Source organism: Adiantum capillus-veneris, chromosome 8 (genome assembly GCF_014529385.1).
Source record: "Adiantum capillus-veneris isolate H3 chromosome 8, ASM1452938v2, whole genome shotgun sequence".
Lineage (NCBI taxonomy): Eukaryota > Viridiplantae > Streptophyta > Polypodiopsida > Polypodiales > Pteridaceae > Adiantum > Adiantum capillus-veneris.
Window position 1 is genome coordinate 65,426,036 of NC_140938.1, and position 72,089 is coordinate 65,498,124.

Below are 72,089 nucleotides of genomic sequence, written 5' to 3' on the forward strand. Positions count from 1 at the left end.
TTTGTGGATAGCTCATACAAAATGAGGGAAATTAACATCGTTGAAAATCATGTACATCTTCAAGACAAGAGAAAAGGATGCAATGAGCCTTCCCATTGCTAAGAGATTAGAGATATTATTGTGGGTATGGGCCCTGATGTGGACCAACAAAAAGATCTTTTGGCAGTAGGGCCAACCAATGGTGGAGTAGTACAACCTAAAGAACCCACCACAATAATGAGAGTTGGATGAGAGGTGAAAAAACCACTGCAAACAGAGGAAGAAATGGTAGCCCCACGACTAGAAGAGGGTCAAATGAGTCACCATTGTCAATCAACTAGTTTGAAGGCCTAGAAGAGGACCACTAGCCAGAAGAGCAGATGCCAAACAAGGTGATTTTCATAAAATGAGTCAAAAATCTAGGGATCTATATAACCACCTAGCAACCTTTAGGCAAGTACTGAAAGCAAAACGAATATTGAACTTCCATACTCAGTTTGAGGGATTTGAAATGACCCTAGAAGATAAGGCTTTGACATGGTTTTAGACCATACCTCTAGGATCTATTACAGATGTATCAACATTGATAAAGAGATTTTTTTCTACTTGTTCAAAAATGGGAATAAAGCATAGTATGGTAGCACAAATCTATAGCTTCAAACGAAAACAAGGGGAGTGTGTAAGAGATTGTGTTAGTAGAATGTAAGAGTACATCAACAAATACCCAAAGTTAATAATTCCAACCAAGGATAGGCTTGTCTCATTGTTTCCAGAAGGATTACTCGAAGAGTTGCATGTTATAGTGTATAGAAAGAACACACCACCCTAGAATCATGCATTTTGGATGCTATAGACTTGGGGGACAGCTATAGGATTTTTAGTAAAGAAAACACTCTTAAAGATAGACAAAGCAATCGATCCACATCTACTATTCCAACACAAGTAGGACCCGTTGTGATAGCACCGATAAATTCCATAGAGGATATGAGCAAGAGCACAAATGACATGGTGAGAAATATGTAGAGGATGTTAGTGAGAGGACCAAGAGAAGGTCCACCACAAGGGCAGCCTATGGGACAAGAAAAGACATCTAAGTGGTGTGCAATTAATTGAAGGAAAATGGACAAATCATGAAGCCAATGAGTGCTATTCTTGGCTGAATATGATGGAAATTTCCAATATGTGCCTATGAGATGGCAAGGATATCCTATGTATAGGTATTCACCTAACATGGGACAAATACAAAAGCCACGCATGGCTATGTAGAGACCACAACCAATGCTAGATCAGCAACCACTCCTGCAAGGAAATAATGCGGTACCATTCAAGTACAAGCATTCAAAAGGACAAGCACAAGAGCATACCATAGTACCGGTCACATTCTTGTATGAGGTGATTGTGGTAGTTGAGGAAGAATGGTACACTCAACAACAAACTACCATGGTAGAACCAATCTATCAGGGGCCTCAAGAGGTAGCACCTAGTTACTTCATTGCAAACCAAGGATCTAGACTACCCATGGTGAAGCAAATGACTCAATCAAGAGAGGAAAAATTTCCATAATTGTGGATTTTATGATCATTAGACGATTGATTGTCCAAGGTCTAGCAAGAATGCTGCATGTAATATGGTAGAAAAGGTGGAAATTATCCAGAGGATTGTCCTGGGAACTTGTAAATAAAGGAAAAACATCCATAAACATAGTACATGTCATTCCAATTAGCTCTTGAGACAGTGAACCTATCGTTCCAGTCAAGGTAGTGACAAGGGCACACTAAAAGAAAAATAAACGAAACAATGCTAGTGAGTGAGATAGCAGTAAGGAGTCTTCTAGACTCCAAAAAAGAGAAATGACTATGCTACAAGCTTAGAAGATGACAACAACAAAGATAAATTGAAGAGAGGTCCTAGACATTGTTTGAAGAAAGAAAAAATTAGATGTTGATTGAGTTCAAAGAAGCAAAGCCAAAATTGGGAGGATTAGTGCTGGTAGAAAAAATTATAACCATTAATGCAGCCTTAGAAGCTTTCCAAGAGGGATTAAAAGTGGGTCAGACAATGGAAACAAAATGGAAGAACTACCCAACACCTGATATGAAAGCAGTGAAGCTAAACAATTAAAAACTTAGTGCAGATCATGTAGTCAATGCCGAAAGCACAAACATAAAAAATGGAAACCATTGAGAATCTAGCAAAGTGAGGACGGCTAGATAAAATCCCCTTAGTGGAAGATATTTGCCAAATCACTTATTGGGAAAGAGTTAGGAAGGTGAATGATGGAAGCCTGACTATGAAATTACCTCCAATCAAAGAGGTTTGGCTAGACCAACCACCCGTGGAATTGGGCAAGTAGACTCTATATGGATATTGAGGATCTAAGCAATAAGTTTCTCAAAAGCTCTTTCATGCAAGACCTTACCTTCATACTTGGAATATAACAAAGAAACATCATTGGTATGCAATACCACAAAACAAAATCAAGCAAAGTAGACTTTACATGTGGATGCTTTACAGTCAATCATGTCGGCACCTATTCAATGCACCATGACATTGGGTGAGTTTTTGAAGACTAGATGACACTTATGGAAAGATCTGTAAAGATCTTTAGAGGAAGAGAGTACGCCACTAATGATTAGTACATAATGAATCCAAAATTTGGTTGGTTAAAATATTTTTTTGGAAATATCTATTTAATGCATGGTTTTTTCCTTGAATGTTGGAGTTAAAATAAGGAGGCATACTCGCAGCCAGCCATTGCTAACAAATTCTCTATCTATCACAATTCCCTCACCCCAAAGTTGTGTCACAAGTTTACCTCTCTTCTTAGCTTGTATTTGTCCATGGCTAAAGAATTTCTTTGTCTATCGTCCTCTTCAAATTTCTTCCCTTGTTGCTATGGACCTTTTGCTAGTGACACAACATACATTCATGCAAGCTCCGGTACAATCACCAATTGATAATGGCCAAGTTGAAGCAGACACTAGGCATAGCTATGTTGAGGAGAGGTCAACCACTATAGTGAGTATAGATCAATCCTCAGCTACAATACTATGCAAGAACTCTTCGATCTCTTTTCAAATTTTCAGTTATATAAAGAGGAGGGTGCAAAATTTACATTTTGAAGCAAAGGTGGAGATTATGTGTAGGTTATTGTGTCGTCAACAACTGTATGAAATAGTGAGTGTTGCAGGAATACACAATGATGATTTGTCCATAGCCATCATTGAAAAGCTAGAGCATTCTCTCAACCATGTGAAGGACAGTTATAGCAAAGACCAACTTGGTGTAAATAGGTCACCACTACACATGATTGAAAATATCAAGGATGTTCCATTAAAGAAGCATTATAGTAACACCAAAATTGCAAAGGCTGTTGGCATTCATCCCCATAATCTGAAAAACCACGAGGTAGATATTCATGGTGACAATTTTCATTGGTCGTTTGGAGGACGTTAGCCAAGGAGTGATTGCTTAAGTCTCAAGGTTGTGAAGTGTGTTGTTAATTATTGGAATCATAACACCCAAATCTCTCCAAAAAAGAAGTATATATGTTGAAAGAGGATTGGTGTTTCCGAAAATGAGAAACATCCTTTGCACTTGCTAGAGGTGACAAAGGTATCTTTCGCACAAAATTATGTTTCTTGAAATAATGGTGTCATTTATTTATTGTTTTTGTATAAATGTATGGTTATAGTCATGTTGCTAAGGGCACTCTTAGTACTTGTGTTACTTCTAAGACTATCAATATTAATGGTAAATTTCCTTGAGAGAAAAAGACCTCTAATCATTTACACTACTATCACTCCCTTCAAAAAAAAAGTATTGTATATAGTATTGGCCAATGAGTATTCACTCAAATCATTTCACTAGTTGAATCAACATACACTTGTAAGTAATGGTATAGTCTTTATGAGCATCTAACTGTATTTAGTACCTATGTAAGTAGTTTGGGTCAGAGTATTTAGTACTTATGCAAGTATGTGCAGTATCATTTTGAACTATTGTCAATGTTTTAGAGGGTATTCTTGGTTTTTTGATAGTACTAGATAGCATACTCTTTTAGTGCTATTACTTTTTCTCATATGATACTTCTATCAATCTCTTCAAATTACTACTAGTGCTATTTGTTTCTAGATAACAATGTCCCCCTATAGACCTTGCATCATTCTGCTAAGCATCCAATGTAGCTAATACCCATAGGACTATCATTCTCTTCATAGTACTATCATTAATTTCTTGGTAAGGTTCTCCCTACTATGTATTACTGCTCAAAGAGTATTCCCTCCGAGTCCAAGATTCATTCTATGTAAGTAGGTCTATAGTACTACTATAGTGATACCTTGAATGGTGTGTGCATCCTAGTGTAATATTGTCAATATTGTAGAGTGTTTACTTAGTATTGTGCATACTTTGGTATTGATAATTATTATAGAGAAACTCCCATGATGCATCAAGATTGAAACTTCACAAAAATTGTATGCTTTAATGTGCAACATAGTACCACCCTTTTATGGTATTTGTGTCACTACAACTAATGTGAGTACTACACATAGTACTATGACTACTATGGTGCAATGAAACTAATAGTGTTTATTGATACTCTATGTCCTATAGGGCATCGATATTGATAGTATTAACAATAATTTTGCTTGTTGCTAAGCATCCTCTATGGTTGTCATTCAACACACTATGAATATTTCATGGGAAGCTTTTAGTAATATGAATACTATGAAAACAATGGGCAATATGACATATATATTTTTTAGTAGCATCGGTAGTATGGGTACTATGGGGCATCAGGATTGAAATCACTTATAGTACTACAAGTTTTGTGTGCTTACTATTGAGCATCCTCTATGGTATCTACTATCAAAACCCCTTATGCTGAATTCACATGCTATGTTCACATATTTATAGGTGACCCCCTCCCAAACTTCCACGCTACCTCAGACACAATTAGGTGTGCTATCACCACACATGATGACCATGATAGCTCCCCTATTAGCCATCCACTACACAACCATCCCAAGATCATAGTTAGAAACCTCATATTTCTAGCTTCCATGCTTGGGCTTCCTACTTAAGTTGGGAATCGATTGGCAAGATAGGTAGCAGTATGAACATGGAATCTATACCAAATTACTTAAGATTGGTACTATCAATCCTCTAGTAGTGTGTATGGTCAGTAAGATGAGAGTGCCTACTATCACTTGTAGCGAGGTGGCTACCTCTATTGACCTAATAGCTTAGTAGTTATCTATGTCAAAAACATTAGCATGTCAAGTCAACAACATGTTAGCCAAAAACATTAGCATGGTAGCTAGCAGGTCCATTAATGTAGCTCCCAAATATGGCATGATATCTTGATAGCTACCCATATCTTCAAGGAAGTTATCACCCTGGTAGCTACCTTTGCCATCATGTTAGCTATCACTAATACCATGGCAGCTACCTATGTCCACAAGCTAGATATCCCCTCACTAAGGAAATTTTCACCAAGGAAAAAATTAGGGGCTATTTATAGCTCAATGGCTATGTTTCAAAGGTCTTCCGGGATATTTTGGTGGATATTTTCAAAACATCCTTTGTCAAAAAAAAAAAGGTAAAATTTTCCCAAATTATGTGGTTTTGGGAGATAAATTTGCCAAAAACTACACTATAAAGTTCCATTTTTCCAAAATTTAAAAATATTCACCCCACATCCTATACATATATGATTATGGATGTCAAGAAAAGGGTAGGACCAAGGGAAGGTACAACCTCTAGGCAAGGCTACCTATAGGCATGCAGTCAGAGGGTATTCTAAAGATAGAGAAAAGGTCCTAGAAGAGAAGGTGGTGTGGACATAATCATGAATTAGTCCCCTATGGTACCATAGCTACGAAAAAGGGAGAAGTAGAAGGTCTCTCTCTATACTCTATAGATCCTCTCAAGATTCTAAATTGTCCATTTTCTATTTTTGAATATCTTTTCATAGAAGTTGATGCTTAATATTTTGCATGCTTACCCTATCGGAATCACCGTGGTCTCCAAATTTGTTAAAGATTTGTTTTCAAATTCTAAATCTAATAATTGGTCCAAACACGTAGTTTTGACCTTTCAAAGTTTTGACAAAGAAGAACGATATTGCCAAGTGCATGAAAATCCATGCAAGAGCTCTCTCTTTTAAAGAGGGCAATAATGCAAAGGAGCAAGGCCATGCAAATCCTATGCAAGTCCGTGCAAAATATATTTCACAAGCAAGGAGGATAGATAAAGGAAACAAGGCTCGACATCCCCTTGCGGCACAAGTTTTGCATTCAAGTTATATCACCAAGCAAAGAGTTGGGGTCTCAAATGGCTCTTGAAGAGCGGTAAGCATAATTTTAGAGATGTTATGTTTTATTCTTTGAGTTTGGTAGACCACAAGAAAGAATAGCTTGAGCGACCCTCCCACATGAGGAGAAAACAAAGAGGGCCTCTTGGTGTGCATGCTATTGGCCACAACACTCATGTGTTAGTATTGATGTTGAGTGTAATTCAAGAAAAATCATGGCCTTCAAATTTGTAAAGAGTTTTTCAAGAAGAAACATGCCTACAAGGCATTCTCAGAACTATGGTTTTTGTAGCAAGAGAAATCTTAGAAGATGTCAAAACATTGTAAATGCTTGCTGCTACGTTTGCAAAATCTAAATGAAGCCATGCCAGTTTGGTGGAATTAACTTCACACAAAAAAGTGTTTTTGTGTACTTTCAATATGATGCACAACAATATGTCAAGGACAACATTGAACAACATTTGCTTGATTGTCAACAAGGTCAATTCTAATTCAGGTATGCAATGCATGCATAATGGTGTAACAATGTTTTTGATTGGAATTTATTTTTCCGTGTGGATAAGGATATATTCTTCTAGGCATCAAAGTTTTCTCAATGGACAAACAGACTCATTTATAATTGAGTTCTTTCAGTTTGATATGCAAGCATCAGATGTCTTTTCTATCAGTAAGCATGGTTATGAACCATAGCTCACCAATTGAGATGGTATAATTTATTTTGTCAATTCTATATCAATTTACAACAAGATTAGGTTAAGTATGACTCTTTGTTATGAAGCAAGGGGCTTGTTCTTTCATATATTTTAGTTAGCATAGCTTGCATGGATATTTCAAGTATTATATTTTCTACTACGGCACCATTTCCACAAGATTATTGGCTCCAATTATTGTTTCTTGTAGCAAAGTGCTCATCAAGAATTCTGCAAGATTTCCAAGCCCACTTGATGGGTATCAGTTTGATAGTCTATTACTAGTAGTCTAAGTAGGTCAGAAGACTACAAGCCAAGCTCAAATTTTCCAGTGGGGTTATCAAAGTGCAACATCAAAGATGTTCTATGACATTTACGGGATGTGTGTTTGTTGATACAAAGGCACTATGATTGTAGGGTTTTTCTTATAGCATTGATCATATACACAATTATATATAGTTTCAATTTATAGAGTATGGTAGTCATAAGTACAATATATGTAGCATTTGATGGCCTAGTAACTTTATCAATGTAACATTTAATGGCCTAGTAACTTGTGTGTAGCAGAAAATTAGCATGAACATAGCTTCATCAGAAGAGATTCCTAATGAGTATAACAAGAGTGCTTGGGTGGAGAGAGCAACAAACATCATAATACCTAGTTAAATAAGCATGAAAAATACTTCAAAAGAGAGAGAAATTAAGCTAGACAATAGTTGAGAACCGGATTTACATGGAACCTCCATTCCTTTTCCTGAGCCAACTCAAGCTCCTGGAGCCTTATTAAGAGAATTATTTGAACCAGCGTGGAACAATATTCTCTGTAATGTTTGGATTTGCAATAACATTTTGGACCCATTTTGTTGCAATTGTTCAATGTTTCCATCAACCTAAGACTAAACGATATCTTGTGCAGCTTACAAAGGAATCTATGCAACTACAAATTGTTCTTTGAGACCCTTTATTGAGAAATTTTCTCCTCCATCTCAATGCATATCTACCTTTTGAGTTGCCATGACTTAAATCAAAGTACTATTGGATTACTAATAAATTTAAGTGATATTACTCATGACAATTAGAGGCCAAAGACATTACCTGAACTAGGACTAATGAAATTAGGAATTATTAATTTGGGATTTTGGTAAAATATTGAGTAAATTAAGGTTGCATCCATAATGTTATTAACGATCCAAGTAAAACTCAGTTAAATAAAACTTGGCCTCGACAATGACTACAAACTTGATTGGATTTACTCATAGCTAAATACATATGCTCCCTCTACATGTGTATAAAGGCAGAAAACATAAATGTAGCATCTAAGGTGTCCCACATAGGTTTACTTGCTTTGCGAGTGATACATGCAATCCAGAAGGTGGTAACTCCCCAATCTTCCATTTTCAAGCCCATAAGGTAGAGAGCTTCACTCGAACCAATCAAATCTCCCTCAAATTTCTTGCCAACATCCTTATGATCTATATAATTTTAAACCTTGGAATTTACTTGAGTTAGCCAAGGAAACAAGGCAAATGGGCCAATTTCAGTAACAAGGTGGCCATTGGCTAACTAATTTCACTTTGGACGCTCTGACCCTCAAAGTCTAAAACCAATCATTAACCATCAAGAATGAGCCACAAGCCCCCCCCCCCCCCCCCCAATGCATGGGTTCAAGAGATTATTACTCTCATCAAATGTTGATTATTCAATGTGTGCAAGAGCTTCATACTCTCATCAAAAGGTACCCTTATTGCATGGATTCAAGAGAGATTTATGGCCACCATGAGTCTCTGTAACCACCTCGAGTCCCTATACCCCTAAACATCAAGTATGTATATATACATACTTTGCCTACAAACATACATGCAAGGTACCTATGATATTCAATCCAAAATAGAGTATCATCTCTAGTGGTGGCAAAAGAATAAGAAACCCTTCCAAACCAAGTAAAAGAAAAAAAAATTGAGAATATATTGAAACCCCATATTCCATAAATACGATCGGCACCCATCTGTGCCAGCATATCACATGCTTTCAAGACTCTTTGTTATGAAGCAAGGGGCTTGTTCTTTCATATATTTTAGTTAGCATAGCTTGCATGTATATTTCAAGTATTATATTTTCTACTAGGGAACCATTTCCACAAGATTATTGGCTCCAATTATTGTTTCTTGTAGTAGAGTACTCATCAAGAATTTTGCAAGATTCTCGATCCCACTTGATGGGTATCAGTTTGATAGTCTATTACTAGTAGTCTAAGTAGGTCAGAAGACTACAATCGAAGCTCAACGTTTCAAGTGGTTATCAAAGTGCAACATCAAAGATGTTCTATGACATTTATGGGATGTGTGTTTGTTGATACAAAGACATTATGATTGTATGGTTTTTCTTATAGCATTGATCATATATACAATTATAGTTTCAATTTATAGACTATGGTAGTCTTAAGTACAATATATGTAACATTTAATGGCCTAGTAACTTTACCAATGTAACATTTAATGGCCTAGTAACTTGTTTGTAGCGAAAAATAGCATGAACATAGCTTCATTAGAATAGATTCCTAATGAGTATAACAAGAGTGCTTGGGTGGAGAGAGCAACAAAAATCATAACACCTAGTTAAATAGGCATCATTAGAAAAAAATTGGACCCCCTTGGGGCCATGTGAGGATTCCTAATTTTAAGGGATTAAAGCTAATTTTGTAGGGGATGGAGGGAACAAAGACAATAAATAGGGCTACTTTTGTAGCTCTCTCTCTAACTTCTCTCTAGATAGGAGAGGGGGGAAAAGTAGGGAATGAGGGTGGTAAAGTAGGAGGAAGAGGGGGGATAAAGTAGGAGAGAGAGGGGGGTAAAAAGAGAGAGAGGAGTAAAAGTAAAGAGAAGAACCATTCTCTCTCTACCTATCACCAAACAAAGAGAGTAAGTAGTTATGACAAAATCCACTTTTCAGTTCGTGCATCAATTCACCCCAAAAAAATGAATTTTTTATAAAATCTTCAAAATGGATCTTTTAAGCTTTCAAAAGGTCCCTATATATATATAAATAAAACAATATTTTTTAAGAAGAATCTAGCTTTTATAAGCTCCAAATCTAAAATTCCTTGGGTCCCTCTCTACATTAATTCCACAAAGAGAGTAAGTAGTTATGACATCTTCCACTTTTCAGCTCGTGCATCAATTCACCCCAAAAAATGATTTTTTAATAAAATCTTCAAAATGGATCTTTTAAGCTTTAAAAAGGTCCCTATATATATATATATATATATATATATATACATATATAAAACAATATTTTTTTAGAAGAATCTAGCTTTTATAAACTCCAAATCTAAAATTCCTTGGGTCCCTCTCTACATTAATTCCAAGAATAAATAGATAATGCCACATCATCAAAACATCCATCTAATGAAGCCTAAAAATTGAAAATTTAAAAATTTAAAAATTTTCCTCCTTTGAGCTCAAAAATTGAACCTATGTATGTTTACATATGAAAAATTATATTTTTTAGTCTTTTTATCCCAAAAATTGTCTGTTTATCCCAAAAAGTATATCTTATCGATTTTTTTCCCATCATAACTTTCCACCATGTCTCTTCGCGACATAACCAATGAATCACTTGCGCCGTCATCTACTAGGTCACTAATGTCAGTCTGCGTCTACCGATCGAATTCCCACCAAAAAAAATGACGAGAAAGCATCTCAACCGGCATCCGTACGACGGTTTCGAGGAGAAACCAATGTTGACTTGTGGCTTGATGGAGGGTTGTATCCAAAAGATCCGCTCGTGGACTATCATCCGACATTCCGTACACTCCCAAGCTTAATCAAATATGTGGGAGAAGGAGAACGTGGCCTTCTTAGGTATTGTAAGAGATTGGACTCCAATCACGCAGGTGCGTCCTCATATTTTCGACAACAATGTCAAGTGTTACACATTCATTCCACAAATCTCCAACAACAGCTACATTCCACAAAGAAACAACTCAAAGATCTTAAAGAGGAGATGAACGCTTCAGAAACAGAGGTAACTAAGCTACAGATTGCAATGATGCACCTAAAAGCCACTCCATTTGGCATGCGTAAGCGTAAGAGGGATTTCTCTTCCATTGAAAACTTAGCCTCTAATGGAGGGGCACGTAAGAAGCGGATCACGACAACCATGTATTTTTTTTAATTCATAGTGTTCATATCTCTCAAATAATTTCCATCAATTTGTAACTCGGTTCACCTTTTGATATAGGACATATATACAAGATGTGTGTGGAAGTTTTAGACAAGAGGACTGTTGCAATCTTCTCCTAGGATGCATCTGAAAGGAAGATATACTTTACATCATAGGTTGTAAAAAGGCCAAACACATGAAAGATGCCATCCCAAAGGAGATCCTAAAAAAGATCTCTAACCTTGTGTCTGAGGATGATGTCCAGAGAGCTTGTGATCAGGTTGGGATCAGCACAAATGCATACCATGCACTTCATGGATTGATGAAAGATGCATTACGAGAGCAAGGCATCACCGAGAATTTGTTTCCTATTCCACATAGGGTTTGACTTGCAAAAAAAGCAAACAATGATCTCGTTCGGGAATCCCTTGGCGAATACAAACACATTGAAGGATCCATGATGTACTCTTCCACAAGTGCCAAGTCACATGGTAATATAAAGGGAGGCAATACTATTCCTAATGGGGCAAAGTCTTTTGGTTATCATCAATTCAACAATATTTTTGTTGACTTGAAACGACTACAACGAGCTATGGTTAAATTTTATGCTTTGTCTCCACAAGGTAACACAAATTGTAATGTCATTTTTTAATTGTATTAAATATCATTTAGTATAACAATTCAATTCTTGTGTTGTTTCAGTACTTGGAGAGAAGCTCATATTTATTCTTAAGCTAGATGAATGTCAAATTGTCAAAGGACGGAGATTGGAACGTATGAGTGTGACACTCATGAATGAGGCAATGTCTTTTGCAAAAGTCGATGCTATCGGTGATCATTCTTAGAAACCATCATTTAGTGTACAATCATAAAAAGAAATATGGTGGTTAGGAGCTTTTGAAGTTCCGAAAGAGACTCATGAGGTGTTGGCATGGGTCTTCTCTATGATCCCGTGGATCACAGAGGTTATTAATGCACAACTACAGGGAGAAAAGCTAGAAGTAGATGGAGTAGGTACATTTGATGTTGAGTGGCACTTAGGAGGTGATCTAAAAACAATCAAATGTATACTTGGGTGTAAACAAGGTGCTTCATCACTTCTTCCTTGTCCATATTGTGTCCGAGGATACAAGCAGAGTACTCGTGGCTCCACGTCTTCAAAGAAAAGTGTCAAGGGAAGTTGGGCAATAGGGTCAATGGATGATGATGCAAGGGATTGGGTGTGATCGGTGTCATAAAATCTAATATCTAATATCTAACCAACCCAAATGATTTTCTCATATTAAATTGATCACTTAATGTGGGAGAATAAACGGGAACAAGTGTTAAGATATAGACATGTGCTTATAGATCTATCTCAACACGGGACCAATGGTAAAGGGGCCCAAATGAGAGATGGTCTATCAAAGAGCAAGGCTAACAAATGAATCACAAGACCTTAGGGTTAGATTCATTGAAGACCTCCAATAATGTGTGTAAAAGGCCTTTGACCTTAGGTAAGCTAGGGCTGAGCTTGAGGCGCGACAACCCGACCCAGCACGAGGTGCTTGTCCTGCTTGATGACTAAGGTGCTTGAGGTGCTTGATGATTGAGGTGCTTAATTATTGAGATGCTTGCGGTGCTTGACATGCTTGAGATGCTAGGATTGCACTTGAGGTGAGAACCCAGCCCAAGCTTAAAGTGCTATTGAGACAAGCTTGTGGTGGGAATTGGGCCTATGCATAAGGGGCTTGAGGTGTCAAAAAGTCAAAGATTCAATCCCTACAAGGAGGGGGCAAGCCCTACATGAGGGGGGATGAGAGAGAACACCCACACACTCACACAAGGCATGCATGGTACAAAGAAAGCAAAAGGGACACTTGTCAAGTTCCTCCTCATGTTGCCCTCATGGTGTGCCTGAAGCCTATTGGTTGGCCACCCAAGGGGTCCAATAATAATTTAGGAGATTTCATTAATTGATTTAGCATTTATCTAGCCCTCTCTCTCAAAGGGGAAAGGGGGACACTTGTCTCAAGGCTACCCTTGCTGCTTGTAATGCCTCCTGCTTGTGATTGGCTAGGCCTGGAGGGGTCCAATGAGCTTCAAGCATGAGCTACAAGGGGGGGTCAACCCAAGCAAGCTAGGGGGTTGCTTAGGGGGTATACTCACCCACACACACTCACAAACACTCTCATTGTGTGCTATGCAAAGTGCAAGAGCTCCCTCTTATTCTCCAAGAAAGTAGAGGTTGAGAGCCTACACCAACACTCTTGGATATGGAGTGCAAATCCAACCATGAGCCATGCTTCAATGCTTAAGCTTGCCATCTCCTTCTTCTTCATTACTATGCTATTATGTATGATAGCAACAAGAGTTATGATAAGTGAGGAACTAATTCTTTCTCCTACGAAATGTTTCTTCTTCCTCTTCCCTACCCTCATTCCCTGCTAGCTCTCTCCACCTTCGAAGGTGTTTGAGGTCTTGGGACTGAGGCTTGGGATAGTTAAAGATTTCTTCAAGTTTATGTTATGTTTGGGATGCATGAAGCTTTCCATCTTCATTGCATCACCTAGGTCACAAGGAACACAAAGATTGTATTGTAACAAGTCTCTGATAATGGGAGAAATCATAATACAAATGCCTATTGGAGGGGGGACCGGCTCCACATAAATCCGGTCCTCAACTGTTGTCATGTTCTCTAAATTCTCTCTCTTGCAAAAGTATTGTTCATGCCAAGTTAACTAATTGCTATGATTATGTTGCAATCTTCAATTATGTTCATCCGCTATGCTCACAAAGTCATTTCTCAAAAGTACTCTCATTAATTTCCGCTACTCTCAAATTAAATAGGCCAATTTCATTACATTGATATCAGAGCATTTGGTTTCTCTTTTCTTGCTTAAGAAGAGAGGTCCTTAAGTAGCCTATAAATGGTTGATGTTGTTAATTATATTAGGGTAACTGGAAGTGGGATCTATTATCGGTTTTGTTGAGCCCACTATGTGGGGGATGGTGCATACCTCGGGAGATTTGGACTTAATAATGGAGTCTTTTTAGACTTGCCTACGGCTTTACCATTATTGAGCCATAAGAAGTCTGAAAGAAGCTAGCCCTTGGCAGCTCTGCTATGTTAGAACTACTCCTCTACTCTCTATAATTAACCACTTCAAGCCATGGGTGTAGATGCTTAAGAGCCGATTTTCAAAGGCTAAGAGCAGTGGCAACTAAGGTTTTGAATTTCCAAAGCATACACTAAGTACATACATGAATTTTGTTAACATGGCTGACAATAATCAAGAGAGTAGAATGAACATTGATAGCTTTGATTTTGCACATGAAGGTGCTAATGATGATGCTCCCATGTTTGTGAATTATTTTGTCACTAGGTTGCAGCAAGCTATGGGCAACCCTACTTTGCAAGCCGAAGTTACTCAACAACTTCCTGTTTATGGAATTTCCCTTCCTCTCCAAGAGGAGAGAGAGCTTAGGAGGCCTCTTGAAGAGACCCCCAAAAGAAGACTCTCTCCCATTCGAGAGGAGGAATCCAAAGAGCAAGAAAGGAATGAAAGTTTAAGTTCCTTTGAAGATGTGGCTCCACGAAGACGGCGGTCTAGACAATCGCCCACTCCTCCCAAGAGGAAAAGATCAACACATAGTCCTTCTCCTCATCACTCTGAAAGGCAAGAGAGGAAACAAAGGAAGAAAAGGGCTAAGAAGAGGTCACCCTCTTCTCCTTCTTCTTCACCTTCCTCCTCTTCTAACGAAAGTTATGGTTATTCTCCTAGATAATCCAAGAGGGGAGGACATCGAAAATTATTTCCTGCATGGCGAAGGTCACAAAAGCTAAAGAAGTTCAAGGAGGGAGCAAAGAGTATCTCTTTTCTCACCTATGATGGCACCTTCGGTGCTACCGACAATGTGTTGGCCTTCATCCAACAATTTGATGCGGCCTTTGGAGATGAGGGCTTCACAGAGTCCTCTAAGCTACGCTATGTAGCTATGCACTTGCAAAAATCAGCTCGTCAATGGTGGGCTAGCCTTTGTGGAAATGGTGAATCCCCAAAGACATGGAAAACTCTACGAGTTTCCATCATGAAGCAATTCCTTGCAAGCGATGCAAAGGACAAAGTGCTTACCGAATGGCTCAGCTTGAAGCTCCTCTCCCATGAGTCTATCCACAAATATGTAGACAAGTTTTGGGATTTACATCTCAAGGCTACTGTCTTTCAAAAGATAGACTTTGCCGAGCAAAGGCAGCAATTCTGTGCGGGATTACCTGAAGAGATAGCCGAATACATCAACTCTCAACGGCCTAGTACTATTAGCGAAGTAATCCATCACACCATGGTTGCTTCACGCATCAATTTCCATCAAGGGGCTAGACGTAATGTCAAGCCCATGGAAAACAAAGACAAAAATGATGCAAAGGGAAAAACCAATGTTCAAAATACTTCCCAAGTCAATTCCAACAACAACAACAATTGATCCAAGGAGAAGGGAGTTTACAATGGTAAAAACAAACCCTCTCCTGAAGAGCTTGAAGCTTTTCACAAGGACCATAAGTGTTTCAAGTGTGGGGAGCAAGGACATCGCTATCGTTCTTGCCCCAAGAAGAATACTCGCAATGAGACTCCTAGGGCTTCCACCATCAAAGATCCAAAAGAGGATGCTCATTGCAAAGGATCATCACTTTCATATGCTTGGGGAAAGGTAAGAGAGCATGATGCCTTCATATTGTTTGACCTTGGCTCTACTCTTAACTTCATATCAATGGAGTTGGCCACCAAGTTGGGCATTCAAGCTTTTGAGATGGGAGATATAGTAGTGGTTGATGCAGCTTTCAAGGGACAACAAGCCTCCGTTACTCCCTTGATTGGGAAGTTGAGGCTTCATGTCCAAAGCTATGTCGACAAAGAAGACTTCTTCATCTCTCCTCTCCAACATGAGGATGTTATCCTAGGGGCACCATGGTTTGATCGCATGGCTACCAACATGAAGTTCCGTGAAAGGAGAATCTACTTCACCTACAGGGGAAAGAACATGTATATAGATGCTAGTGAGCGTGGTCGCACTATTCCACTTGTAAATCCTCTTGCTTTTGATAATTCAATGAAGAGTTCAGTTTTTGCGTACATGATTTTTGTCAAAGAGTCTCTAAAAGATACTAATGTTTCATCAAATGTAAATGGTAGGAATCAATAAGAGTTAGACTTGTCTAATTTTCTAAAAGGATTCCAAGATGTGTTCATCGATGATATCCCTATGGACTTACCTCCAAAACGAGGGGATGATGACCATCGCATTGAGCTCCTTCCTGGAAGCTCACCACCTAACAAGCCTCCTTATCGAGTCTCACAAGCTCAACAAGAGGAGATCATGAGGCAAGTACAAGAGCTGGTAGACAAAGGGATGGTGAGGCCTAGTTCCTCTCCCTTTTGTTCTCCAGTCCTTTTAGTGCAAAAGAAAGATAGTACATACCGTATGTGTGTGGACTATCGAGCACTAAACCATATCACTATCAAAAACAGGTTTCCCGTACCTCGGGTAGAAGATCTATATGATAAGCTACAAGGCTCGACCTACTTCAGTAGGATTGACCTTAAGAGTGACTATCATCAAATAAGGATAGTGGATGAAGATATCTTATAGACAGCGTTTCGCACAACGTTTGGTCTTTATGAATATCTAGTCATGCCTTTTGGGTTGACTAATGCACCAGCTACGTTCAATCTTTTGATGGAGAAAATTTTTAGACCATACCGCAAATTCACTGGAGTGTTCTTTGATGATATCATCATCTACTCCAAGTCTTTGTAGGAACATAAGCAACATCTCCAAGCGTTTTTTCAAGCATTGAGGGAGAACAAGCTTTTTCTCAACCAAAAGAAAAGCGAATTCTTCCTTCAAGAGATTCAATACCTAGGTCATATTATCTCTAAAGATGGTATCCAAATGGATCCATCAAAGTTAGAGGTAATAAAATCATGGCCTAACCCAAGAAATCTACATGAGCTAAGAAGCTTTGTTGCTATGTGCGCATACTATAGACGCTTCATAGCAAAATTCTCTCAAGTAGCAGGACCACTACACGACTTAACTAAGAATAACATTAAGTTTGTATGGACTGCTAAGGAGAAAAATGCTTTTGAAAAGCTCAAAGAGAAGCTTACTTCCCAACCAGTCCTTGTGCTTCCGGATCTCTCAAAGCCATTTGAGGTCCAATGTGATGCTTGTGGTGATTGCCTTGGAGCATTTTTGCTTCAAGAAGGGCATGCCATAGAATATGAGAGCCGAAGGCTCAATATTGATGAATGAGTCTTGGGAATTTATGAGAAAGAGCTTTTAGCTGTTCTACATGCCCTAGACACATGGAAGCACTACCTATTGGGGACTCCATTTATCCTACGAACCGACCACCAAAGTCTCAAGTATTTCATGACGCAAACCAAGCTCTCTGACAAACAAATGAGGTGGGCAAATTTTCTTTCGCAATTTAATTTCCATATTGCTCACATAGCTGGTAAGCACAATCAAGTGGTCGATGCACTTTCACGACGACCCAAAGTTAATGCGGTGTCTATAGCTACTCACAATGATCTATCCTCTATGATAGATGAGTATGCTACTAACCCTCACTATAGAGACATAATGTCAGCCCTTGCTTTGGGGAAGAAAGAGGAACCATTCACCTTGCAGGATGGTTATCTTCTCCACGGCAATAGGCTATGTGTTACCCATTCCCTTCGTGAGAAAGTTATGTATGAATCTCATGCTCCTCCATATGTGGGGCATAGAGGTATTCAACCTACTCTCTGAGGAGTAGAGACTTACTTCTATTGGCCTACCATGAAAGTGGACATACAAGAGTATGTTTCAAAATGTGTAGTATGCCAAAAGACCAAGTATGATAGTGGGAAGCAACCTGGATTACTCCAGCCATTTCCTATCCCAAATTCACCATGGGAGAGTATATGCATGGATTTCATCTTTGGATTACCCAACTCTATCCATGGGAATACAGGAATATGGACAATAGTTGACAGGTTTAGCAAGCAAGCACATTTTATTCCTGTCAAAAAGACTATTACGGCACATCAAATGGCAACTCTCTTCATATCTCATATTTTCAAGCACCATGGATTACCCACATCCATCGTGTCAGATAGAGATCCTAGAATGACCAGTAATTTTTGGAAAGGTCTCTTTGAAAATCTAGGAACAAGATTGAATTTCTCTTCGTCCTATCACCCACAAACGGATGGCCAAGGTGAGATAGCCAAATCTTACAATACTCGATCTACTCAAGACTTATGTTACCGAAGTAGATCAACGCTCACAATGGGAAAAGTACTTACCTCTTGTAGAGTATGCCGACAATAATACTGTACATACTTCTATGGGAAAAGCACCTTTTGAGATCATTGAGGGAAGACCTAAAAGTCCCTTGCTACTCAAAGTACATGGGAAGATCTTCGCCGTGCCGATGAGTATAGCCATGAACTACAAGAATCTTTTCAAAAGATTAAGGAGGCTATATCCATCTCTCAACAAAGGCAAAAAGCTGCTGCTGATAAGCATAGAAGAGCCTTAATGTTCAAAGAAAACGATTGGGTCTTTCTCAAGTTTCCTAAGGCTCGATTAAGGCAAATGACGGGCAAAAATCCTACGGGCCATCAAAAGTATTATGCTAAACTAGCAAAAAGATACTATGGTCCTTCCCAAATCTTGAAGCCCATCAATGAGATGGCTTATCAACTCAAGTTTCCCAACCATTGGCTCATACACAATGCCTTTCATGTAAGCCTATTTAAGCCCTACAAAGGAGAGCCACCAAATGAACCAATTATTGAAGACCCTCTCGAAGTTGAAGACCAAGAAGAGGTGCTACAACCCGAAGCTGTTCTTCGGCATGAAGACAAGGTACTACGACATGGTAAGATTATCCGACGGTATCTTATTAAGTTCAACAATTATCCTTTTGAAGATGCTAGATGGATGCAAGGAATACATCTTAAGGATAGTATGAACCTTGTCAATGCTTACAATGCTACATTAGAGTAAGCAAATGTACAAATTTCTTTTAAATGACTCATGTTTTTGTCTTATAAGACTAGTCCTCTTTTTAATTGTGCACAAATTTAACTAGTATGCATGCTTAGAATCATGTTTGTGATGACGACGTCTCTCAAACACCAAGTAGAATTTGTCACTCTACTTTGGGAGAATGAAATGGACTAAAGAGTAGACATGCTTGTGGCAGGTATGTCTCCCAAGCACCAAATGGATTAGTCATCCATCTTGGAGAGATGTCGTAGGGTAAAAAGGGATCCTCTACCCGCTAAGTAAAATTGACTAATGACTAAGACTTTATCTCTTCTACCTCATCGTCGAGGACGACTACGATTTCAAGAGAGAGGTAATGTCATAAAATCTATATCTAATATCTAACCAACCCAAATGATTTTCTCATATTAAATTGATCACTTAATGTGGGAGAATAAACGGGAACAAGTGTCAAGATATAGACATGTGCTTATAGATCTATCTCAACACGGGGCCAATGGTAAAGGGGCCCAAATGAGAGATGGTCTATCAAAGAGCAAGGCTAACAAATGGAGCACAATACCTTAGGGTTCGCTTCATTGAAGACCTCCAATAATGTGTGTAAAAGGCCTTTGACCTTAGGTAAGCTAGGGCTGAGCTTGACGCACGGGAACCCGACCCAGCTCGAGGTGCTTGTCATGCTTGATGACTAAGGTGCTTGAGGTGCTTGATGATTGAGGTGCTTGAAATGCTTATGGTGCTTAATTATTGAGATGCTTGAGGTGCTTGACATGCTTGAGATGCTAGGATTGCACTTGAGGTGAGAACCCAGCCCAAGCTTAAAGTGCTTATGAGCCAAGCTTGTCGTGGGAACTGGGCCTATGCATGACGGGCTTGAGGTGTCAAAAAGTCAAAGATTCAATCCCTACAAGGAGGGGGCAAGCCCTACATGAGGGGGGATGAGAGAGAACACCCACACACTCACACAAGGCATGCATGGTACAAAGAAAGCAAAAGGGACACTTGTCAAGTTCCTCCTCATGTTGCCCTCATGGTGTGCCTGAAGCCTATTGGTTGGCCACCCAAGGGGTCCAATAATAATTTAGGATATTTCATTAATTGATTTAGTATTTATCTAGCCCTCTCTCTCAACGGGGAAAGGGGGACACTTGTCTCAAGGCTACCCTTGCTGCTTGTAATGCCTCCTGCTTGTGATTGGCTAGGCCTGGAGGGGTCCAATGAGCTTCAAGTATGAGCTACAAGGGGGGGTCAACCCAAGCAAGCTAGGGGGTTGCTTAGGGGGTATACTCACCCACACACACTCACAAACACTCTCATTGTGTGCTATGCAAAGTGCAAGAGCTCCCTCTTATTCTCCAAGCAAGTAGAGGTTGAGAGCGTACACCAACACTCTTGGATATGGAGTGCAAATCCAACCATGAGCCATGCTTCAATGCTTAAGCTTGCCATCTCCTTCTTCTTCATTACTATGCTATTATGTATGCTAGCAACAAGAGTTATGATAAGTGAGGAACTAATTCTTTCTCCTACGAAATGTTTCTTCTTCCTCTTCCCTACCCTCATTCCCTGCTAGCTCTCTCCACCTTCGAAGGTGTTTGAGGTCTTGGGACTGAGGCTTGGGATGTTTAAAGATTTCTTCAAGTTTATGTTATGTTTGCGATGCATGAAGCTTTCCATCTTCATTGCATCACCTAGGTCACAAGGAACACAAAGATTGTATTGTAACAAGTCTCTGTTAATGGGAGAAATCATAATACAAATGCCTATTGGAGGGGGGACCGTCTCCACATAAATCTGGTCCTGAACTGTTGTCATGTTCTCGAAATTGTCTCTCTTGCAAAAGTATTGTTCATGCCAAGTTAACTAATTGCTATGATTATGTTGCTATCTTCAATTATGTTCACCCGCTATGCTCACAAAGTCATTTCTCAAAAGTACTCTCATTAATTTTTGCTACTCTCAAATTAAATAGGCCATTTTCATTACATCGGTGTTGAAGTGTCCTATCATGGAGGTCTCCAATCGGTCGACAAAAGATAAAACATGGCATCCCATTATCAATTTTCCACTTACAAATGTACACTTTTGCACTTTGCATGCCTTTATGCGTATATTTGATTGCTTGTTAAAGCTTCACATAGAGTACGCTTTCACAATGAAACTACTTTCCAGATCTGTAGAAGCCATTGGAATAGTTGAAGCAATTCTAAATTCGATTGGATGTCATGGTGGCAATGTTTCTATCATCGGTGAGGTGGAAAATATGCATGAAGTGCCACAAAAAGTATCTATGAATGGTGTGAAAGCACGTAGAGTTTTCAAGAAACCAGAGATGCGAAAGGAGAGGGGTAAGGAGGATGCTCCATGGGAGCTATGGAAAGCGCTTTGCAAGTGTACGACCGATCAAGATTCAAATCCCGTGCTTGTAAATCTGCGTAGGCAAGTGTGGCACCACTTGGAGTTAGTGCTTCAAATCATGTGGAAACCCCAAACCACGAGCGAGTAACAAAATTTTTTCAAAGATCACATTTCGAATTTCACTAAAGCATTTGTGCAAGCGTGGGGAGAGAGCAATATCACAAGTTACTTTGTTCATTTCAAATTTTGATGTTATACATAAGCATTCATTTGATCTAAGCATTTTTTCTTGATGCAGCATATTTTGTATATGCATGGAGCATTCTTTATGTCAAAATATGGTTCATTAGACATGTGGAGCACTCAAGGAATGGAAAAATCACATTATTGAGCCAAAGGTGTTTACTTTAAAAATACACGTCACGGTGGTGGTACTACGAGATCCAACTACATGAAGGAGATGTTTGATTGATTCTTTCGTTGTTCTTTGGGGAGATGCCATGCCATAGAGCGAGCGCGAAATTCAAGTCTTGCCAAGGAGGTTAGCAGACAATCTTGACTTAGTGCTAAAGAGAAATGGAGAAACTCCACTGGACCCCTTAATCATGCTAGGTGGCGTGAAAATCTCCATAGAGTGGGCAAATGTTGGTTACCCAACATGTAAAACAAATGATGCAATGCAATGTAATGTTTATTTTTGTAGATGTCTTTGTTGAGTTGCATATAATACTTCTCCATTTATCCATTTTTTGTTTTTTATATTTTGATGACATTAAGAGTTTTTTTAAGTGGCCTGGTCAAGTGTGAAGCGACCTTTTTTTTTAAAATAGGGGTCTTTTAGAGAAGAGGGAGTCTCATTTTCAATCTTGCCCCTTCTTACACAATGGCACGCACAAAGCAAACAACAAACCTTTTTTTGCTCACCCTCACTCATCCGTCCAAGGTGCTCAAAAACCACCTTGGATACACGAACAAGAGCTCCTAGAAGAGATGGAGAGGGAATGGTCAGGTGAAGAGCAACAAGATGGACAACCTTCACGCAAGAAGAAACAGGTAGTGACTTCGGACACAGAAATCGAGACGGACAACGAAGCACAAAGCCCACCATGGAGCGGACAGGAGATCCCAAGCAATCATCGAGTTTCGGTTGGGAAGACATTGCCACGTGGCTTCGGAGCTCTGCCGTCAGATCAGCCTAGACGTGATCATGGGTTACTAAATGAAGAGGATTTTGAGGATGTATAAGACGAGCCAGTTGGAGCGCAGGGTGGAGTTGAAGAGCTAGTCGGAGCACATGGTGGCCTTGAAGATGCGCAAGATCCTCCTCCCAAGCCCTCTCGTAGAAAGAAAAAGTTTTTCAAGGTTCGCCCTCGCAAGGCCCATGTCCCAGATCCTACCATCCCTCAACAACGGGCTCCTGCTGTGAAGCGACGCATTCCAAAGGCCTTGCAAGAGATTCGTCACTATTAAAAAACTTTAGACCTTCTCATCCGCAAGCCTCACCATTCGCACGTTTGGTGAAAGAGATCATGCAAAGTTATCGAATGGCATTTCGAGTTCAAGGTATCGTCGTAGAAGCTCTGCAAGAAGCGGCAGAATATCAACTAATTTCTCTTTTTGAAGACACTAACTTGTGTGCTATTCATGCAAAATGGGTGACAATAATGCCCAAGGATATAGATCTTGCGCGTCGAATCAGAGGAGAGAGAGAGAGATTGAATTTGACTTTTATGCAATTTTGGCATTGTAAAGATATCTTTTTCAAATATAACAAGTCGTGGCTTTAGTGATTTCTTTTCCATCGTACTGAACATTTGTGCTTTAAGTGATGAGTAAAACTAAGTAGAGAGAGAGAGAGAGAGAGAGAGATGTCGATAGAAGTTGATTACAAGAGCTGTCAATCGAGTGTGGTTGATTGAAAAACCATAAAAGCATAATATCATTTCATTTTTGTAAACCTAGCCTAGAGAAGGTAAAAAAAGGCTTGTCTGGGGGCCTGCCCCGCAGAGGCGCGCGGGAAGGCAAAAGTAACTGTTACTTTTGCCTTCTCACGCGCCTCTACGGCAGGCCCCCATATAGCCTTTTTTTACCTTCTCTAGGCTAGGTTTACAAAAATGCAATGATATTATGCCTTTAGTGTTATTTATATGAGGAAAAAACTTTTGATTTTGGTTCAGAGAATTGCACAATCATATCACAAGATAGAACCAATCACCTACTGTCTATCGTACCATAAACTCAATACATAATTTCACAATTCAAATTAAGTCCCATTCAAAATTTGAAAATAGCAAAGTACAAAGATGTGATATATCCCATTACAAATTTGAAAGAGTTAATTACAAGATATATGCAGCTATTGAGTGCTTGAGCCATCTAAGATATGGCGAGCAATGTTTTCTCGGCGCTCTTGGGCGCAGGGAAGCTGTTTGTGCAGCACATCCCAAGCAATTTGTTCCACATTGCTTAGACCTACAGCTTGGCTTAAGGCCACGTTACAAAGCACACGACCATGAATGTGTGTCGCAAATGCAGCACTGGCCAGAGATTTATTTACAAGATAAATAATTTGGGAGGCTTGAGATATGGTTGACAGGCATAGGATGCGGCTCATTGCTTTCATCATTGACACCCAAAATTGACCACAAGGAGTGTACTCCTTGTGGATTATCGCAAAGCCGTCCTGGGGGCGCTTGCCAAGGTAATACGCAAGGGATGACTGCCATCCAAAAGCTTGGCGCCTACCATCTCCTCCTCGACATACATGCTCATCCAACTCCACAACATTCTACAAAGAAATCAATAGGTAAATAAGATTTCAGAATGCAACAATGAAAATTAACGTAATCATAAAACAAAAATTAATTAATACCTCTTGTTTTTCGTTGTCCTCATCATTTATGCCTTTGCTGTCAAGAGAAATAGATGAATTGAGAGCCATAGCGACACTCTCAAGTTCATATATATGAATAGGCATAGGAGTGCGTTGGGCTTCAAGCAATGTGCGTGTAGCTACAAACTCATCCTCTGACACAGATGAGTGAGGTGCATCTGTCACCGCCACCATTGCCAACTCCATTGTATCTACCACACTCTCTCCAAGGGGTAGGAGGCTTCGATCTAGTGGATCGGAGGAGGGGTCAATGGCAGAGGACTCTACAGTGGCACAGAGGATGGACAGGCACTCATCCATGCGGATGTCAAAAGTTTTTTCAAGATCATGTAAAAACAAATATTGCTCCCCATTTATGACAATTGGGGAGAGGTGTTCAAAAAAAACCTCCGGAGTTAATGTCTCCTCCGGCGCATCTGCATCGGGCTTAAAGGATGCTTCTGCACCCTCATCACCCATGGATTTGGCGGCATCCATGACACCTCCTGGGTAGGTTAGGGCAAGAATATTGCCCTCTTTGCTTGCATCCCAGGGCGCTGTAATGGGCTACTTTGTGTCCTTGACGACACCCCCAAGGCGCAAATGAGGCAAACTCACCTCAGATATTTTAGGATCCTCCGCAAGAAGAAACACAAAAGTCGCCAAGCGACTTAGAAACTGGGTGTCGACCTTCTTCTTTATCAAACGTAAATATTCAATGTTCTGACCTGCCTCACCCGCAATTACACAAAATCGTTGAAACCGCTGGGTGAAAGGCCGATCGCCTTTGTGTATGTAGCGAAGCAAATCGCATGGAATCCATAATTCCCCTTGTCCGACAATTGGTACGGCATACTTGTCGATGCAGATTTCAAAAAATTCCCAGATAGGTTGAAAAGATTGGATGTTTAGGTAAATAGTTGCGTTCACATCAGGGAATTGGGTGAAGAAATTGTGGAGATCGTCACGATCTTGCCACTCGGTTGTTTGTAAAAACGCTTGGAAGCGTTGTAACGCCGTGGCTTCGGGAGGGGTGGAGGAGGATGCCATGATGCTAGCTACTAAGGTAGGAATGCAAAGAGTGCTAGAGCTCAAATGAGAGTGTGAACATGCTATGTAGGTGAATTGTGAAAATGGTAGGGTTTAGGAGGCTTTATATAGCACGCCCCTCCCCTCTCCCCCCCCAAAAAAATAAAAATAAAAAAGTAATAATTAAAATATTAAACAATTTTCATAAAGTAACACAAATAACAAAAAGTTATAAAAAACTTTCAAATTAAATTACAATCATTTAACTCTAAAAACACGTCACTACGACTTTAAGATAATGTGCATTGCCAAAATTTGATACAACCATCTGCTTGAACTTACAATTGTGATATTATAAGAAATTTAAGTACAAAACATAACTACTCTAATGATAAAATCAAATTCTCTTCCGTCATCCACGTCTTTTCAATTTGAACGTGCTCTCCATGCGGCTACCAATCTAGCAAAAAAAAAAGAAATAGAATGCCCACCTTAAAGTGAGGAATAATCCAAAGAACATAAAGATAACATAATTAAGAGAGAAAAATCATTCACCTTATGTCGTCCGATGCAAAATTTTGTATCTTCTCCATGCTCTAAACCCATTATCACTAAGTGCTCCCGCACATTGGCCAATGTCCAATGCTTGTTCACTTGGATGGTCTCAACAACACCACTCGACAATTTGATTGCAATATCAAATACCTCAATTGTAGCATTGGTGGATTGCAATGGAATCCATTCACCAAGATTGCACATCCATCTTTCATAGAAGTACTGCACGTAAAGGGTGGAGCGCACCTTGATGAAACGGATAGCAATGCCGAAACTTCCAACTTGACACCGAAAGAAATCTCCGTTGTGAAGTCCTTCAAGATACCCCCACTTCTCGCCAAGGATGGCTTCCAATGTATCGTAATGTAGATCTTTGCAAACATACATAGTGTTTGTATGATGGAAAGCCAAAGATCCGAATATGCTAGCGAAGACATGAGCAGGACAACACCATCCAAGCCCAACGAAACGCGAGGCTTTTCCAAATTTTAATGATGCTCTCACATCAGCTACAATCTTGGCTTTCAAAGACATTACAGTGAATGCATCTGGCTTTGGCCACTCCATGCTATGCAAGGTTGTAGCCTCCAAATGTTGTAGCTCTCCGTAGCCTTGCTCATCTATAGGTACAATGTACTTGTGGGTGTAGAAGAACACCCTTTGACGTGCAAGGTTTGATGAAGTTGTGTTGGAGAAGAGCATATCCCCAAGACTTGCATGCATCGCCGTAAATGTGCCTGAAAGGCACGAGAGCGGTTGCTCCTTCACAAGGCTAGAAGGCAAAACATCTACATAGAAACAAAACAGTCCGTGAGATGTAAAAAGTCTAATTTTTTGTTACCACCAAAACCATTGAAGTACAAGGGACATATAATTACAAGGAAAATCCCTTGGGTTGGTGATCCCTCGTAGATGCATGTGCATGAAGACATGTTGAACGATTGCCACCATACCCTTGTCTCTTACTTGCTTGAAGCCTATTAGTTTCCCTTCCAATGGAGATCAACGTTTGTTCTTTCACGAACACGATGGGGACCAATTGCGGAAGGTTGCATGTAGACCCACGCACCTTCTTGAAAAACGTGAGGTTCCCATTGCTGCTCCTCATTCTTCGAGTTGTGGAGAACCATACTTTGAATGATGGGTTTGGGGCGTTTATTTTGACCATTGTTTGCCATGGATGCTTAAGTGGGAGCTTGAAATTGCAATGGAGAGCTTGGGGAAGGAGGAGGGAGACAAAGTTTAGAGAGAGAGTGGGAGCTTAAAGTTGCAATGGAGAGCTTGAGGAAGGAGGAGGGAGACAGATTTTAGAGAGAGAGAGTGGGAGCTTAAAGTTGCAATGGAGAGCTTGAGGAAGGAGGAAGGTGTAAGAGTTTAGAGAGAGAGTGAGAGCTTTGTGTTATGGAAAGGGGCTATGGAGGAAGGGAGTCTTGGGAAAAAGGTTCTAGAGTGAGAAAATGACTTTTTGATCGTAGGGTAGGTTTGGGGGGAGTTTTGGATGGAATATTTTGAATTTAAGTTTTTTTTTGAAATTTTTGAAATTTTTAGGATTTTTGCAAAAACGTATCTGTGGACCCACCACTTCCCCCCTCCCCTTCTTTTTTCCCTCCCTCTTTTACCCATCCACCTCCCTCTAGGATACAAAGAAATAAATGAGTGGACAACCCTATTATTCTCTCTACTTTCTTAGGTTCTAGACTTATATACATTGCTCTCTTCCTATTGGCTGGAGCCTAATTAACCTTAATCCTATATGGCCCAAGGAGAGTCCACATTTTTCCTAATGTGAGCAATACTTCAAAAGAAACAAAAATTGAGCTATTGACAACAGTTGAGGCCCGGATTTACATGGAGCCGGTCCCCCCTCCAAAAGGCTTTGTATTATAGGTTTTCCCCATCAACAGAGACATTTTACAATACAATCATTTGTATTCCTTCAATAACTAGCTAGTGCAATGAAGATGGAAGCTTCAAGCACTAAGAAAAATACTTATAAAATGCAACATCAATTCCCTCACAGTCTCAGACCCAAGACCTCACACACCTTCGAAGATGGTGAGAGCTAGCGGGGTATGAGAGTAGATTGAGAGGAAGAAGGAGTAGTCTTACGAGAAAGATGCACATCTCCTCACATAATCACTCATATTAGCATAGAATAGCTTAGTAATTAGCATGGTAGAGGAGATGAGCATGCATTGAAGCTTGTGGGCTGTTGGTTGGCTTTGCATCACAAAGCCAAGAGTTGTTGGTGTAGGCCTCCCTTCTCACAAGCTTGGAGTAGGTGATAAGCTTTTCATTAAAGCTTGAGAAGGAGAGAGACAGTCTTCTTCCTTCACACATGAACTTGTGTGAGTGTGTGTGGAATAATGCATTGCCAAAATCAGCCCCCTCTCTCTCTTGATCGACCCCTCATGGAATTTACTCATGCCGGAAGCTCATTGGACTCCTCCAGGCTTAGCCAATAGGATTTAAGAAGCATAAGTGATAGCCTTTTGACATGTGTCCCCCTTTCCCCTTTTGTGATAGCTTTAGGTAATTAATTAATGCAACTAAACTCTCATTGTACCCCTTTGTCCCCTGGACAATAGGAATTAGGCAAGCCATTGGGCTCCTAAATGCTCATTGCACCCCTTGGGAAACTGTCCAATAGTCTTCTAGAGAGCTTAATTCTTATTAGTTATTTTATTAAGTGTTTTTTAAATAAATTAAACTAGATTTACTCTAGCGTTATTCTCATTGGTCCACCTCCATGGCCATCCAATAGGATTTGAGTGCACCTTGTTGGCATCTAGGCTAGGGAGCTGACATGTGTCCTTCATTCCCTTTGTGTAAAGGAAGCTTGTGAGTGTGCGTGTGTGTGTGTGTATGTGTGTGTGTGTGTGTGTGTGTGTGTGTGTGTGTGTGTGTGTGTGTGTGTGTGTGTGTGTGTGTGTGTTTGTTTCTCTCTCATCCCCTACTTACAGGACTCGCCCCCTCCTACATGTAATCATTGACTTTGTGTACACACACAAAGCGTCTAATTTTTCTAAGCTTGACCATTGGACTCAACCTTTGAATTTTGGAACCTTAGGTGAGAAAAATGGAGATGAGCTAGGCCTAACCATGTCCTTTTCAACTAACTCATGCACTTGCCACATGATCTCCTCTTGTTGAGCTTGAGAAACTCTATAAGGAGGTTTATAAGGTGGTGAACTTCCTAGAAGAAGTTCAATTGCATGGTCATCATTGCCTCATTTAGGAGGTAGTTCACAAGGGATGTCGTCAATAAAGACATCTTGAAACCCCTTGAGAAAATTGGATAACTCAAATTCCTTGTGATTGTTTATATTTTTTTTTGCTAAAGCATTAGGTTCATTTTGAGAATCTTTAACAAAAATCACGTACATGGAAATAGAGCTCTTTATTGACTATTGAAAGCTTGTGTATGTACAGGGAATTTAACATTGGCAGCCATGTGATCAAACCATGGTGCCCCTAGGACTACATCCTCATGCTTGAGAGGAGAGATAAAGAAGTCCTCTTTGTCTACATAGCTTTGGACATGGAGCCTCAATTTCCCAATTAAGGGAGTAACTGAAGATTCTTGCCCCTTGAAAGCACCATCTACGGGTAGGAGATCTCCCATCTCATAGGCTTGGATGCCTAGCTTGGTGGCCAACTCTGTGGATATAAAATTGTGACTAGAATCAGGGTCAAAGAGAATAAAAGCATCATGTTCTCTTACCTTTCCCCAAGCATGGCATAGACGAGATCCTTTGTGATGAGCTTCCTCTTCTTGTATTTTGACCACGGTAGCTCTAAGCAGCTCATGGTAGGTGTTCTTTTGGGGACAAGCATAGTACACATGCCCTTGCTCGCCACACTTGAAACAACGGTTATCCTTGCGATAATGCTCAAGCTCTTCAGGAGAGAGTTTGTTTTTGCCTTTGTAAACTCCCTTCTCCTCAGCTTTGTTGTTATTGGAATTTCCCTTAGGAGACTTTTGGACATTGTCCTTGCCCTTAGGCTCATTGGAACCCTTGTTTTCCGTGGGCTTAGGATTTCTCTTAGCCCCTGTTTGAAAATTGATTTGAGAAGCCACCATAGTATGGTGTATAACTGCAGATATAGTGCGTGGCCTTTGGGAGTTGACATACTCCGCCATTTCTTCAGTTAAGCCCACACAAAATTGTTGCTTTTTCTCTCCAAAATCCATCTTTTTGAAGACAGTGGCTTTGAGATGTAAGTCCCAAAACTTGTCTACATATTTGTGAATGGATTTGTAGGGATAAAGCTTCAAGCTTCGCTATTCGGTGAGTACTTTGTCTTTGGCATCGGTGGCCAAAAACTGCTTCATGATGGAAGCTCTTAAAGCTTTCTATGTTTGTGGAGCTTCACCGTTGGCCCGCAGACTAGACCACCATTGCCTGACAGACTTTTGAAAGTGCATGGCTACATGGCGTAGCTTAGAGGACTCCGTGAATCCCTCATCTCCGAACGCCACATCGAATTGTTGGATAAAGGCCAAGACTTTGTCCGTAGCACCAAAGGTGCCATCGTAGGTAAGGAAAGAGCTGATATTTCTTCCCTCTTTGAACTTCTTGAGCTTGGACGACCTCTTCCACGCGGCATAGGATTTCCTATGGCCTCTTCTTTTTTATGGTTCAAAAGTTGCACCATCGCTTTCTTCAAAAGATGAAGAATTTGAGGAAGATGGGGAAGAGGGTGACCTCTTTCTCGCCTTTTTCTTGCCTTCGCTCTCTTTGTCCACACCATCACTTTCTTCATAAGAGGAAGAGGATGAAGAAGATGGAGAAGAGGGTGACCTCTTTCTCATCTTTTTCTTCTCTTGCTTTTTGTCATCCCTCTTTGAATTATGGTAAGTAGAAGTGTGTGATGGTCTTCTTTGTTTAGGAGGTGATGGAGAGAGTTTATCCCGCCGTCTTTGTGGAGCCATCTCCATCGAGGTGGCAGGAGACTCACTTCTTCCTCGGTCCTTCGGTGGGGGCTCTTGAATTCTCCTTTGGGAAGGAGATGTGTCATCAAGAAGCAAATTTTTGAGCCCTTCGTATGGATCCTCTTCTTCTTCCCGAATTGGAGAGAGGCCTCTTTTGGGAGTCTCACAAGGAGGCTTCCTAGGTACTCTCTCCTCATGGTGGGGAGTTTGGAGAATCCCACAAGCACGAAGCTACCATTGCACTTCACTTTGGAGGGATGGATTTCCCATGGGTTCTTGAAGCCTAGAAACAAGGTAGGTAACAAGCATAGCGGCATCATTAATAGCCTGATTATTAGCAAAATCAAAGCTATCAACATTAATTTCACTCTCTTTACTATCGTCAGCCATTCTAACAACTTTTAGGTGTAAACTTTCTTAGGTTTACTTTGGCACTTCAAGCCCTAGTTGCTACTCCTATTTACCCCTTTAGAAAAGCACTCAAGCTACTGTACCCGTGGCTTGAATACCATTAATTGCAAGGAATAGAAGAGAGAGTCTTTCAATACCAAAACAACACCGGCTCCTTTCAAGCTTCTAATAGCTCAATAGTTGTTAAGCCGTAGGCAAGCCCCGTAGGAATCCACTATTAAGACCATAGCTCTCGACCGTGATGCCCCATTATCTGCACGAAGGCAAGCACACTACAAGGCTGAAAAATCCCTGTTCTACTTACTCAATTGCAATTAATAATAGCAACCATTTATAGCTAGCTTGAGGACCTCCCTTCTTGAGCAAGAAAAGAGAAACCTTGTGCTCTGATACCAATGTAGCATCTAATGGCCTAGTAACCTTACCAATGTAACATTTGATGGCCTAGTAACTTGTGTATAGCGGAAAATAGCATGAACATAGTGAGCATTTCATTAGAATAGATTCCTAATGAGTATAACAAGAGTGCTTGCGTGGAGAGAGCAACAAAAAGCATAACACCTAGTTAAATAGGCATGAACAATACTTCAAAAAAGAGAGAAATTAAGCTATTGACAATAGTTGAGGACCGGATTTACATGGAGCCCCCTCGAAAAGGCTTTGTATTATAGGTTTTCTCCATCAAGGGAGACATTTTACAATACAATTATTTGTGTTCCTTCAATAACTAGCTAGTGCAATGAAGATGGAAGCTTCAAGCACTAAGAAAAATACTTATAAAACACAACATCAATTCCCTCACGGTCTCAGACCCAAGACCTCACACACCTTCGAAGATGGTTAGAGCTAGCGGGGTATGAGAGTAGATTGAGAGAAAGAAGGAGTAGTCTTACAAGAAAGATGTACATCTCCTCACATAATCACTCATATTAGCATAGCATAGCTTAGTAATTAACATGGTAGAGGAGATGAGCATGAATTGAAGCTTGGCTCTTGGTTGGATTTGCATTACAAAGTCAAGATTTGTTGGTGTAGGCCTCCCTTCTCACAAGCTTGGAGTAGGTGATAAGCTTTCCATTAAAGCTTGAGAAGGAGAGAGAGTCTTCTTCCTTCACACATGAACTTTTGTGAGTGTGTGTGTGAAATAATGCCTTGCCAAAATCAGCCCCCTCTCTCTCTTGGTCGACCCCTCATGGAATTTACTCATGCTGGCACCTCATTGGACCCCTCCAATCTTAGCCAATAGGATTTAAGAAGCATACGTGATAGCCTTCTGATATGTGTCCCCCTTCCGCCTTTTGTGAGAGCTTTAGGTAATTAATTAATACAACTAAACTTTCATTGGACCCCTTTGTCTCCTGGCCAATAGGAATCAGGCAAGCCATTGGGCTGTTGAATGCTCATTGGACACCTTGGGAGACTGTCCAATAGTCTTCTAAGAGAATAATTCTTATTGGTTATTTTATTAAGTTTTTTTTAAATGAATTAAACTAGATTTACTCTAGACTAATTCTTATTGGTCCACATCCATGGCCATCCAATAGGATTTGAGTGCACCTTGTGGGCATCTGGGCTAGGGAGCTGACATGTGTCCCTCATTCCCTTTGTGTAAAGGAATCTTGTGTGTGTGTGTGTGTGTGTGTGTGTGTGTGTGTGTGTGTGTGTGTGTGTGTGTGTGTGTGTGTGTGTGTGTGTGTGTGTGTGTGTGTGTGTGTGTTTCTCTCTCATCCCCTACGTACAGGGCTCGCCCCCTCCTATGTAGGAATCATTGAAGAATTTTTGTACACACACAAAGCATCCACTTTTTCTAAGCTTGACCATTGGATTCAACCTTTGAATTTTGGAACCTTAGCATTTTGGAAGTATTAAAGGGCTGAACCTTAGGGTCTTTAAAGCCCATTTTTGCACATTGCTCTTTTGCAGATGCCCCCCCCTTTGGATCCCTATTTTCCCTCCTTTGGATCCCTACTGTGGCCGGTCTGCCAACTTAACCAATATTCTAGCTTTTTCTCCCCTGGCACTTCCCCATATTAAATGATCAGTTTAACATGAGAAAATCATTTAGGAGAATCAGATATTAGTCATTATGACAAGGTATGCTTTTAATTTTTCTTTTCAGCAATTCTATTGTAGTATATCTAAAAAATTATATGGTATATATTGAGTGTATCTTGATCAAAGAGAACATCGAGGTCATTTTCACTACATCAACACTACATGTGTGTATTAGACATGTTTACAATTCTGTTTTCACATTTGTATTTTTGTCTCAAAATATTTTGGTGTATGGCTACGAGAAAATTAGGACACTACAAGTCTGCAGCAAGAATTTAGCCTAGATCATATCTAGGATCTTGCTTGGCTACTCAAACTAGAGGTAACATGCAACCATAAGAGCACAAAGTTTTAAGCAAAGGAATGTAGGTTCAATTCTTATGTTGTCATGATTGGGCACACTATACCATTCCTCAGATTGTGGAGTTAAGAAATTGATGGTTCTCAGTAAGCAAAGATGCTCCACAAAAGGCTCTTCTTTTATAAAGAATAAATTTAAACCAATTTTGAGATTTAGTTTGTACGTGGAGAGTGAATGTACCCGTGGACTTAAACACAAGTCGCCAATAAGTTTTTAATGTGTCATTGACAAGTCTAAATGCTAATTGATCACTTGAATGATCTGCATTAGTAAGTAAACATTCCAGTTCCTGGAAGGAATAAATCTTGTTCAACTACATCATCTCGTTTGGCATAGGCTCTATTATTACCTTGAGCTCCATATAAAGGTTCCTTTTGGCCAAAGGGACAATCTCTTAAGAGGATGTTTGATTCAATCATTAGCTTTGTTAATGTTACAAGTAGATAGTTCCACAAATGGATATTGGATTTTGTAATTATCAAGTAGATCAATTGACTTGATGCAAGTTTAGATCAAGAAAAGATTGATATTATTAATAAGATTTGTTTCATTGATGTTTTCAAGGACAAAAAAATTCCTCCAAGGGGGAGTAGTGTCATAACAAGGATAAAACAATGGGGGCCATGACCCCTAGTCAAAGTCAGCTATAGGCATGAGAGAAGGCGATTGGGTGGAGATGAGCATGCATTAGTATCTTTGTCCTTTCAATGGAAAAGATATATTTGCCACCCCATCTACACTTACAAAATTTTGAAGGGGTCTTATTTTTACCTTGCCCCTCATCATGGAAGCTAGGACTCACAACGTGTGGACATGGTACTTATCTTTAAAATTAATAAACACATTGTATACTTGATAGCTAGCACTACCTAATAGGTGAATGTTCATCCGAGTAGCTACTACTCAACATGGAAGCTGGCATCATGATCTTGGAAGCTTTAACTTCTCTATTAAGGATCTGGTAGCTATCAAGGTTGAGCTAAAGTTTGTAGCTACCACACCTAGAAGCTACTAAGGTAATCCTAGTGAATACCAAATTTAAACACAATACCTTTCAAAGTTGAGCATGTTATCTTTCAACATGAGATTGATAGATACAAGAGTTGAACCTGGTGGCTACCAAAACTAAACCTAATACCTATATGAGATAAACTTGGTGGTTCACCTTTTACACGCCATTTAGACAATGCATGCTACTTGTGCTACAAGCTAGTCTTGGTCAATGGGTAGCGAAGGATAGCATCTAAGCACAATGAATAGAACTCTTGCTTTCACTGGATTTAAAAAATATATATATAAATTGGATTATTCCTTGCCTTCTTTCTAGATATTGAGATTCATCAAAGAGCATTATTTTATTTACAAACTTCAAACTCAATACATTTGTTGCATACACATGTTCAAATATCTTTTGTAAGGAATGATGTCAACCATGTAAGGCATGATTCTCTATGGCTGCATGGGAAAGAGTGTGCTTCCATTGTGATATATGTGGTGCAAATGACCCATGCAAAGTTCACACTACAAGCCTTGCAAAGCTATGAAAGACGAACTTTATACCCAAACTCCATTGCTATCAGAATATTTTTTCTTTTAAGTGTTTGATGGGTGAATGTGAAGCATGTGGACCTTTTGTAAAACTGCTAATTTGCTAAATTGAGGTTTCACAAACTTCACATATGGTCAAGGTGAAGGTATCTGGAGACATTCAAGTTGACAAAATAAGTAATGGAAGAAAAAGAAAAGGGAAGTCTTTTTTAATAGAGATGCAACTCAGGGAGTTTTTGTATTTGTTTAAGGACCATCTCAAGAACTTTATAAAGAACTATTTTGTTATACATGGCAAGTTGAGTAGTTCAAGGAGTATTGAAAGACCAAAACAAGATTCAAAAAATGGATTGGTTTTTCACCCAGGTGACAATTTTTGTTTACATCACATATGCACAGAGCACAACTAGCATCCTAGTACTACCACTTCTATATTCTAGGTTCTCTAAAATTTAAATGATAAAATCCATGAAACTCTATTTTTTCAACATTGCTTCGTGCCCCACTAATCGTTGGTTTGAAAGATCTAGTATTCCACTCAAGGAACACCAGGTGTGGTCAGATGGCACAACATTATAGTAACAAGCAAAAAATACTTCCTATTTGTTCATTGTTGTGAGATGCTCACCTAGTTGAAAATGACACATCATTTCTTAGGATCAAGTAATGGGAAGGTGAACATGATGGCAAGTGACATTATCAAGAAGCATCGCACTCGACAACAGTTGAAATTTCATGTGAAATTGCAATGCGTAGTAGATGTTGCTCCATTCTTGAGGTAAGCCATTTCTAAGGGGGACTATTGTCACTTAGGCATCTAAGGTACGTCCAATTACTTAACGGTTTTGGTAAGAACTCAACGAGGGTGATGTTGATAAAAGCAACCAATGGGAATGGAAGGCTATATAAGGTGCATGTGGTTTACATTGTGTCTTTGGCTAGTCATTAGAAAATGAAAAAGCTCTTAGATGCAAGAAATTCTCTTGTTTTTGTAGTGAGTGTATGCAAGGCCTATGGAGAAGATGTTTAAATATCATGCATGTTAGTATGTTACACATGTATGTTACACATGAGCCTTCAGATGATGTTGACAAAGAGAATGGCACTGAAGATTTTGCATATGATCAAGGACATCATGATTCTTTCAGTGATGTACTTTGCATTGGTGAAACTTTTTGTTGTTATAAGTTGTTGTCTTTTCCTCCTTTCGCACTCTCCTAAGTGCTTGCAGAAGACAAGGTCTTGATTCTTGAGTTTTGTCCACTACAAAAGGCTCTTGTTGTTGTTTAGCGTGCTTCTTAGAAGCATCTTTCCTAAATGCCACAAAATCCTTTTCAATATCTTCTTTCTTCTCAAGATCTATCACCTTGGTCCTCCTCCAAGTATCAAGGTTAAAAGGTACATGACTCTTCTCAGGTTTAACAGGTACAGTTTATTCCTTTTTTCCTACATGTTCAACCCCTGCAACAAAAAAAAAGGCATAAATTTAGTCCAAATCCAAGATAAGACAATGAGGCATAAAGAAAATTGATTAGAACCTCCTTTGATCACTCTCGCCTTAGAACTGAATCAAGCAGCAAGCTAACCTAGGTACTACAAAAAAATAGGTATTTACCAGGCTAAGATGCCATGGCCTCTATGCATAGATGGGCAGCTACGAAGGAAGGATGGATGGCTACCAAGAAATGTCCACTAGCACAAGGAAAATAAATAGTTCTAAGTAAATAATGGGTAGCTACCACGCTAGGATTGGTAGAAACTAGGCTACCAACATGTTCCAGGCTATTATCCCACCACAACACATTGGTAGCCATTAGACTACTATGGTTGCAACTAGCCTACTTTGCGGCCATAAGTTTACATTACTAGACATTAATGTACACTGCGAGCCACTTAATTTAGGGTTTACTACTAGCCATCAATTTGGGCCACCAAGCTAGATTGGTAAGGCTTACATCTGCATCAGCCAATGGACAAAGCAATGTTATTTAGCTAGTACTATGTCGTGGTAGCTACCACTATTGACTAGCATGGGGTGTCTAGTAGGTATCATAAATTGGTAGCTACCTAAGCCTACCCAAGATAGCTTCAATGGTAACCCCAATACAAGAGTAGGTATTAACTAACATATTGAAAAGGTATCACCTACTCATTTTATAATCCGACGGTCCTTATAAACCGTCACCTTTTCATTAAATGTGAGTGTCTTTTTCACGAGGCCGTGGTTACTTCTTCAATATGGCTTTCATCACCACTCAAATAAAAAAAAATCACAAAATTTTGAACTAGGAAATTGAAGATTTTGACACCATCAATGCATTTGGAATGCCCAAAAACCTAAAAGTTGAATGTCTACTTGCCCTGTTCTGACACCCAGAGAGGAAGAAAATACCAAAAAACTTATAAAAACGACACGTGAAGGACACTCCAACATTTTGTAAAATAGCCTCTGCACGCTGTTAGACAAAAACCCCTTTTCCCTTTTCAGATATTTTTTGGTATTCTCTCTTTGGGTGTCAGAACAAGATAAATAGACATTCAATTTTTAGGTTTTTCTGCATTTCGGACGCAATGGCGGTGTCAAAATCTTCAAATTTTAACACTAGTAGACAATTTTGTGAATTTTGTTCATTTCAATGATGACGAAGGCCATATTGAATGAGTGACGCCAACCTTGTCAAAAAGACTCACATTTAATGAGAAGGTGACCGTTTTCAAGGAACGCAAAAAAGTTAGGTTCACTTTTCAAAGTATCTAGTTGTTCTTTATAATGTACTCAATTAAATGAAAATACATTTTAAGAAAAATTCATAGAGAAAGTAAATTTTTAAGGCGGCTCTCCCAATGACGTTAAAAATCTTTTAATGTATGATGAACGTGGCCTTGGCATCTTTTTTTTCCTTGTCAGTATGCCTTTCATCTTTATTGGTCGCACACGTTTCTAAAGACCAATGTGCTGTTCCAAGATATATCCAACCACTTTCTCATTGTGTAAAGACCTCGATAATGCTTGGGAAGAATCTTCGTTGCTCAACATCTCTGATGCAAGAAAAAGCGTGACCTATGCTATACATCCTCACCTCATTGTGTATTATTCATGTTTTCTTTTAGTACCCATTGTTTGTTATATATGATTTATGGCTAAAGAAAAAATGGGTTATAGGTATAGGCAATGCATACCATATTATGATTGTGAATGCAAGCATAATATCAACATATTTTTCTAAGTAACGTCCTGTCATTAGAAGAGCTCTTTTCTCTCTCTCTCTCTCTCTCTCTCTCTCTCTCTCTCTCTCTCTCTCTCTCTATTGAAAGGCCCTCCGAAAGACCTCCGAAATTGGAAGGCCCTTCAAAAGACCTTCGAAATTTCCTAATTCCTAATGGATGTCCAACCCACAAAAACTGCACGTTTTGCATATGTTGGGACATCCCATATCATCATGTGCAAGCCATTCCTTTTCCTGAGCCAACTCAAGCTCCTGGAGCCTTATCAAGAGAATTATTTGAACCAACTTGGAACAATATTCTGTTTAATGTTTGGATTTTCAATAATATTTTGGAGCCATTTTGTTGGAATTGTTCATGATTTCCATCAACCTAAGACTAGACGTTATCTTGTGCAGCTTACAAAGCAATCTGTGCAACTACAAATTGCTCTTTGAGACCCTTTACCGAGAAATTTTCTCCTCCATCTCAATGCATATCTCCCTTTTGAGTTGCCACGACTTAAATCAAAGTACTATTGCATTACTAATAAATTTAAGTGATATTACTCATGACAATTAAAGGCCAAAGACATTACCTGAAGATGTAGCATTGATTTTCCCTAGGACTAATGAAATTAGGAATTATTAATTCGGGATTTTGGTAAAATATTGTGTAAATTAAGGTTGCATCCATAATGTTATTAACGATGCAAGTAAAACTCCGTTAAATAAAACTTGGCCTCGACAATGACTACGAACTTGATTGGATTTTCTCATAACTAGATACATATGCTCCCTCTACATGTGTACAAAGGCAAGAAACGAAAATGTAGCATCTAAGGTATCCCCAACAAATTTACTTGTTTTGCGAGTGATACATGCAATCAAGAAGGTGGGAACTCCCCAATCTTTCACTTTTAAGCCCATAAGGTAAGAGAACTTCACTCGAAGCAATCGGATCTCCCTCAAATTTCTTGCCAACATCCTTATGATCTATATAATCTTAAGCCTTGGAATTTACCTGAGTTAGCCAAGGAACAAAGGCAAATGGGCCAATTTCAGTAACAAGGTGGCCATTGGCTAACTAATTTCACTTTCGATGCCATGACCCTCGAAGTCTAAAACCAATCCCCCCCCCCCCCCCCCCCCCCCCCCCCCCCCCAAAAACAAAACCCAATGCATGGGTTCAAGAGATTATTACTCTCATCAAAAGTTATTCCTGATCCACCTCTATATATGCTTTATGTCCACCATGAGTCTCTATAACCACCTCGAGTCCCTATACCCCTAATTATCAAGTATGTGATATATACATACTTTGACTACAAACATACATGCAAGGTACCTATGATATTAATCCAAATTAGAGTATCATCTCCCACGGCAAAAGAATAAGAAACCCTTCCAAAACAAGTAAAACAAAAAAAATTGAGAAGATATTGAAACCCCATATTTCATAAATACGATAGGCACCCATCTGCGCCAGCATATCACATGCTTTCAAGACCTAACTATAAAACATTTATAGGTTTTTCATGAATAAGACACGCCTTTCTCTGATGGGTACCGTGCTATGTTTCGCATGTCTAAACACTAAAGTTAACTAAGCTATCAGTTTGGCTCATGTGGTATATAGTGGTTGCGCCATGTAAAGTTATCGATAACTTTTGGTATAAGTGTGCCTCATGCATGGTCACATATACACCAATATGCAACCATGCAAGGCCTTTTGTAACTATGCCAATTTAACATCTTACTAGTAACTGTGCCACGTGACTACATCCTTACTTGCATACATTGCAAAGTCCCCCCTTTTTCCCACGTCAACCAAGAATCACAGCTGAATTAATTTTTGGAAAGAGAAAGGACTATTTGCTTCACTATTTAAGTTACGTCAATCCACCGCAAAAAAGAAAACCCTTACAAAACAGAGTACACCTTTTTAATTAGCTTCTGGAATTTTAAAAATAGATTTGACGTTAAAAGAAATAAATAGAAGAATACAAATATTTCGTAAAAGGGGATTGTATTGCAACAGTAGGTTGTTAAAAAGAGATGTGCACATACTGGAAATATCAGCTAGCGTAGCAACGGCTATCCACAAGGCTCTTGTGTTGTACCTACATGACACACCACAACACAATATTGCTCAGAAAAGACACTCTTGTAAATTGTATAAAGGAGAAAAACATTATCCAACACCTTTGTGACCTTCTCCAAGGCACAGCACCAGGAATGTGTGCACCACCACCACCTTGGCAAGGACACCTACTTTTGAGAATCTCCTGTAGCACACATTTTTGTGCCCCCTCTACTGCTCCCTTCCTCCAAAATATGCTTGACCACCCTCATATTTATTAACCCCTGGGTGGAGGCTGAAACCTTGGTGGACGAGGGAGGAAAGACGGCGGCGGCGGCGGCGGAGCTCCTGTTACAGACGCTGCTGGCGTCGGCCGTGGCTTGTAAATGCGGATCGGAGTGGATGCCAACGTCGCGTCCGAGAAGCCTAACCCTGCTTGCGAAGGTTCGCCAGCTATGGGAAGTAGTGGGCTGGACGGCGGTGGCATGTTTGAATGACGTATGCGTGGTGTATTTTGTGAGAAGAGTGGTGGTGGGGGTGGGACTGGTGGCGGTGATTGCATTGCTGACCCAGCTGCTGCCGCTGCCGGCGGTTGGAGCGTTAAGGCACAACTGGTGACATCAGTTGTCCCACCCCCTTGCCCATGCGACGGAGTGGCAGGTGACTTGCTTGATAATGAAGAGGACGATGATGAGGATGAGAGCAGCCGCCGAAATTCAGATGAGGAGGAACTGCCTGACCGATTGCTGCCACTGCTGCTACTCCCACTGCTGTGAATTGCCATGGAGGCAGTTATTACCCGAAAGATCATAAGCAACCCCAGCTTATTTAATGTCCATCCAGCACTAATCAAGTTACTCAGAGCAAATGTATTAACATCAGACTGCCTGTTCTTTTGGATCTCACATGCAACACCCGCTGCCGCAGAACCTGCACTCTCTAGTAATGTTCGTCCACCTGTCTCCACTGCCTCAACCACTTTAGCAACTGCATCCACGCTGGCCAACACAAGGTTTGACGAGATCCGTAGTCCTCGGGCTGCTGTGTCCATAGATTCAACATGATTATCAATGCTAATGGCTCCTCTTGCTAAGCTCTTTGAGAAAACCTTCGAAACAGCAGACATGCGTCGCGCTCGTAGCATTCTCCCTTTCATATGAGGGTTAGTGATAACTGCACTGGCGGTCCGTTTTCTGGATTCGCTGCAAGAGCGCTCTGTTGTCGCCATGGAACCCGCGTCTGCCTGTGCCTCCTTTTCTGCAAAGGGAACGTTATGTTGAGCAAAGTAGTACAAGTAAGAACTCTCACTCTGACACAAAACAGAGGGCAACTTCCTTGGAGAAAAATAGCAAGAGTTATTATTTGAAAATAAGGCCCCTGCAAGGCAGGCTAGCTCTCTATGCCCATTGCATACAGTGTGAATGAGCCCTGTCCTTCGTGCTTCCACAAAAATGTGCAGACCAACCTTAATTACCTGTAAAATCAATATCACCGTCGGACCCAAGCAAGCAAAAAAATGGGACTTATTATTTCATGTATACTATTTTCATGACTGCCTTCTGTTTCAGAGAAGCCATACCCACAGGCTTCGGCCTCCCACAGTCCGAATATGCCTCCAGAATATGCTCCAGCTTCTGTAGATCTGCACTAGGGGACGACAATACAAGGTTGTATGTGAGTGGGCCCGGCAGCATGAAGGTGAAGCTTCCTTCCTCCTTCTTTACCACGGTGGAGTCGCACCCCACGGGCCACTGCACCTCTCCCACCACCGCTACAACCGCCGCCAGCTGCGAGGCCGGGTTCTTCACAAGCATTAAAGTGAATTGTCCGCTCTGCATGAGAGCGCTCTCCACACCATCAACCAGGTAAAGCTCTGCGCCGCATGCGGTGAAGAGCTCCCCTGCATGAGTTGCCGCCATATGAGGGCACAGGCAGGCCGGCGGTCTGTGTAGCTCACAAGAAGCCCCAGAGCTGTAGCATGCAGCAATATTGAAGTCCTGGTCCTGTGGTTTTCATAGCTGTAGCAGCACCCATAGCTTGGCGGCCCGTGACTGTCATGGTGGCTTCACATGCAGAAAATCAGACTCCATCACCGCTGCAGGTACTGAGGTCTCCCCATTAAGAAACAGATCTACAGTAAAGAAAACGAACAGTGACCTCGATTGCAAGCTAATCCTTGCTCTCTACACACAGTCGCTATGTGAAAGGACCCCCCTGCCTCCCCTGCCTACGTGGCCCCCCCATGAAAGGCCCCCTGCCACGTGCGCAAATAACAACCTGGCACACTGAATTGGAATCGCTAGCCCTCGGGGCGCCCGCCACGTGGCGCCTTCCTTCTTTTTCAAGCCACAACCCTTACGGATCTTTTGGCTTTCTTTCAATGCAAGACACGTGTCCTGCCGATGCTGCACAGCCACCCACTTTTCAAAACATGCAGCCACCACCTGTCGGTGAGGACGAACTGGCCGATCGACACGTGCCCTGTCCTGGACCGATTTTCTGCCCGACAGCTAGCATTCTCCTTGACACGCGTCCGTCGCCAACTTGCAGTTGCAGAGCTAGCACGTCACTTTACGAGTTTCCAACCACAAAGGCATGACGCCCTGACTTGTCTTCCTTTATCCAAGCGCAGCAGAAGAAACCTATTTTGGATGCTCAATCGTAGCTGCTTTCGTGGCAGGTATCTACTGGTAGGTGCCCTTCCTTAGAGCCCTTCGATATTCTATTATTGTCAATACATACCTATAGTTCGAGCTTGGACTTTCGAAGTTTCTTGTTTCTGTTCCTTCGAGGTGGCTAAGGGAAGATAATTTTATGGCACCGTCTTCGGAATCAGAATCTTAGCGATAGGATTTGACGTCCATCTGTCTTTCTTAAGGCATTTTGTTGGTCGTATAAAGGCCAAAGTTTTTTTGAGTCTGTCATTGGAAAGGCTTGTTCAAAAATTATCCTTCTATAGAGAAGGGTGAAAAAATAGAATACATGTCAATGGAAGGGCTAATTAAAAAACATTCTATATATATTAATGCTCATTTACAATATCTATATGTATATTGGTTATACTCATTGACAGAATTTAATATCTTGCCTTGTAAATTATGCGAAATTTTCTCATTGGAAGGGCAAACTGAAAATAGACCCTTCTATAGGAAAGGGTGCATTTTTCTACAACCCATCTTTTGAAAGAATAGGTTGCCCTTCAAATCCTAACACTTCTTCGGATCCTTTTCACCCCTTCGTGAGAAGGTGAAAGAATTTTTGAGAAGAAAAATTTTGCATGATTTAAAAAAAAGTCAATTTATAATAACTTTTTGGAGAGATATTTACAACTTGATATTACAACTCACACACAGGACTCCATGAGGTGGAGCATTCAAGCTGAATAAGTAAGCCGATAAGGGTGCATTCACACGCAAGGTTGGAGGGGTAGAGATGCTGCCACTCTTTTTGGATGCCTTTGCTAGATAAAAAGCCTACTGCACATGTGCCTATGTCATGTAGCTGCAAAATGAAGCTTGCAATGGCTAACTCTACCGTTTTCAATAGAGTTGAACTAGCGAAGGCAGCGTTGGAAGAATAGTGACAAAGCTGTTGACGTACAATTAACCCCGCCCTATGTTGTGTACGGATCCGCCCTAAGCCAACCCATCATATAGATTTGGGAACAGCTCTTAAGGATTACATGTCACATAAGTTATCAAGGGGACAAAGAAAGACAATAGACACAAGATGCTCTTTCTTTATTTAATCTATAATCTTGAAATTTGGTGAGCCTTAAACTTTGCTTGCAAATATTTGAGACGGTTATTTTTTATTTTAACATATTTTCGATAAAGCAAACCTATCTTTTCTCTAGCCATGCTTGCAAAAACACTAGGTTTATACTCTAAGTCTACCTAAATCCCACTACCATAATTCATTAATGTAAACTATTGTTTTAGAGCTAGAAATAGTTAGAGAGAGAGAGAGAGAGAGAGAGAGAGAGAGAGAGAGATTGCATGTCCTCACTTAGTACTCGAGAGTGTGTGTGAATGAGGGTGAAGAGGAGCAAAATTCCCAACGACCCTTTGCTTTTAATTCATGCAAAACTTGCTAATAAACTTTAGAAGAAATACTTACCACTTTCTAATGACAAGTGAACACCAACAATTGGAACTTTGCATATTCAAACAGTTATCTCCACTTTCCTTTCTTGAAAGAACTAATCCCCCTTCTCTTTCAACTTGTGTTTAATAATGGTGCACTGGCGCACACACACACCAACTTTTGCCCAAATTCACAAAAGCAAGTTTGGACATGCGACCTAACCAAACTTATAAGAAGTTATAGGGTCAACTTATAAAAAATGGTTTTCATTTATTAAAAACCATAAACTTACCTTTTAATTAAATTAGCTTAGGTGCAAGACTTTTACACAAACTTCACCCGAGCTATAGCTTATCCACTAATTTGGGACTTGCCAAATTAGGATGAACCTGGGCAAAAATGAAACTCACCCTTAGGCTTTAAAATTTCACCTCATGTGTGAAACCTCAGCATAGTGCTTTGAAGGTATCATCAAACGACTCCCAAAACCTGCTACATTTAGACTATTTGTGACGAATTACAAATTTATCGTAAGGCTTCCCATACTTTATACTTAGAGTGTTAAGAGTTATTTTAATTACTTAAACTTAGCATAACTACTTGTTATTTTTAAACTCCTATGATTATTCTAGGTCATCTCTTTTGTCCCCGGGGGATTCACTATGGATTTTCGTATGGTATCACGTGAGTGTACAAGAGGGGGGGTTTTTAGAGGTCATACATAAGCGTATACAATAGAGGTAGCCCCCCATATTTCATGCTTGTATCGTATACATAAGAGGGGGGGGGGGGGGGTATATGCGGTGCCCCCAATTTTAGGGATGCTTATGTCGTATGTAGGGGGGGGGGGGGGGGGGGGGGGGGGAGAAGGGGCTTTAGATATGGGGATATGATAGTTTTTGACGCCCTTCTGCCCTTCAAATGGTTGTCAACCTTGCGTAGGAAGGGTTGACTCATGAAGAACCCTGCACTTGAAGGGATCAAATTGACATTGCCTTCAATTGCGAAGGAAGAAAATTTGTCTAATCCGTCATTAGAAGGGCCGGCCATCCAATTGCCCTTCAAAATGCGAATTCAAAGTTTAAAAGATCTTTAGTTACGGTTTGTAGTTTTATGATAATTTTTAGAGAAAAGTACCAAAATACCCCTCTAGTTTGTGGAAATTTCCAAAATACCCATCAGATTTCAAACGTTTCCAAAATACCCCTAGTATTTTGTCATAAGTTCCCAAAATGCCTTTCAAATTTTCCAAAATTCCCAAAATACCCCTAGTTGTGAGAGAGTAAATTTCTCCAAAGTTAAAAATTTCTTGAAGCTTTATTGTCTATCATACAAGATGCTAAAACTAGAATTTGAGTTGGTTATGTAGGCTTTGGAGATGAATTACTTCATTATTTTTAGACATAATTGCCTTTTTTGCGAGGTAATTTGTGACAAATTTCATGCTACACGCTCAATTGTCAAAAAGGACTAAAGATAAGAAAATTTGAACAATCCAACCAAAATAGATACAAGGGTATTTTGGGAATTTTTGAAATTTGAGGGGTATTTTGGGAATTTCCACAAATTACTTTTGAAGTTTGAGGTTTGTCCAGACCCCATCACCGTGTGAAAAGACACATCCCTAAAACTCGACTCCTTGAGGCTTTTGTTTCTGAAGTCTGAATCCAGAGGAGTGAGGAGTCGCACCTGCCGTCGGCCTACTTGCTGTCGCTGCCTTGACCTCAGAACTATCCATCATCGAGTGTATCAGCGGCGTTGCCTACCTGCTGTGGTCTGAGTCTCCGACCTATGCGAGCTCAGAGCTGTGTGGCAACGGTGTCATTGTCCACTGTGTCCGACTTGCGTGAGTTCACAAGAAGTCGAGTGGCACTCTTCTGAGATGTGGGCAGGGAAGTCGGGATGCTTGCCCAAGTTCCTCACGATTTCTACAGGTATCTGTATATTACAGCTCTTAAAATTGTGTTGTTGCTTCATGATCACGAGTTCACGCCTCCTCAAGTGCCTTGCTATTTCTGGTGCTTGGACTCTGGAGTGGTCTATGCGTGCTGCTTCATTCTTGAGTCTTGACAGAGACCAGTTTACGCAAGTCTTGGGGTTTGCTATCTTCACACTCGGTGCTTTTGCCACCGATGGGTCACGCCTCTCCATCTCCGCAGAGTGGCTTAGGGGACAGCGTGCAGGCTAGGAGCCTTCTATGTGGGTGCGGATGCTTGTTTAGTCTGTGGTAATCGCAAAGAAGAAATGTAGCTTGCACCACGTGGATCGTCTTGGGGTCAGCTTGCTTCTAGTGCTGAGGTGGATGTAGGACCTAACAAACATGTCGGGCACAACTTTATGCTAGTTTTATGCTGACTGAAGAATACATGTGCTCTGTAGGTCCTAGCCATTACTTGCTCTGCATGCACATTGCATCACCCGTGCTCTTTATTTAATTTAGGCTTTCCATAGTGCCTCAAAAATGTACTAGCCAGCGGTGTTAACCGCATATGCTTTCAGAGTTTTATACAATTCAATTATATCTGCCTGTTTGCAGTTTAAGGTCACGAAAGATGACTTTGGTGATTGCTCCATGTTTTTTGACAACTGGCCAACTTGCTTACTTTATTTGCAGGGACTGGCTTTGATCCTCTTGTCCTTGCAGAGGCTCCTGAGATTTTTGACGATACAAGGAGTCTGAGCTCATTCACTTCTGCAGATGGGCAATGCTTGCTGTGGTTAGTAAAAATACATTTTCCTTGATTGTAGGATCAAAAGTTAGCCGATTGAAATATGTCCTTGTCCTTACATTGACGTATATTATTAGTTGTATGATGTCCTTGCATATGTATGAGGAACATGAATCAAAATGAAGGTTAGTGAATACAAGTCATTAACTGTTGATATATGATGGAAAGACTATAACTTTGAACTATGTACTCATGTATGAAAAATACTAATCAAAATCCAAATCTTTGAATAAATGGTGAAAAGATTGTTAGTGAATTCTAATTATTTAGCTATGGTTATTATTGTAATGGAATTGGCCTATTTAGTTTGAGAGTAGCGGAAATTAATGAGAGTACTTTTGAGAAATGACTTTGTGAGCATAGCGGGTGAACATAATTGAATATAGCAACATAATCATAGCAATTAGTTAACTTGGTATGACAATACTTTTGCAAGAGAGAGAATTTAGAGAACATGACAACAATTGAGGACCGGATTTATGTGGAGCCGGTCCCCCCTCCAATAGGCATTTGTATTATGATTTCTCCCATTAAGAGAGACTTGTTACAATACAATCTTTGTGTTCCTTGTGACCTAGGTGATGCAATGAAGATGGAAAGCTTCATGCATCACAAACATAGCATAAACTTGAAGAAAGCTTTAACTATCCCAAGCCTCAGTCCCAAGACCTCAAACACCTTCAAAGGTAGAGAGAGCTAGCAGGGAATGAGGGTAGGGAAGAGGAAGAAGAAACATTTCATAGGAGAAAGAATTAGTTCCTCACTTATCATAACTCTTGTTGCTAGCATACATAATAGCATAGTAATGAAGAAGAAGGAGATGACAAGCTTAAGCATTGAAGCATGGCTCTTGGTTGGATTTGCACTCCATATCCAAGAGTGTTGGTGTAGGCTCTCAACCTCTACTTGCTTGGAGAATAAGAGGGAGCTCTTGCACTTTGCATAGCACACAATGAGAGTGTTTGTGAGTGTGTGTGGGTGATTATGCCCCCTAGCTTGCTTGGGTCGACCCTCCCTTGTAGCTCATGCTTGAAGCTCATTGGACCCCTCCAGGCCTACCCACTCATAAGCAGGAAGCATTAAAAGCAGCAAGGGTAGCCTTGAGACAAGTGTCCCCCTTTCCCCTTTGAGAGAGAGGCTAGATAAATGCTAACTCAATTAATTAAATCTCCTAATTTATTATTGGACCCCTTGGGTGGCCAACCAATAGGCTTCAGGCACACCATGAGGGCAACATGAGGAGGAACTTGACAAGTGTCCGTTTTGCTTTCTTTGTACCATGCATGCCTTGTGTGAATGTGTGGGTGTTCTCTCTCATCCCCCCTCATGTAGGGCTCTCCCCCTCCTTGTAGGGATTGAATCTTTGACTTTTTGACACCTCAAGCCCCTCATGCATAGGCCCAGTTCCCACCACAAGATTGGCTCTTAATCATATCCAACCCAAATGATTTTCTCATATTAAATTGATCACTTAATGTGGGAGAATACACGGGAACAAGGGTTAAGATATAGACATGTGCTTATAGATCTATCTCAACACGGGGCCAATGGTTAGGGGGCCCAAATGAGAGATGGTCTATCAAAGAGCAAGGCTAACCAATGGAGCATAAGACCTTAGGGTTAGCTTCATTGAAGACCTCCAATAATGTGTGTAAAACTCCTTTGACCTTAGGCAAGCTAGGGCTGAGCTTGAGGTGGGAACCCGGCCTAAACTCGAGGTGTTTGTCCTGCTTGAGGTGCTTGTCGTGCTTGACATGCTTGAGGTGCTTGATTAAGATGCTTGAGGTGCTTGACTGGCTCCATGCTTGAGGTGCTTGACTTACTACATGATTAAGGTGCTTGAGGTGCCTTGAGATGCTTGCCTGAGATGCTTGTGGGAACACCCCCTAGTTCAAGTGCTTTGTCATGCTTGATGACTAAGGGGCTTGCTCATCCAAAGTCAAAAAGATCCCTACAAGGAAGGGGGCGAGCCTACAAGGGGGGGGATGAGAGAGAACACACACACACACACACACACACACAAGGGAAGCCCCAGCTTGAAGAGGCAGCAAGGACACTTGTCAAGTTCCTCCCCATGTTGCCCTCATGGTGTGCCTGAAGCCTATTGGTTGGCCACCCAAGGGGTCCAATGATAATTTAGGATATTTAATTAATTGATTTTTTCATTTATCAAGTCCTCTCTCTCAAAGGGGAAAGGGGGACACTTGTCCCAAGGCTACCCTTGTTGCTTGTAATGGCTCCTGCTTGTGATTGGCTAGGCTTGGAGGGGTCCAATGAGCTTCAAGCATGAGCTACAAGGGGGGGGTCGACCCAAGCAAGCTAGGGGGTTGCTTTAGGGGGTATACTCACCCACACACACTCACAAACACTCTCATTGTGTGCTATGCAAAGTGCAAGAGCTCCATCTCCTTCTCCAAGCTCCTTGAGAAGTTGAGAGCCTCAACTCTCTTGGCTATGGAATGCAAATCCAACCAAGAGCTATGCTTCAATGCTTAAGCTTGCCATCTCCTCCTTCTTCATTACTATGCTATTATGTATGCTAGCAACAAGAGTATGATAAGTGAGGAACTACTTCTTTCTCCTATGAAATGTTTCTTCTTCCTCTTCCCTACCCTCATTCCCTGCTAGCTCTCCCCACCTTCGAAGGTGTTTGAGGTCTTGGGATTGAGGCTTGGGATAGTTAATGCTTTCTACCAGTGCATGTTATGCTTATTGCAAGAAGGCTAATGGTTTATTGCAAGTAGATTAATTACTTAATGCAAGTAGATTAATTGTATTGCAAGGTAGATTAATTATTTCTTTAAGCACAAGTTGATGCATAGAAAGTATACATCTTCATGCACTCAAATGATTTAGGGAACACAAAGATTAATGATGTTCACAAGTTCTTGATTGTTTCCAAGCTAAGATTGATTGTTGAAATTATGCAAAAGCTTGGTGTGTGAACCTTCCATCTTCATATCGCCAAGGAGGTCTCAAGGAACACAAAGATTGTATTGTACCAAGTCTCTTAATGAGAGAATCTATAATACAAATGCCTTTTGGAGGGGGGACTGGCTCCACATAAATCCGGTTCTCAACTGTTGTCATATTCTCTACACTCTCTGTCTTGTAAAAGTATTGTTCATGCCTAGTTAATTAAGTGTTATGATAGAGTTGCTACTACCAATTAAGTTCACCCTCTATGCTCTCAAAATTGCTCACTCTAACTCTCTTAATTCCGCTATTCTCTCAGTTCATAGGCCATTCCCATTACACGTGCTACCCTAGCATCTCAAGCATGTGAAGCACCTCAAGCATCTCAATCATTAAGCACTTCAAGCATCTCAAGCACCTCAATCATCAATCACCTCAAGCACCTTAGTCATCAAGCATGACAAGCAGGACAAGCATCTCGAGCTGGGTCGGGTTCCCACGCCTCAAGCTCAGCCCTAGCTTACCTAAGGTCAAAGGACTTTTACACACATTATTGGAGGTCTTCAATGAAGCTAACCCTAAGGTCTTATGCTCCGTTGGTTAGCCTTAATCTTTGATAGACCATCTCTCATTTGGGCCCCTTTACCATTTTCCCCATGTTGAGATAGATCTATAAGTACATGTCTATATCTTAACCCTTGTTCCCGTTTATTCTCCCACATTAAGTGATCAGTTTAATATGAGAGAATCATTTGGGTTGGTTAGATATTAGATTTTATGACATTATCTCTCTCTTGAAATCATAGTCGTCCTCGACTATGAGGTAGAAGAGATAAAGCCTTAGTCATTAGTCAATTTTACTTAGCGGGTAGAGGATCCCTTTTTACCCTATGACATCTTTCCAAGATGGATGACTAATCCATTTGGTGCTTGGGAGACATAGCTGTCGCAAGCATGTCTTCTCTTTAGTCCATTTCATTCTCCCAAAGTAGAGTGACAAATTCTACTTGGTGTTTGAGAGACGTCATCATCACAAACATGATTCTAAGCATGCATACTAGTTAAATTTGTGCACAATTAAAAAGAGAACTAGTCTTATAAGACAAAAACATGAGTCATTTAAAAGAAATTTGTACATTGCTTACTCTAATGTGGCATTGTAAGCATTGACAAGGTTCATACTATCCTTAAGTTGTATTCCTTGCATCCATCTAACATCTTCAAAAGGATAATTTTTTAACTTAATAAGATACCGTTCGGATAATCTTACCATGTCGTAGTACCTTGTCTTCATGCCGAAGGATAGCTTCGGGTTATAGCACCTCTTCTTGGTCTTCAACTTCGGGAGGGTCTTCAATAATTGGTTCAGTTGGTGGCCCGCCTTTGTAGGGCTTAAATAGGCTTACATGAAAGGCATTGTGTATGAGCCAATGGTTGGACAACTTGAGTTGATAAGCCGTCTCATTGATGGGCTTTAAGATTTGGAAAGGACCATAGTATCTTTTTGCTAGTTTAGCATAATACTTTTGATGGTCCGTAGGATTTTTTCCTGTCGTTTGCCTTAATCGAGCCTTGGGAAAATTGAGTAAGACCCAATTATTTTCTTTGAACATTAAGGCTCTTCTGTGCTTATCAGCAGCAGCTTTTTGCCTTTGTTGAGAGATGGATATAGCCTCCTTAATCTTTTGAAAAGATTCTTGTAGGTCACGACTATACTCATCGGCGGCGAAGATCTTCCCATGTACTTTGAGTAGCAAGGGACTTTTAGGTCTTCCCTCAATGATCTCAAAAAGTGCTTTTCCCGTAGAAGTATGTACAGTATTATTGTAGGCATACTCTACAAGAGATAGGTACTTTTCCCATTGTGAGCGTTGATCTACTTCGGTAACATAAGTCTTGAGTAGATCGAGTATCGTAAGATTGGCTATCTCACTTTGGCCATCCGTTTGTGGGTGATAGGACGAAGAGAAATTCAATCTTGTTCCTAGATTTTCAAAGAGACCTTTCCAGAAATTACTGGTCATTCTAGGATCTCTATCTGGCACGATGGATGTGGGTAATCCATGGTGCTTGAAAATCTGAGATATGAAGAGAGTTTCCATTTGATGTGCCTTAATAGTCTTTTTGACAGGAATAAAATGTGCTTGCTTGCTAAAACTGTTGACTATTGTCCATATTCCTGTATTCCCATGGATAGACTTGGATAATCCAAAGATGAAATCCATGGATATACTCTCCCATGGTGAATTTGGGATAGGCAATAGCTGGAGTAATCCAGGTTTCTTCCCTCTATCATACTTGGTCTTTTGGCATACTACACATTTTGAAACATACTCTTGTATGTCCACTTTCATGGTAGGCCAATAGAAGTACGTCTCTACTCCTCGGAGAGTAGGTTGAATACCTCTATGCCCTGCATATGGAGGAGCATGGGATTCATACATAACTTTCTCACGAAGGGAATGGGTAACACATAGCCTATTGCCGTGGAGAAGATAACCATCCTGCAAGGTGAATGGTTCCTCTTTCTTCCCCAAAGCAAGGGCTGACATTATGTCTCTAAAGTCAGGGTCAGTAGCATACTCATCTATCATAAAGGATAGATCATTGTGAGTAGCTATAGACACCGCATTAACTTTTGGTTGTCATGAAAGTGCATCGGCCACTTGATTGTGCTTACCAGCTACGTGAGCAATATGGAAATTAAATTGCGAAAGAAAATTTTCCCACCTCATTTGTTTGTCGGAAAGCTTGGTTTGCGTCATGAAACACTTGAGACTTTGGTGGTCGGTTCGTAGGATAAATGGAGCCCCCAATAGGTAGTGCTTCCATGTGTCTAGGGCATGTAAAACATATAAAAGCTATTTCTCATAAATGCCCAAGACTCGCTCATCAGTATTGAGCCTTCGGCTCTCATATGCTATGGCATGCACTTCTTGAAGCAAAACTGCTCCAAGGCAATCACCACAAGCATCACATTTCATTCAAAGATTTGTGCATGCTAGCTTATTGAATTACTACATGATCATTGCATTGATCTGCATTCAAAGTGGCTTTGCATGCCGGCTCGTTGAATTACTACATGACCGTTGCCACTATCCCACATGTCACATAATTGGCCAAAAAGCGGACTTGTCAGTGGGATCACCTCACTCTATCTCTCTCTCTATGCCTCGCACAGTCGCCTATTGTGTCATCGGGGCTGCAAGGTGCACTCGCTGAGGGAAGGAGCTCTCGCCATAAACGGGATATAATAGAGTATTTATCTTTGGAAGGACTATATACATGTTCTTTCCCCTGTAGGTGAAGTAGATTCACCTTTCAGGGAACTTCATGTTGGCAGCCATGCGATCAAACCATGGCGCCCCTAGGATAGCATCCTCATGTTGGAGAGGAGAGATGAAGAAGTCTTCTTTTTCGACATAGCTTTGGACATGAAGCCTCAACTTCCCAATCAAGGGAGTAACAGAGGCTTGCTGTCCCTTGAAAGCTGCATCAGCAATTACCATATCTCCCATCTCAAAAGCTTGAATGCCCAACTTGGTGGCCAACTCCATTGATATAAAGTTCAGAGTAGAGCCAGGGTCAAACAAGATGAAGGCATCATGCTCTCTTACCTTTCCCCAAGCATAGGAAAGTGATGATCCTTTGCAATGAGTATCCTCTTTTGGATCTTCGATGGTGGAAGCCCTAGGAGTCTCATTGCGAGTATTCTTCTTGGGGCAAGAATGATAGCCATGTCCTTGCTCCCCACACTTGAAACACTTATGGTCCTTGCGAAAAGCTTCAAGCTCTTCAAGAGAGAGTTTATTTTTACCTTTGTAAACTCCCTTCTCCTTGGGCCGATTTTTGTTGTTGTTGTTGTTGTTGTTGGAAGTGACTTGGGAAGTATTTTGAACATTGGTTTTCCCCTTTGCATCATTTTTGTCTTTGTTTTCCATGGGCTTGACATTACGTCTAGGCCCTTGATGGAAATTGATGCGTGAAGCAACCATTTTGTGATGGATTACTTCACTAATAGTACCAGGCCGTTGAGAGTTGGTGTATTTGGCCATCTCTTCAGGTAATCCCGCACAGAATTGCTGCCTTTGCTCAGCAAAGTCTATCTTTTGAAAGACAGTAGCTTTGAGATGTAAATCCCAAAACTTGTCTACGTACTTGTGGATAGACTCATGAGAGAGAAGCTTCAAGCTATGCCATTCGGTAAGAACTTTGTCCTTTGCATCGCTTGCAAGGAATTGCTTCATGATGGAAACTTGTAGAGTTTTCCATGTCTTTGGGGCTTCACCATTTCCACAAAGGCTAGCCCACCATTGATGAGCTGATTTTTGGAAGTGCATAGCTACATGGCGTAGCTTGGAGTACTCTGTGAAGCCCTCGTCTCCAAAGGCCACATCAAATTTTTGGATGAAGGCCAACACTTTGTCGGTAGCACCAAAGGTGCCATCATAGGTGAGAAAAGAGATACTCTTTCCTCCTTCCTTGAACTTCTTTAGCTTTTGTGACCTTTGCCATGCACGAAATGTTTTGTGATGTCCTCCCCTCTTTATTCTCTAGGAGAATAGCCATAACATTCATCGGAAGAGGAGAAAGGTGAAGAAGAAGGAGAAGAGGGTGATCTCTTCCTAGCCCTTTTCTTTCTTTGTTTCCTCTCTTGCCTTTCAGAGTGATGAGGAGAAGGACTTGTGTTGATCTTTTCCTCTTGGGAGGAGTGGGTGATCGTCTAGACCGCTATCTTCATGGAGCCACATCTTCAGAGGAACATAAACTTTCATTGCTTTCTTGATCTTTGGATTCCTCATTTCGAATGGGAGAGAGTCTTCTTTTGGGGGTCTCTTCAAGAGGCCTCCTAAGCTCTCTCTCCTCTTGGAGAGGAAGGAAAATTCCATAAGCACGAAGTTGTTGAGTAACTTCGGCTTGCAAAGCAGGGTTGCCCATAGCTTGCTGCAACCTAGTGACGAGATAATTCACAAACATGGGAGCATCATCATTAGCACCTTCATGTGCAAAATCAAAGCTATCAATGTTCATTCTACTCTCTTGATTATTGTCAGCCATGTTAACAAAATTTATGTATGTACTTAGTGTATGCTTTGGCAATTCAAAACCTTAGTTTTCACTCCTCTTAGCCTTTGAAAATCGGCTCTTAAGTATCTACACCCACGGCTCAAAGTGGTTAATTATAGAGAGAAGAGGAGTACGTCTAACATAGCAGAGTTGCCGAGGGCTAGCTCCTTTCGGACTTCTTATGGCTCAATAATGTTAAAGCCGTAGGCAAGTCTAAAAAGACTCCATTATTAAGTCCAAAGCTCCCGAGGTGTGCACCATCCCCCACATAGTGGGCTCAAGAAAACCGATAATAGATCCCAGTTCCACTTACCCTAATATAACTAACAACATCAACCATTTATAGGCTACTAAAGGACCTCTCTTCTTAACCAAGGAAAGAGAAACCAAATGCTATGATACCAATGTAATGGAATTGGCCTATTTAGTTTGAGAGTAGCGGAAATTAATGAGAGTACTTTTGAGAAATGACTTTGTGAGCATAGCCGGTGAACATAATTGAATATAGCAACATAATCATAGCAATTAGTTAACTTGGCATGAATAATACTTTTGCAAGAGAAATAATTTAGAGAACATGACAACAATTGAGTACCGGATTTATGTGGATCCGGTCCCCCCTCCAATAGGCATTTGTATTATGATTTCTCCCATTAAGAGAGACTTGTTACAATACAATCTTTGTGTTCCAGCTTGTGACCAAGGTGATGCAATGAAGATGGAAAGCTTCATGCATCACAAACATAGCATAAACTTGAAGAAAGCTTTAACTATGCCAAGCCTCAGTCCCAAGACCTCAAACACCTTCGAAGGTGGAGAGAGCTAGTAGGGAATGAGGGTAAGGAAGAGGAAGAAGAAACATTTCGTAGGAGAAAGAATTAGTTCCTCACTTATCATAACTCTTGTTGATAGCATACATAATATCATAGTAATGAAGAAAAAGGAGATGGAAAGCTTAAGCATTGAAGCATGGCTCTTGGTTGGATTTGCACTCCATATCCAAGAGTGTTGGTGTAGGCTCTCAACCTCTACTTACTTGGAGAAGGAGAGGGAGCTCTTGCACTTTACATAGCACACAATGAGAGTGTTTGTGAGTGTGTGTGGGTGAGTATGCCCCCTAGCTTGCTTGGGTCGACCCTCCCTTGTAGCTCATGCTTGAAGCTCATTGGACCCCTCCAGGCCTACCTAATCATAAGCAGGAAGCATTAAAAGCAGCAAGGGTAGCCTTGAGACAAGTGTCCCCCTTTCCCCTTTGAGAGAGAGGCTAGATAAATGCTAAATCAATTAATTAAATCTCCTAATTTATTATTGGACCCCTTGGGTGGCCAACCAATAGGCTTCAGGCACACCATGAGGGCAACATGAGGAGGAACTTGACAAGTGTCCGTTTTGCTTTCTTTGTACCATGCATGCCTTGTGTGAATGTGTGGGTGTTCTCTCTCATCCCCCCTCATGTAGGGCTTTCCCCCTCCTTGTAGGGATTGAATCTTTGACTTTTTGACACCTCAAGCCCCTCATGCATAGGCCCAGTTCCCACCACAAGCTTGGCTCTGAAGCACTTTAAGCTTGGGCTAGGTTCTCACCTCAAGTGCAACCCTAGCATCTCAAGCATGTGAAGCACCTCAATCATCTCAATCATTAAGCACCTCAAGCATCTCAAGCACCTCAATCATCAATCACCTCAAGCACCTTAGTCATCAAGCATGACAAGCATGACAAGTAGGACAAGCATCTCGAGTTGGGTCGGGTTCCCGCGCCTCAAGCTCAGCCCTAGCTTACCTAAGGTCAAAGTACTTTTACACACATTATTGGAGGTCTTCAATGAAGCTAACCCTAAGGTCTTATGCTCCGTTGGTTAGCCTTGCTCTTTGATAGACCATCTCTCTTTGGGCCCCTTTACCATTTGCCCCATGTTGAGATAGATCTATAAGCACATGTCTATATCTTAACCCTTGTTCCCGTTTATTCTCCCACATTAAGTGATCAGTTAAATATGAGAGAATCATTTGGGTTGGTTAGATATTAGATATTAGATTTTATGACAATTATTATGCTTGAAAGGTTGTTAGTGATGAAGCTCGACTACTATCTTAATGCATCTTCTAACCAAATGCTGTTCTTGCTTCATTTTAAGAACGCCAATCAAAATCTAGATTTTTCAGTTCATTATCTAATATGATGAAATCATTGTTAGATGAAGGTTTTTTACTCTGTAGCAGATGGTCTCTCTCTCTCTCTCTCTCTCTCTCTCTCTCCTCTCTCTCTCTCTCTCTCTCTCTCTCTCTCTCTCTCTACTTGGTGGCCTATTAGATTATGCCTATTTCATTTAGTTTCTTTTGCAAAGTTCATGCAATGTTGTGGACATTAAAGAGCAGATGAACCAAAAGCGGGTACGCCTGGATATGTATCGTAGCACAGGCATGGAGGAGACCAGAGAGATTTTAGTAGGCAGCAAGCTGTGTGTTGGAGATGCTTGGTCTCACAATTCCCATGGTTTTGGTGAGAGTCGCAAATAAGTGCAATGGAATTATAGCTGCATTAAAATGTCCAATGTCCATGCAGTTCTTCAGTTTTTGATGTAACATGCATTGACTTATGCCTCCTTGCATCTTTGCAATAGTGTATTGCTTGGTTGTTGTTTTTGTATGGAAATATCACGTGACAGCTTCATCATAGCCACATGCTCTCCATTTGAAATTGCACTTGATGAGGATATTATATGGTAGCTCATTTATTATTGACTCTAAGTAGCACAATTCAGTACTTTGGAAGCTTGTGAGTACAGCTTCGTATACAATTCTAGGTTCTAGACACTAATGAGCTTAGCTATTGTTTGGTTATGCGAAACAAAAATGGTATGCATCTCTTTCTTGTATTGTGTATGTAGCTTCTCTTTCTGATAGTATTTTTCATTTTGTTTTGTCAGTCAAAAAGAGCAAAAGCATGTATTTTTGCAAAATCATGTTCTTCTAAAATTGTTATGTTACTAGCATACGTAAAATAGTAGGTCATTACATTCTGTACGAAATCCGTATGAGGGGGGATGTCTCATTGCGAGAACATCCGTATCTTGTCCGTATGTAGGGGGGTAGGTTAGCCTGTAAGATACAATACATAGGGGGGTTTCTCTAATTTTGATGCACGCAGTGACATCCCCCCATTACTAATAGTGAATCCCCCGGGCCTTTGTCCTTCCTTGACCTGTACTTATGACTGAGATAACTAGACAGCAAGAGCAATTAGTCTTGCTCTTTTATGGACTTCTCCCCTTTTGGTCCCAAGCCTTTGACCGGGTTAGTCCATAAGCACTTACATTAACTTCTGTAACATCAAATGGCCTAAATACTTGTGTGTAGCGGAAACTAGCAACCTTTTTAGATAGAACGAACAATACTTTCAAAAGAGAGAGAAATTAAGCTATTGACAACAGTTGAGGATCGGATTAACATGGAGCCGGTCCCCCCTCCAAAAGGCTTTATATTATGGTTTCTCCCATCAAGAGAGACATTGTACAATACAATTATTTGTGTTCCTTCAAGACTAGCTAGTGCAATGAAGATGAAAGATTCATGCACAAAGCAAAACACTTCTCAAACACAACATCAATTATCTCCGGTTATCTCCGGTCTCAGACCCAAGACCTCACACACCTTCGAAGATGGTGAGAGCTAGCAGGGTATGAGAGTAGATTGAGAGGAAGAAGTATTCTTACGAGAAAGATGTACATCTCCTCACATAATCACTCATATTAGCTTAGCTTAGCTTAGTAATTAGAATGGTAGAGGAGATGAGCATGCATTGAAGCTTGGCTCTTGGTTGGATTTGCATCACAAAGCCAAGAGTTGTTGGTGTAGTCCTCCCTTCTCACAAGCTTGGAGTAGGTGGTAAGCTTTCCATTAAAGCTTGAGAATGAGAGAGAGTCTTCTTTACTTCACACATGAGATTGTGTGAGTGTGTGTGTGATAATGCCTTGCAAAAATCAGCCCCCTCTCTCTCTTGGTCGACCCCTCTTGCTATTTGCTCATGCTACAGTCTCATTGGACCTCCCTAGGGCTAGCCAATGACAATTAAGCAGCATAAGTGAGCCTTATGACATGTGTCCCCCTTTCCCCTTTTGTGAGAGCTTTAGGTAATTAATAAATTCAACTAAACTCTCATTGGACCCCTTTGCCTCCTGGCCAATAGGAATCAGGCAAGCCATTGGGTTGTCGAATGCTCATTGGACCCCTTGGGAGACTGTCCAATAGTCTTCTAGAGAGCTTAATTCTCATTGGTTCTTTTATTAAGTGTTTTTAAATTAATTAAACTATATTTACTCTAGCCTAATTCTCATTGGTCCACCTCCAAGGCCATCCAATAGGAATTGGGTACACCTTGTGGGCATCTGGGCTAGGGAGCTCACATGTGTCCCTCATTCCCTTTGTGTAAAGGGAGCTTGTGTGTGTGTGTGTGTGTGTGTGTGTGTGTGTGTGTGTGTGTGTGTGTGTGTGAGTTTCTCTCTCATCCCCTACAAGCTAGGCTCGCCCCCTCCTATGTAGGGATTTGTAAAGACTTTTGGGACACACACAAAGCATCCAATTCCCCCCATGGTTGACCTTTGGACACAACCTTTGAATTTTGGAACCTTAGCATTTTGGAAGTCTTAATGGGCTGAACCTTAGGGTCTTTTTAGCCCATTGTTGCACATGGCTCTTTTGTAGATGCCCCCCCCTTTGGATCCCTATTTTCCCTCCTTTGGATCCCTACTGTGGCTGGTCTGCTAGCTTAACCAATATTCTAGTTTTTTCTCCCCTAGCACTTCCCCATATCAAATGATCAGTTTAACATGAGAAAATCATTTAGGAGAATTAGATATTGATTATTATGACATTACCTCTCTCTTGAAATCATAGTCATCCTCGACTATGGTTTAGAGAAGATAAAGCATATTCATGAGTCCTTTCCTTAGCGGGTAGAGGATCCCTATGTTACTCTACGACATCATTCCACAATGGATGACTAGTCCATTTGGTGCTTGAGAGCCTGAGGCTGCCGCAAGCATGTCTGCACATTAGTCCTATCAATCTTCCATAGTAGAGTGACAAACTCTACTTGGTGTTTGGGAGACGTCGTCTCCACAAACTTGATCTAAGCATGCATACTACTTCATTTTTGTGCACAATAAAGAAAAAGAGAGTCTTATAAGACAAAAACTTTGTTCATTTTTAACATTTTGTACATTTGCTTACTCTTGGGAAGCATTGTAAGCATTGACAAGGTTTAGGTTATCCTTTAATTGTATGCCTTGCATCCATCTAGCATCTTCAAAAGGATAGTTCTTAAACTTATAAGTACCGCCTCTTAGTACCTTGTCTTCATGTCGGAGAATGGACTCGGGCTGCAACACCTCCTCTTTGTCCTCGATCTTCGCTGGTTCTTCAGTAGTTGGTTCTTGAGGTGGCTCTCCTTTGTAAAGCTTTAATAGGCTCACATGGAAAGCATTGTGTATGAGCCAATGATTGGGCAACTTGAGTTGATAGGCCATATCATTGATTGTCCTAAGAATCTGGAAGGGACCATAGTACCTTTTTGCTAGTTTAGCATAGTACTTTTGGTTTCCCGTAGGATTCTTGCCCGTCGTGTGCCTTAATTGAGCCTTGGAAAATTTTAATAAGACCCAATCATTTTATTTAAAGGCTTGGGCTCTTCTGTGCTTGTCAGCAGCAGCCTTTTGCCTTTGTTGTGAGATAGAGATAGCATCCTTAATCTTTTGAAAAGATTCTTGTAGGTCTCGGCTATACTCATCTGCAACAGCGAAGATCTTCCCATGGACCTTAAGTAGCAAGGGACTTTTTGATCTTCCCTCAATTACCTCGAAAGGTGCTTTTCCCGTGGAAGTATGTACAGTATTATTGTAAGCATACTCCACTAAGGGTAAGTACTTCTCCCATTGGGATCTTTGATCTACTTCCGTTACATAGGCTTTTAGTAGATCGAGAATTGTTAGGTTCGCTATTTCACTTTGGCCATCCGTTTGTGGATGATAGGCCGAAGAGAAGTTTAGCGTTGCCCCTAAATTCTCAAAGAGACCCTTCCAAAAATTAATGGTCATTCTAGGATCTCTATCCGACACTATGGACATTGGAAAGCCATGGTACTTGAAAATTTGTGAAATGAAGAGGGTTGCCATTTGATGGGCATTGATAGTCTTTTTGACAGGTATAAAATGAGCTTGTTTACTGAACCTATCTACTATCGTCCATATTCCCGTATTCCCATTAATAGACTTAGGAAATCCAAAGATAAAATCCATGGATATGCTCTCCCATGGTGAATTAGGGATTGGCAAGGGTTGAAGCAATCCAGGTTGCTTCCCTCTATCAAATTTTGTCTTTTGGCATACCACACATTTAGAAACATACTCTTGTACGTTCACTTTCATGGTAGGCCAATAGAAATATGTTTCAATTCCCTTTAAGGTAGACTGAATCCCTCTATGCCCCGCATAAGGAGGAGCATGAGATTCATACATTACTTTCTCACGTAGTGAGTTAGTAACGCATAGTCTATTGCCATAGAGAAGATAACCATCTTGTAAAGTAAATGGTTCTTCTTTCTTCCCTAATACAAGGGCTGAAATCACATCTCTAAAATTGGGATCAATAGCGTACTCATCTATCATTGAAGATAGATCATTGTGACTTGCAATGGAAACCGCATTTACTCTCGACCGTCTTGAGAGTGCATCTGCTACTTTATTATGCTTGCCAGCAATGTGAGAAATATGAAAATAAAATTGCGAAAGAAAATTTTCCCACCTTATTTGTTTGTCGGAGAGCTTGGTCTGCGTCATGAAGTACTTAAGACTTTGGTGATCCGTTCGTAGAATGAAAGGAGTCCCCAATAAATAGTGCTTCCATGAGTCTAAGGCATGTAGAACTGCAAGGTGTTCCTTTTCATATATGCCTAGAGCTTTCTCAACAGGGTCGAGCCTTCGACTTTCATAGCCTATGGCGTGCCCTTCTTGAAGCAAAACAGCTCCAAGGCAATCACCACAAGCATATATGTCAAATCCCGGCAAGAAACATTGGGAGGCAGTGAAAGGTATCATGAGATACTTAAAACATACAAAGAGTATGCGCATATGCTATGGTAGTCAGGATTTGAGTGTCAGAGGATACACTGACTTAGATTATGCAGGAGACTTGGATAAGAGGAGATCTACATCAGGCTATGTCTTTACATTGGTTGGAGGTGCCATATCATGGCGATCTTGATTAAAAGATTGTATTACGCAGTCTACTACAGAAGTTGAGTATGTGGCAGCAAATGAGGCATGCAAAGAAGCTATTTGGCTTGGTAGATTGGTAGCATACTTGGGAATCAAAGTAGATATGTCATAGTTATATTGTGATAGTCAAAGTGCTATACAATTGGCAAAGAATCAAGTGTTCCATTCGAAGACTAAGCATATTGATGTGAAATATCACTTCATTAGGAAAGTACTTGAAGAAAAGCAGATACAACTACTGAAGATCCACACCAAGGACAATCCTGCTGATCTACTCACAAAAGGACTTCCAGGAGAGAGCTTTGTGCATTGTTGTGAGTTATTGGGAATTGGATAGATGGCAGCCATGTAAATCTTTGTACATTTATGTTCATAGATTTGTGTTAGAAGCTCGACATACCCCACGACATTTAACTACTCGGCGGACTATTATTTTTGTAATTATTCATTCATTGAGGAAAACCCGATTTTTCACCTTGTAAATATTGGGACTTACAGAAGTTTCCAGATTGTATCCTAGTTTTGATAGCTAGATTGAGTAGATGGTTGATTTTGGAACTTTAGGGTTTGAGAAGTTGTAAGGTATATATATCACTGTTTGACCTTAATGAAAAAACCTTTTGTCATTTTTAAAACAAATTTGAAGTCTGTGAGTGAGCATACTGTGTACGAGAGAGAGAGAGAGTGTGAGCTTGTCTTGACGCTACGTGTGTTATGGTGGTCTGAATCGAGTGTGGAGAAGTGCAGCGTGTTGCCCCCGACTAGAGCTACGCGCCGATACCAACATTGCGCGCGTACGGTCCGGCTTTGGGAGCTCCTTCTACGAGCTTCATCGGTTGTTTGGGTGAGAATACGTTATCTGATTTCACATTGCAGCATATCCACGCGTTCACAATGAGTAGAACTACACATTAGGCACTTCAGATTTTGGAAACGAAGACTTGCAGATTTCGGCCAGACATCCTACGTGTTTCTGCACCGGGTGTTTTGGGTCGTGATTTTGTTTCATAGACCTTAGGGAGAGCGGCCTATAGGTATTAATAGGGTCTTCTTCAAGTTCTATGGTGTTTCGAAAGTGTTTGATGGGTGTTCGGCTCTAGCAAGCGTTGTAGGAAGTTTCCTCTTTTGCACTCTTGAAGACTGTGACTTAGACAATTGGTAGAGACCTCTGTAGGAATTAGTTAGGAGTCGGTCGAGTGTAGGTTGACACCTTATGCTTGCTTCCACGTGCCTGCGGGTCGAGCTTCGTCCTTAGCTGACATTACATGTTAGGTGAGTTCTCGCTATGCTGACGTCCGTCGCGGCGTATCCATCCAACATTGGCGCCGCTGCCGGGGACGAAAACCTTAGGTAGGTGACCTAGACTAATCCTTGAGAATTGGGATTTTTGGCTTGCCAAGAGTCTCGCTTTACATTTAGATAGGATCAGAGGGTGGAGGACTCTCTAGGTCTTAGAGGGAGTCTAGGAAGCGTGTGTCTGGCCTAGATCTTTCAACTTAGGTAGAGGAGGTAGACTTAGGTAGTTTTAGGTAGTAGTCGAGTTCTAGAGTAGGAGTTGGAGTGGTAGAAGCGGTGAGAGGAGAGCTTGAGAGTCCGGAGAGGCCAAAAAGCAACCAAAAACACCATTATCACCATTTCTTCATGATAGGTAGGAGTAGAGTAAGTAGGACATCATGATTCAGATCTAGAGCATTTCATGCATGTACACTTGCTTGGTAGAATCATTGCAAGTTTGTAAAAGACGCAAAAGTGTGGTTGAAAGCCTAATTGAAGTCCAAAAGTTACTGTGAGTGTTTCTGATAGATCTACAGAGCATCAGGAGCATTCCTGTCAGAAAAGACTTTAATTTTAAGCCAATAGACATCCTACGCGTAGGATGTCTACAAGCCAATCTGGGAGGAATTTTGGGATTTTGAGTTGACTAGTGTGTTCAGAAGGTAGGGTTTACCCTAATTTCAACTGGAAAGTGTAAATTTGGCCATATCTTGACAAGATAACGCCAGATAGACTGAAATTGCTAGACATCCTACCCAAATAGTGCCAAAACATTAACTTGAGACCAAAACCATAAGATGGCTGCATGAGTATGTCTTGCATGATATATTGAGTGACTGAAAGGGGTTCCACCTCATTTCGGAAAGAAAATTGGGTTCAAAGTGGACTTTAGCACTTTTGACTGAAAAAGCAAAAACAGCTGAAGATTCGGACTTTTGACATCCAAATCAAAATCTAAGCATACCACTGGGATACTGACATCAAGGGGAAGCTATGGGACAAATCTGGGGTCAAACAGGCCAAAAAGACATCCTACGCGTAGGATGTCTTCTGAGTGATTTGGGACTCCAAACTGAATTCTGAGTATACCAAAGTGATCAGCAACTCAAGGGGAGCTTGAGTCTTGAGTTTAAAGCCATTTTGAAGAAAAATACATCCTACACGTAGGATGTCTAATGCAAGAAAATGAAGCCGGAATTTGACTTTGAGCATTGTAAGGTGTTATATAGCCTAAGGCAAGTCTCCTAGTCAATTTTGGTCCAATTCGGAGTTGATTGGACTGATCAATACCATCAACATGCCGTCGGAACAGATTTCTGACTCATTGACTAGCTAATAGGTGTCCAAATCAAAAAGTAAAATCAGCTGTAAGCTCAGCACAACAAAGGGAAACAACAGTGCAAAAATCCAGGCAAAACACAGCAGGAGACATCCTACGCGTAGGATGTCTATTGGGGCATACTGCAGAGAAAATTTGACCTGGCCTAGACAGTGAGGTTCCATTTGGCTTAAGGGTTCCATAACTTCTTTCAGAAGTGAATTTGGACCTTGTTTGCCCATTTGACGAAACAAGGACTGAATTCAGACTTTTTCGCGTAAAATTGGCCAACATCAGAGGGAAGTACTGTTTCAAATTAGCAAACCTAATCCAAAACATCAGCAGTGTATAAAATACAGTAGTGGTTGAGATTAACTCTCCAGTTATACCAATCATTACTAAGATTACCTCTAGCAGATAAATGCTTTGATTCAATGCCGAACTTAAAACGCTTGTGTACATGTATATTCAGCAACAAAGCAAGAAGTTGTGCAGAGACTAACCCATTGCCAGGTGAGTGGTTGAATTTTTGATAAATTGCATTCATAAGTTTGATGAATTTAAGATCAGGAAGATACATTGTTAGAGACCAGAAAGTGGCAGGTGACCAAGGTAGCTTAGTGTCCACCGAAGAGAGTGTAACTCAGGCAAGGCTAGATCTGCTAGCATCGATTATTGAGGAAGGTAGTGATACTGACACTTCGTCAGACAAATCTTTCTTCATGATGGGTAGTCAACAGCCAGGAGGTTTCACCTATGATGGACCTATGCGAGGAGGAAGCACCTCCCAAAATCCTTTGAATGATTCCAGGCTCACGGTGATCTTCATAGAGGGAACAAACTCAAGAGGAGCCCTAGTCTATTCTGACTATCGAGCCCGCAAGTGCTTGTATCGAAGAGAGGCTAGCTCAAAGATTGGAGATAATCCGAGTGTCTGATGATGGAGATAGATTCCGAGACAAAAAGGGGAACCACTATTTAATAGTTAGCAACCCTGAAGATTACAACAGATATGGAGATAACGTGGCAAAAGGGAAAATGGTTTTAGAAATTCAAGAACCGCCACCAAACATTGATGGTCTCAGAGCTATTTTTATGTATGATAAGAAAACAACCAGGATTCCAACTTATAACGAGAATGTGGGAACCTACAAACATGAGAGTGAGGGAATTGTCTCTTGCTTTCGAAGCAAAGAACCATACATAAACGAACTAAGCAAAGACTAAGTTCTTTACTTATTCTCTTATGAAACTGCTACGGGGAAGGGTATAGTTTTTGTTGATAGATACGGGCGATAATACCAACGTATTCTCCCAGAGAAAGTAGAAAGAGCAATAGGTCCAGGAGCATCAACATATGCCCCTGAGGAAATGCCGAGAGCCACCCACACCCCAAGAAAGTCAACAAATCCATTTTTAGATGAGTATGACACCACCTCACATTCCACCAAACTGCAAGCATTCAACAACTAAGACCAACCAGCAAACCAGCCATCATTGCAGGCATGGCTTCGACAAAGTGCAACAATGGAACCAGATCGAAACCGAGATGGTTATCAATCCACATGAGGGCTCAGGATTTGCAAGAACCACCACACTATTCAAGGTATCAAGCACAGAGTAAGCCAAAGACACAAGGGTCGACCGAGCCTGGAGGACCACCCATGGAACGAGTTCGAAGAGAAGAACCACCTCCAGCGAGAACCGTTAGAAATTATATCTTAGGAGCACCATTGGGAGAGAAACCATCCTATTACAGAAGGCCTGAGGAGGTGTATCGACCTGGACGGAGTGATCCAATGATGAGGTTTGTAGACCATCGCAGAATTAGACCTTCTCAAGTGCAAAAATGGGTAAACAAGAAATACACAGGAAACAGAGACCCAAGAGATCATGTAGCAGCCTTTGTGCGTGTAATTAGAGCCGAAGAGGTGTTAGATTTTCCTACCCAATTTGCAGGGTTTGGACTAACCCTAGAGGATGATGTTGCAACTTGGTTTGACTCTGTGGAGCGTAGAGACTTTGAGTCGATGGAGGAAGTGTTTGACGAATTTATTGAGGAATTATCTCAAAGGGGAATAGCTCATAATACCGTCTCACAAATCCATAAATTCAAACAAAAAGATGGAGAATCTGTATGGAAGGCAGCGCTAAGACTAAAAAGATATGTTAAGTTCTGTCCTGTTGAGGAACTGCCAACTCAGTCCAGACTTATACTGATATTCATCCAAGGACTAAGGAATGCAGATCTCCAGAAAGACTTACATATGAAGAGGAGCACGACATTGAATGAGTTGACCAAGGAGTCTCTGTACCTTGTGGACAATTGTGCGGTCTACAAAGAAGGGGAGTTCAAGGACCTTGATGACGATTCATCTTCATAGCAAAGTGGGAGCAAGTCTTCCAAGACAGCACTGAAAGGTGAAATAGCGGTAAACTAGGAGTAGCTCGTAGATGAAGTGCTAAAAAAGATCAACTTGTACGCCAAACCCCAGGCTAAATAGCCCAAGTGGTGTGCTATTGAACAAAAATGGACAAACCATGGGATCGAGGAATGTTATTATAACAAGGGATATGTGAGGGAGAGACCTTACGCTCCCCAAGCCCCAATAGCTTCCCCTCAAGTTCCACCGATGCCCAGATATCAAGCAAGCAACTTACCAGGACCTGTAGGTGTAGAAAGACCACAACCGGTGTTGGGGCAACAACCACCCCTACCAGGTTTACGACCAGTTGGTATAAGATACACACCAACGGTAACTGAATCAGAAGAAAAGGCTTTGGTGCCTATGCATGCATATTATGAAGATCCCAATGGATATGCGGCAAACCCTGTCTATTATCCACCGGAAGAGCCCTTGACACCAAAACCATGGAGCATGATAGGGAATCAAGGACCACCAACTGCTGCACAGGCTGCATGAGAAGGAAGATATAGCTTAGATGAACGAACATTGTTGTTCATAGCCAATGGAGGCATGGGCGTACAGAGACATGCTTACCAGCAAAGAGGGGCTCAAGGAGCACATCAACAACCCAAGGGACCCTCTTACAAGTGTGGCGGAGACCATTGGCTAAGAGACTGTCCTCATGATGAAATCATTAGAGTCAATGCGTATTGCCCAGAATGTGGAATTACTCATTTGATTCCCGATTTCCCTAAAAACCCGAGCAAAGGAGCAAAAACCACCTTGAACATGTTAGAAACAGTACCTTCCAGTGGAGGATCGGAAAATGAAACAATCATACCTATTCAGGCGGTAACATGAGCCCAAGCCCAAAGAAGGACGAACGAACCCATAGTAGAAGAACCAAAAACCAATGCCCAAAGTTCAGAAACGAAAAATCAGAGAAGCACTTGGAAAGCTAGAAAGGCGCGTAGGAAAGCCAGGAAAGAACGAGATCAAACAACCCTATCCGATGAGTTGAAACATACAAAGAATAGATTGGAGCGGTTAGAGGATCTAGCTAGCTTAAGCTCACACACCACAGCAGCCATAGCACCCAAGGAAATAGCAGAGCCCATAAGTGCAGGATCAGGAGGATCTGTACTGGCAGACAAGGTAAACGAGCAGCTGGATGCGCTTCTAAAAGCTTATGAAGCTCGACTTAAAAACAACCAAACCCAGGAGCAAAGGTGGATGACTTATCCATATGCAGAAATAGAAAAACAGATGTTGGATATGTGTAAAAAGATGATCGAGACGACTCAATCATTGACGGAAGACCCTTTGGGTAAACCGGCAAATTGTCATGACGCACCAGCTCCAACCCCTATCCAACCAACATTAGAGAAACATGAAGAAACAAAGGAAAGACTCACTAATGATTATGAGTCCAGAGGAGAGCCTATCATAGTGCCAAATACCACCAATGGGGCAAGTGACGGGGTCCATCCTAAAATATTGGCAGAAATGGGAAAGGACGGTAACGTTCTAGATGAACTGTGGAAGCAAATCCGAGAGGCCAACGAGGCTAATAGGATGAGTAACCACATGAATAGCACGAGAAAAGAAAAGAACGTGATCTTACCTCCTATTGAAGAATTTGAGGCAATATCACAAATGAACTTTGAGATACATTCACAAGGGGGAGACCAAGGATCTATTAGTTCGGGGCACAACCAACCAGACTCTTTGAGAACTTTACCCTCTTACCTAGGAGAATATGAATCTAAGTCGGAAGTGAGAGCAATCCCATCTCAAAGACTTTCTTCTAACAAGGTGATGGATTCACAAGGATTGATTGAGTTGTTATCCACCCCGGTGGCATGCACAATCACGTTAGCAGAACTCCTAAGGTTAAGGCCAAACATGTGGACCACCGTAGGAAAATGCCTAGAAAAATTTGGAGTGAAAGACCCCACCTTGAAGCTCCATGAAGGAATCAGGGAGTTGGACAGACCTAACCTAAACACTAGACCAGTACCATTGAATAAGGTTGGAGAATATTGCGACGGAGAAGACGAAAATACGACGCTACCGATAGAATTCCAAGGAGTAGTTTCCAAAGCTATTCTTGACATTGGAGCGGGATTTGCAATCGCCACCAAGGAAATCTGGAAAAAATGGAGAAAACCAGCTCTGAGGGCTACCAGAATTAAACTGTAGTTGGCAGATGGGTTCATGGAGAAGCCTCTAGGACTCTTAGAAAAAGTAATTGTCACTTCGTGCGGAATCGAGTATGAGCATACATTTGCAATAGTCGATTTCGACAAAAAGAACAATTATGAGATAATCTTGGGACGACCATTCATGCGACAACTGAAGATGGTCCAAGATTGGGGTTATGACCACATATACCTCAGACATGGCGAGACAACAACTAAAATACACCTGAAATACCATAGTTACAAAGATGTAAACCAAACACCAGTGGAAGAGTTTGATTCGGCTATGGTAGCAGGATCGGAACTACCAGCATGGTTAGGGCAACCAAAAGAGCTATGGATGTGCGGAGCTTCACATTGTGGAAGCTTAAGAAAAGAGGAATGCGTCTTAGAAAGAGCAATTGAGGACAAGGAGTATATTCTGGAACCTTTCCATGAAGATGCCTTGGAACCTCTAGAATGGGAACACATACTGGCAACATTGGATGTCTGTACCATTACCGACAGTCCAACAACAAAATTTTGCGATAAGGATGGCTACGATGTGTTATCCTATTACATGGTCAGCGTTGTACCAGAAAAAGAGACGGTAGAACCTCCAGAACAAGAAGAGTTCTACAACTTTTTTTAACAATTGGAAGTAAATGAAGATGCAGATAATGAGTGTTCAGACACCTTAAGTGAGCGTGGAAATGAAGCCGAGAATATCAAGTTTTATGATTTTGCTAATCAACACCCTAGACGCCAAGAACGCTATAGGAGGAAAAGAGCAGGAAAGAAAGCGAGAGAGAACTTGATGCCCAGGATAAAAGGTGAAAGTCACTATTTGATGCTTGTAAAAGCAGAGGATTGTGTAAAAGATCAAATATCAGGAAAATTCTCAGAAAATCGAAAAGAAAGAACGCGAGAAGAAATAAAATAGGTAAGAAAAGCTAAAACCGAAACAAAATCACAAAAATATGAAAAATAAAAAAAGAAACAAAAAAAGACCAAGAGTGGACCAAACTGGAGCGTAAACAGAAATACCAAGAACTGAAACGGTCTTTGAGAGAGATATGGACTACTGAAGAAGATAGTGATGGTAAAGGGGAGTCACAAAAGGGCAACATGAACGTATCAGCACAGTATCGGAAATTTACTATCCAAGACAGAAAAATCATCATGACACCACCAATCAGGGAGAGAACCAACCAAGAATCTTACGATGGGCCTGAAAATGCAAAAAGAATAGACCTCCCTGAACCAGGTGAAAAGCCTCAGCCGGTCTATATAGCTAACGATTTAGAGCTTGAGGAGGAAGTGCATCTAACACAACTTCTCAAGAAGTATAAAGATGTGTTCGCTTGGTCCTATAAAGACCTCAAAGGAGTTGATCCATTGATATGCCAACATACAATTCCTTTGAAATCGGATGCAAAACCTAGCAAACAACGTCCTTATACATATAATGACACATTTGCTAAACGAATCAAGGAAGAGATTGATAAACTGATGGAAGCGGAATTCATCTATGAGATTGAACATACAGATTAGGTGTCACCCATTGTGGTAGTTCCCAAAAAGAATGGAAAACTGTGTGTGTGTGTAAACCTCAAGAAGGTGAATGCAGCAACCATAAGGGATAATTATCCCTTGCCAATCACAGAACATGTACTGGAGTGCGTGGCCGGGAAACGGGCTTATTCCTTTCTGGATGGGTTTTCAGGATACAACCAACTGGCAATAGCAAGGGAGGATCAACACAAAACAACGTTTGCCACAGAATGGGGGATTTATGCATATCAAGTTATGCCATTTGGCTTAACAAATGCACCAGCCACTTTTCAGAGGTTAATGACTCACGCTTTCAAGGAATACCTAAGAATATTCTTAGAAATTTACATGGATGACATGTGTGTACACTCTCTTTTGCGAGAGGAACATATTGACCATTTTCAAAAGGTCTTTGAAAAGTGCAGAACATATCGAATCTGTTTAAACCCGAAAAAGTGTGTATTTATGGTTAAGCAAGGACGAATCTTAGGACACATTGTCTCAAGAAATGGCATAACCACAGACCTAGACAAAGTCAAAGTCATTGTAGACCTGCCCAGGCCTACTAATGCGAAACAAGTGCAATCCTTCATGGGACATTGCGGATATTATCGAAGATTCATATACATGTATGCAGTTATTGCACAACCTCTGTATCGTTTGCTAGTCAATTTCGAGTGGACTGAG

At 40.9% G+C, this 72,089-nt stretch overlaps 1 protein-coding gene across 4 annotated transcripts; it reads right to left on the bottom strand.

The window, feature by feature from the left end:
- Positions 1 to 36,034: 36,034 nt before the first annotated feature.
- LOC147452273 (uncharacterized) lies at positions 36,035 to 42,804 on the bottom strand. 4 transcript variants are annotated; one of them, XR_015188888.1, is made up of 4 exons: positions 42,179 to 42,804; positions 40,722 to 41,856; positions 40,587 to 40,639; positions 36,035 to 36,774 (listed from the first exon to the last, which is right to left on the bottom strand). XR_015188888.1 is itself a non-coding variant. In XM_086518027.1 (2 exons), the coding sequence occupies exons 1-2, from the start codon at positions 42,516 to 42,518 to the stop codon at positions 40,877 to 40,879; spliced, it is 1,320 nt and encodes a 439-aa protein (XP_086374153.1). In that variant the 5' UTR covers positions 42,519 to 42,804; the 3' UTR covers positions 40,440 to 40,876. The 4 variants fall into 4 exon arrangements, 1 of the variants encoding a protein (XP_086374153.1); XR_015188886.1 differs by having other exon boundaries at positions 40,587 to 41,856; XR_015188887.1 differs by lacking the exon at positions 36,035 to 36,774 and having other exon boundaries at positions 40,440 to 40,639.
- Between the last annotated feature and the right edge of the window lie 29,285 nt (positions 42,805 to 72,089).

Coding starts and splice junctions, on each gene's coding strand:
- LOC147452273 (XM_086518027.1), bottom strand. CDS start 42,518: ATGGCGGCAACTCATGCAGGGGAGCTCTTCACCGCATGCGGCGCAGAG. Junction 41,857..42,178: donor TGGGAGGCCGAAGCCTGTGG/GTATGGCTTCTC, acceptor TTCCCTTTGCAG/AAAAGGAGGCACAGGCAGAC.